This window comes from Tauraco erythrolophus, chromosome 2 (assembly GCF_009769465.1).
Source record: "Tauraco erythrolophus isolate bTauEry1 chromosome 2, bTauEry1.pri, whole genome shotgun sequence".
Taxonomy (NCBI): domain Eukaryota; kingdom Metazoa; phylum Chordata; class Aves; order Musophagiformes; family Musophagidae; genus Tauraco; species Tauraco erythrolophus.
The window spans coordinates 91,728,130-91,789,077 of NC_141466.1; the positions used below are offsets into that span (position 1 = coordinate 91,728,130).

The following is a 60,948-nucleotide window of genomic DNA, read 5'->3' on the forward strand; positions in this document are numbered from 1 at the left end:
CCTTCCTCATAAAAATATGTTTGCCTTCTCAGTCTTTGAAATCCTTGCTTTGGCTCCTCCTTTCGTGATTAACGGCTAGCAGAGTCATTAACACTTGCCAGATGTTTTGGACTTACAAGGACACATGTTCTTCTCTTGACGTATATTTTAAGGCTCCTCCGCTATCCCTCATTATCTTAAAGGAAATAAAGTCTAGTACATTTTCTCATCAATAATATTTTTCCAAGATGTTCTTCTTTTAGATGGCTTGCCAATTCAAGATGATCAGTCTGGTTTCAAACATTATGTACATATTTGCTTTATCTAAGTACACACAAACAGACTACTATGTACGTGCAAGCCGGCTGCTAAATTAAGCCTTAGCAGATTCAAGCAAATCCTTCACTTAAACCTTTAACTTTTCCACGGCCAGACAACACATTCACTACCACTTTTGGCCTGGCCATCCAGTCAGTTTTTTACCCAGCAAAGAGTACACCCATCCAAGCCAGGAACAGCCAGTTTCTCCAGGAGAACACTGTGGGAAATCATGTCAAAGGCTTTACTGAAGTCTAGATAGGCAACATCCACAGCCTTTCTAAGCAGGCCACCTTGTCATAGAAGGAGATCAGGTTAGTCAAGCAGGACCTGCCTTTCATAAACCCAGGCTGACTGGGCTTGATCACCTGGCTGTCCTGTACACGCCGCGTCATGGCACTTAAGATGATCTGCTGTGTAACCTTCCCTAGCACCAATGTCAGACTGATAGGCCTGTAGTTCCCCAAATCTTTCTTCCAGCTCTTCCTGTAGATGGACATCACATTTGCTAACATCCAGTCAACTGGGACCTCCCTAGTTAGCCATGACTGCTGATAAATGATTGAAAGTGGCTTGGTGAGCCATGGATATATCCATGTATATCCTAATAAACTGACAGTATGCTATGTACCTGTTACTGGGAGGGCCACACAGATTGTTCATCTCTGAAAGGAACCCATCCATAAATGGATTAATAGAATTAATTAATAATTCTGTGGAATACACTGAGCATGGGCAAGTGAAGCATCTAAGCATAGGGATATAGAATTACATAATATGATTTGTTATTTTTCATCTGATTCTCTAAGTTAGCTGCTTACCAAGCATACTAACATTTTCTGCTTTCAGTGCTTAGAATATCCGCATTAGGGATGCACATGTAACTGTCAGTGTGATGCGTACACACACACACGCTGTGTAAGAAATGAAGAATTCTTCTTCCCAAAGACTTAGATTTCTGTTGTCAGGTTTGCTAGTCTGCTTGATTTACAATAAGCCTATTCCTACACATGGGTTATTTCTTTTAAGCCCCATTTTCTCTCATTGTTTATCAGCACAACTTTTGCTGAATTATCAGTGGCCCTGATCATCATCTGCAACAGGGTCTGGTATTGGTTCTGTTAATCTGTTTTCCTCTACACATTCCAAGTAGCTCACAGGAGGCTGTGGGAAAGGTGAGGAGAAGGTCCTCAGAAATAGTGAAAGCTGTATTATTCCATAGAGTTACAATGTTACAACCATTCATTTTTAACTCCAGATACACTTTTCTCAGTCAGATGTTTCAGTCCTGTACAGTCTCCAGACAGCACTGAGATACTGATATGCCTGGTTTTGAAAGTTCAGAAGTCCAACTGCAGGCAGTTTTGATCTTTTTCTCCCGGATTGCATTTCATCATCTATCTTCTGGATTAGAACAGAATTTGGAAATAATTTTGTACCTATGTAGGTGCAGTTCTTCTAAGAATGTGACATTAGTCTGTCATAATGTGACATTAGACTGAATTTCTTTCAGTCAGTTCAACTGACTGAAGTTTTCAAGTTTTTCTGTTTATCTATTGTTTCTTCCATTTCCAGATTATGGACTGTCAATGTATCTGCAATATCTGATGACATCTTAGCAAAAATACATGGAAAGCCAACAGTGTTTCAGGAATGCTTTGTTCTAGATACTCCTTTTAGAATTCCAAGGCCCAAACAATCATTTCCTAGCAAGGAAAATTACATCTCACTCTGTTCTTCCCAAAATAATCACCTCTCTGATAAATGCTCTGCATGTTTTCCAATAACAGCAGTTTTATGATTAAATTTTGGAACTTTCTGTACAAACAGTGGATTCAAAACTTACATAGAAATAAAAGTTCTCTCACATGCTTTGACCCAAGGCCTAAATAACATTGTAACCAATGTGGCTCTAACAGATTATGGAATCATTTTGATAAATGGTACTCTTTCTAACAAGAAGCTAATAATTTTTTTAAACTTGGAGTGGAATACAAGCTTCCTGAAAGTGAAATAACTGGAATACATTCAAGATATTGGTGTTCATCTGTCTATCCAGTGCAGGTAAGTTGTCTGTAGTTCTCATTTGACATTTAAGATATGGATGGTCTTCATTAAATGTCTGGATGAATCTATTTTAGATCTGCTTTTCATTGATGTAATGCTAAGTTTGGAATTAGAAATGACCAGACAGCAACAAGTTTATTTAAAGAACATTTTGAAATAAGGTCTGCACACTGTCTCTGGCTCTCACTGCATGAGCTCATGCAGCCATATGAAATCATTTTTAGGATCACATCTTAAATTTGTAAATTAATTTCAGTGAAGCTCTCCTAATTACATTAGCTGAAAATGTATCCCGAAACATCTTGATTTATTAATATACATCCTTGATATAAACTTTGAGATAAGTTACCATTTACCTAATCACTACATTATTTTTTTTAACAGAGTGGAAAACAATTAAGTACTTTGGCAGCATGGACACCTACTGAGGTTTATCTTAGATATAATGAAACATTTAATAAAAGAGGAGATAAAGCAAACTTAGTGAAGTTCTTAGATTTTCCAAACGCTGCTTCTATATCTATAGAGGCTGTTAGCTATGACTCAGTCTCATCTGAAATTATGTTGTTGCTGATCTGCAGTGGCCACAGCTCCTCCAGACTTTTTTTCTGGCAGTCTATAATGAAGACAGACAATTTGGGGGCTTAAGACTTACCTGTTCCTCACAGTTCTGTGTGATGTTGATATACATAAATGCAGCATTATCATCTGGGCTGCTGTGGGATAATGTGAGCATTTACTACACCTACAAAAACAACACAGATAATGGACATTTTCAAGTATCTGGATCAAAATTTATCTATCAGAAATGTCTCATGGGAGCACTATTCACCAGATTATTCTTGGTTAAGAATACTATATTTTAAGTAGTTATTAAGTGGGTTTTTTAATTAAGTGATAAAGTAAAAGAAATTTCAAGTAAGAGATTACTGAAGCTACGTTTCTGTAAATGACAGTAGTAGAATAATATTTATTCATTTCATTGGTCTGTTAAGACTGAAAATTATTTTTAGATGGATAGACATACCAAGAAGAGAGTTAGCAAACTGTTATTCTTCAAGTATTGTTAACCTGCACCCTTTATTCAGTATGTTTCTAATAAGAAAACTCTGGCTTTCAGCCTTAGCATTTGTTACAAGAAGATAACTTGTTTATTTTTGTCCAATTCTGTTTGACTAGAAGTTTAATGGCATGATAGCACTGATTTTTCTCAAGAAGAAATGGCATGACAACAACTTTCAGTACATCAAAGAGAGATTATTTTGCAACTTAATGACTTTATAAGGCACTCACTTTCAGATTATAATCACAGCATCATATTGAAAAATACCTGGAATTCCCAAGTAGAACACAATTATTATTAAGAAAAGTCCTTTTATTTATTATTCCAGCCTCAGGAAACCCCATCAAGTCCTTTAAAACATGTCCTTGGACATTTAGTTCTGAAGATTCTTGCTCAATTGTAGCTTTTCAACACAGCATGGATTTGAATGTCTACTAATGGACATGGGAGATGAAGTGACATTTTGGTCTCTGGTAGCGGTTGAGGAGAAGGTGGCTGTAAGTACATCTCTGGAAGTCTACAGGCCAGACCTACTATGACTGAAAAAAAAAGCAGCACTTATGAAGTTGCCCATGGAATCTGTGTTAAAAATTAGGAAAAAAAAAAAAAAAAAAGTTTATTTCAAATATAAGTTTCTTGCTACTATATTTTGCTATAAATTTTCATTTTCTGCTGTATTTGGGCAGTATTTAGAATAGTCCTTATATGTATAGAAGTAGTGGAGAAAGACTTCCTTCCTCATGCATTTACTGCTATTGAGACTTCACAGTGGAGTATATGCTCACATAGGTCCATGCAGATTAATTTTCTACTAATATAGCTATTATTTAAGTGTATTTCCTGGATTTTAAATTCAATAAGAGAAACCATTACTTCAAACTATAAATTAAAGTAGCATATTAACTACGTTTCATCATACCAGGTCAGCACTGTAAATTTGTAAATTAACTACACAATTCTGCAATATTAAGAAGGTGGACATGAACAATTGGTTACATTAGCTGTAAATCATCTGCCTTGATTGAGGCATATGGAACACATTTAAGTGTCTTTGAGTGTTTGTCAGCATTTCATCTTATTTGTCTGCCCCTTTCCATTCTGCTGCTGCTGCTTCATGGGTGTCAACATTTGGGTGTCTAATGATCCATACATATTAAAAGTGTCTATCTTGTGCTTGAACAACCTGCTAATTTAGGTGTCTATACCATAATCATAGCATGTTGTGAAGCAACTGCTAATTCTGAAAAATTTAACTCCCGTAACTCTCCACAAGTTCACTCTTTGCTAGATATCTCAGAAACAAGGCTCCATTATCAAACCTACAAATGAGGCTTAACCGCTAGTGTAAAAATACTGACCTAAGCAAGATTGTTTTGGCAAGACTTAGGACAGGTCCTGGGCTAAAGAGCTAGGAAATACCAAAAGTCAGTGGTGTAGAGGAGAAGGATCTGATGAGAGACCAGCTGTTGTTGCTTGCTCTTCATATGGCACACACCTCATCCTCCTAGATGCAGCATTGTAGTTCTCACTGATGAGATGGAGTGGTGTCCTGATTTTGACTGGAACAGAGTTGGTTTTTCTTTTTAGCAGCTAGGAGAGCTCAGTGTTTTGGATTTAGTCTGGGATTTCCTATGAGAAGAATGCTGACAGCGCACTGATGTTTATAGTCGGCACTGAGACATCAAGGACTTTTCAGCTTGCCATGTTCATGTCAGTGTGTAGGAGCACAATAGGCTTGGGGGGGGAGCATGGCCGGGACAGAGGGTCCACAACTCCCTTATGATTTGAACTTAAACTTAGGATTGAGGGCTAAACAGGCCGATGAAGTACTCCATATGATGCGACCTCATGCCCAGTGTAGAGATGAGGGTTGACTGGAAAGAAGGGCTTTTGCTCTTCTGGGAACTCCTGTCTCTCGGAGTACTATCTCTCACTCTTTCCGAGCCTCTTGCTGGTCTGGGATTGAAGTGTCAGGACTTACCTGTTTCAGGATCGTTAGCTGGGACGGGACAGGTGTTGGTCACCAGGTGGTGAGCAATTATACTGTGCATCACTTGTTTGTATATATTATTATTATACATATATATTCATATATCATTATTGTTACTTTTATATTATTAAATTGTTCTTATCTCAATCCACAAGTCTCCTTCCCTTTTCCCCTTTAATTCTCTTCCCCATTCCCCTGGGGTGGAGGAGGGTGAGTGAGCGGCTGTGTGGTGTTTAGTTGCTGGCTGGGCTAAACCGTGATAAGTGGGTAGGGTGTTTCCAGCTTTATCACAATGCCATGATGTTTCTTTGCAGCTTTCCTTGATACAGATTCATTTCCAGTCACATCGCAGACATCACTGTTTTCCTCTAATATATGTGAGGAAAGGTCTGGTCAGGGAGTGCAGTTTGTTCTTATTGTGTTGGAGAAAAATTCTTGCGGTAGTCTGAGATGCTCTTTTCTTCCCTGTGATGTGCCTATGAAGAAAGAGTTGAGGATTTAGGTAGCTATGTAATTCTGCTGTCCAGCGACCTTGGCTCCTTGCTTTTCCTTTTCTTTTCTTTATCTTCCTCGCTTTCCAGCTCCCACCCTCTGTCAGGGAATTCTCGTCCTTCTCTCTGTGCTTCTTCCTCACAAGAGCCCGAGAATGGGGAATTAACCACAGTGGCTGAGCACTGGAGTGTTTGAAGTAGAGACTGAATAGAAAAAAAGACTTTTCTTTTTTTCTGGAGCTGACTGTGGAATGGGATTGGCATTCTGGTCGAGGTGACCAGGTAGCTACCATGCATATGAAGAGTGTAAGTATACTGAGAGGTTCAAAGAGCTCAGGCTTAGTCTTTTGTGCTAGGGCATTTGTCTCAAGTAAATGAAGGCTCCTGGTTTATGCGATGTATCGACCTACAGTTCAGATATCTAATTTAGGGTAGATGAAACCCAGATACACTGTTTGGGCAACCTGGAACCACATGAGTAGAAAAAAGATTCAGCCTTTCATTTAACATAGGCACTGTGGAGGACACATACGAAATAAGTTCCAGAAGTAGAACTGGACATTGTTTCAGATTCCCCAGATATCATGAAGATATCCTTCATCTCACTAGAAGCATCATTGTGGTTTAAAGATTTTTATTACTTATTGTTATTCCTTATTCTCTTTTTGACATTTACATTTTACCACCGAACTGACTATACTTTAGAATCTAATTATGCAAAGGCATTCTGAGTATGAGAAAATTTACGCAGTAAATGTTAAGGTGGTAATGTAGTTTTGGTAAGTAGGAATTAAAAGTTTCTTCAGTACTACACTAACTGCCCTGATAGTTACTTACATAAATTAAATAATGCAGTTAATGATGCTAACAGTAAAATACTGCTTGTTGCTGTAATACTTCAAGAAGGCCATAAGCAGCCCACAGTGGACATAAGTCACATTAGGTAAAGCACATAAAATACTTATAAAATAGATAATCCTCTTACAAGGGATTTATAAGGGTCCTATTGACAGAAAAAAAACCATGCGCATTTTACCTAATATATAGGTTTATTCCAAAGATTCTTTTCACTCTTTATGTTCCAGCTGGCAGGCTTTTCAGCATTTATGTATTCCTGGGTAAAGATACAGCTGTTGGACAAACCTACATCCCCAGGTTATATTCACTGGTGAAGATCTGGGATTGGAGATCAATCCCAACTCTCTTATCCTCACTTTTGTTTTAGATTTGCATACAGGTTTATTCAAATCTTCTCTCCATCTCTAAAAGTGTTATTGATACTCAGGTTACTCAGGAGACAGTTCTGACCTTCTTCCATACTATTAACCAGCTTTTTTCAGAAATGCAAATGTCCCTTTGTCAATCAAGATGCTGTTGTCTTTTGACAACATATGAGTGAATTAATAACAAATTGATAACCTACTGCAGGCTAAAAAATGTCTTCTCTCATTTGGTAAGCCTTTTTGCAAATATCATCGTAGAGCCTTTCCAGACTCTAAACCTTACATTCTACAAATGAACAAAGAGCTATTCTTCCTAGAAAGATATACAAGAAATTACTGAGTGTGGCAAATGATTGAGCCACCTCATTCTTTGAAGGAGATGACTTCAGCTACTGTTAAAATAAGCACCTCAACATGTAGCCTTAGTACAGTGCTCCGGCAAAGGACTGAATGGGATTTTTGTATGTATAAGGAAGAGAATATGAATAAGAACTAAGAAGATCAATTTGCTTTGGTGTGTAGTGTTGATAAAGCTGAGACTAATATATTTGTGTCCAGTTCTAACACCTCCTGTTCAAAAGGAATGTAAAAATACTAAGGCAGCTTTAAGATCACAAATATTATCTGACAAATGAAGGAAAAGTTTTACAATGTGACACCTAAGAAATCAGTTTGTTTCATGTTTGATAAAAGAAAGTGGCCGTTGCCCTCAACATTTTCGTAATTCTTGCAACTCTGCACAAGAAAATTAATGTAATTTAATGTCAGGCTTAGGTGTTCCCTCAGGTATGCTGTAGGGATTAGAAAGGTATGGTTTTCCCAGTACACAATGGCCAAATTACCCTCTGTGAAGTGAAGGTGTGTTTGTTTTCACTCTCCTTTGAAGCATCAGAGTTTGAGCACAGATGAATGGGGTATCAGATAGACTAAACCACTGCACTGATGTAGTTGGGAGAGTGTTATTCCACAGATGTATGGGTTGTTGGACCTCGTTCTTATGTTTAAAATAAATTGCAATTCCCTGTTATTTCAGATGCTTCAAACCTTCATATGTCACAAAGCACTGAAATGCTTTAGTTAACTAAATGTACTGTGCTTTATTTAGAAGAATCCAGATTGTAATTAAAATGTCCTGAGCTAGTCAGAAAGCAAGAGTAGTGTCATGGTTTGATGTGGAAGGGGGGGTGGTTCTGGTGGCAGGAGAGGGGTTTTGCTCCCTGCGACCTCCCCGGTTTTGGAACCGGGTTAGGTTTGGTTCCGGCCACCAGATCAGACTGCCATCCCCCTCGGGGTTGAGCCAATAGGGCGCCTCTGCGAATTGCCCTATTTAAGTCGGGACAAAGGGACCGGGAAAGGTGCTTCGCCCAGGATCGAGCAGAGAAGGGAGGAGGGCACTGCCCCCGCTCCCTGGCTCCCAGCCGGGCAGCTGCCTGCGTCGGGCCGGCGCCGCCCACGGAGAATGGCGGCGGCGGAGCCAGCTGGGGAACTCGGGGGCACCCCACTCCCGGGGTGCCCACTGGGCTGAGTTCACCCGGAGAGGACTGAGATCTGAGAGAAACAGCTGCATCGACACCAGGTCAGTGAGGATGGAGCGGGAGGAGGTGTGCCGGAGCCGAGTTTCCCCTGCGGCTGATGGTGAGATAGCAGGCTGCCCCCCTGCAACCAGGACGGCCTCGGTGGAGTAGAGACCCACTCACAGCCCGTGGGGAGAAGATGCCTGAGCCTGAGGATGGTCGTGGTGGGGTGCACGACGAGGCAGAGAGGCATCTGGAGTCTGCGTGACAACCCACGCCGGAGCGAGTGGCTACAGCTCCCTAAGTACCCGAGACTGTGGTAAAGCCCACACCGGAGCAATCTGTGGGGAAGGATTGTTTCCAGTGGGCTGGACTCACGTTGGAGAAGTTTGTGGATTTTTCCTCGTGGGTAGGGGATCCATTGGAGCAGGGGAAAAGGGTGTAAGGACTCCTTCTCCTTTAAGAAAGAAGCAGCAGTAACAGCACGGAATGAACTGACCTGCACCCCCCAGTCCCTGCCCCCTGTGCTGCTGGGGGGAGGAGGTAGAGCCGGGAGGAAAAGGAGGGGGGGGGGGAAGGTGTCGGTTTTAAGATCTGGTTTTGTTTCTTTCTGTCCTCTCGAGTAATCGGTTTTTGTTTCCCTTTGTCCTTCTAAGTAATCATTAATAAACTGTTTTGCTTTGAGAAAAGCTCTGCCTGTTTTGCCCGGGACCATGGTTGGTGGGTGCTCCCTCTGTTCTTGTCTCAACCCTCAGTCCCTTTCGTTTTCTTTTTTTCTCTCCTCTCTACTTTACTGAAGAAGGAGAGACTGTGTGAGTTTTAGTTGCTGGATCAGCCTAAAACCACTACAAGTAGATACCTAATAGTGCTAACTACTGTGATTTGTATGCTTTACTAACAGCTTTCCTTTGTTTGTTCCCATAATTACCACTCATTATATTTTAGAAGTTATTTTGCCAGTCTCATGTGTCCCCTTAAATTGATCTGACAATTGGTAATGAGCTCAGACTCCGTATTGTGTTTTGTTTTGAATGGCTTCTTTTGCTTTCCATCCAAGACAAGATTTTTACATTTTTGGTTATGTGAAGTATCCACCCAAAGATTTTGGCAAATGATCCATAAAAAAGGCTAAATACCCCAAATGGTCATTCTTCTTTGACTTCATCTTTGAATCATCAGTACTGCAACCCACTTTAAAATCACTGGCATTGGCGGTCTTACGCCAGGATTTATTCCTTTTTTTTACATCCAGATACTCATCAGACATTGGTAATGCCTCCTTCATTTTGTTGAGGAAGCCCACCATTGCTTTAGGATACCAGATGATTTTAAAACCTTCTTTAACAATTAGCACAGGCTTTATACTTTGGTGCGCTGTCCTTTAGTCTTCTGGGTTCTTCTACTAGCTATCACCCACAAGGATCTCACTGCCAATGAATGAAACAATCTTAAATCTATCAGTAAATGTATGGTCGGCGGGGCCGTACATCTTGCACCTCCGTCTCCAAAGATACCAGATCTTGGCAGGCAGTACCCGATTTCTCTTCAGCTCCAATGGTCATCACCTATGCCATTGATAGTAACAGTGATGCATCAAAAAGCACACACGTCTTTTCAGCTTGCTCTATGCACTTGGGGAGAAGGACTGTGAGGGCCCAGATGCCCAGAATTAGCACATGTATTCCTCTGCCTCCTTCTAACTCAGATCAGCACACTTATCAAGCCTATTTCACGACAGAAATTACTTGTGATTTTACAGATAATTCTGCTTGTGTTTTGCTCAAGCACGCCCATGCAGCCAAATCTGATTGTTTTCAGGCAGGTAAGTTCCCTAGTCACTTTTGTGATGTGAATCCATCTTTGAGCCCTTCATTTAGGCACGTTGGATTATTTCAGACTTCCTCCTCTTTGCTCCCTCCCCTCAGCATGCTGTTCAGTTTCTCTTTCTATATCAGCTCGTACCTGTAAATGGTGGCAGGGTCCTTAAAATGTCTGTGTGGATATGCCATTCCACCCTTTTTTCCCTCCATCTAAATCAGTCAAAATGGATTGCTTCTTGGCAACTTAGAGAATTCATGCAGCTGATTTTAGCCCAGGATTCAAGGACAAAGGTCTTTACATGAATATACTAAAGTATAGAGCCATGAAGACCCCTATGTGCATCTGATGAAACCATCACTATGCTCTGAATCAAAGGACAAAGTAGCCTGATTATTCTTTTGTCAGAAATGGTTGATCTTTAAAAGTTTTGAATCAAGCTTCCAATTCAATTCTAATATTCTCCTTCAAGGAATGCTAAAAATGCTAGTGAACAAACCCGGCCATTTCAGAATCCCGGATCACAGATGAGAAATACAATCACCTGTCTTCAGTGCTGTTTGCAAGAACTGATGATTTTCTGAAACTGATTTCTTTATGGAGAACTACTATAGGAGCAACCAGCCAAATATTCTGTTTTAAGGCTGCCCGAGTCAACGGTCTCTGACTGTAGCTTCAGTGCTACAGTAGATTGTCTTATGCCTTTCATCTTATCTCAACACAAGCCAGAGTTCTGCAAAAAGTGAATCCAGATAGGATGTCTGTAATTCTGCTCGCTTCCATCTTCCTAATTCCAGATTTTACTGCACCTATTAATGGGTTCAAGAATAAGCCCAAATCTCCTACAACAGTGATCAACCTCCCATCCCAGCTTGACTTTTCTGCATTTCACAATACGTGGTTTGTCTGCAAACTGAAAAAAATCTTTCATCTCTTCACATTTTCTAAGCTGTCTTTACTATCTCACTTCAATTTGACTTGTGTTTATCTATAAATACCCATTTCACAGCAATCATTAATCCATCCTCCCAAAGCAAAATTTATTCTAGCATTCCAAGAGAACTAGTCCTGAAACTAACATTGAAAAATATAGTCTGTCCTTGGATAGCTGCTGTATTACTAAAAAAGTAACCAGGAGGTCTAATAAAGTCAAACTTGTTTCTCTGGAATCAGTAAGCATTTAAAAACCACTGTCTGCCGGGACTGACTCTCATAGTCCCTTAAACATCCACCTGGAATACCACAACAACGCCTGTATTAGTACAGTGGCAGTAAAATGGGACACTGACATTGTAGGTGATGTGATAATAAAATAAGAAATAATAAGGAATAATAATAGGTGCCTCTTGCCTCCAAATGAAATGACCTTGATATTGCTGCATTTCATTTCTTTAGTTTTAGTTATTTATTTCAAAATAAATTCTAACACAAATTCTTGTTTTGGTGGGACACCTTCCACTACATCAGGTTGCTGAAACCCTCATCCAACCTGGCTTGAACACTTCCAGGGATGGGGAATCCACAGCTTCTCTGGGCAAACTGTTCCGGTGCCTCACCACCCTCAGAGTGAAGAATTTCTTCCTTGGATCTAATCTAATCTAATCTAATCTAATCTAATCTAATCTAATCTAATCTAATCTAAATCTACCCTTTATCTGTCTCCAAGGCAGCTATGCCAAAAGCCCACTGATACCCTTTTGGGTCCTTGAAATACCCTCTCTTAAGGTAATCTATGCCCAGGATGCACAAAGCCTGTGGGCCAGTCACAATGGGGTGGTTTTGCCACTCCTTCCCAGTTAGGCTCACTTCGGACTCCAACACAGTCAGCTGCTGGGATCCCCCTGTCACTCCAGAAACAGATGGGTTCTGCCTCTATAAAATTTGATGACACCAGGGTGCATTGGGCACCAGTGTCCACTAAAGCCGTATACTTCTGGGGGTATGATGTGCCAGGCCAGCAGATCCACGGTCCAGTAAACTCGATTGTCCCTTTCCTCCACCTGGCTGGAGGCAGGGCCCCTCTAATACCTGTTATCATGCCCATAACTCACTTCTTGTGCAGGAGGACCAACAAGATTAGGATCAAGGAAAGGATTGTGAGAAAGACTAACTCTCCTACTTGGTCTGAGCAGCCCACTGGAGACTGGAGCAAGGAAAGGATTAAGGGTAGGATTAGCTGTCCCACTGGGTTTAAGAAACTGCTCATTGGAGACTGGAGCAACAACTTTCCTGGAAGAACTGGAAAAATCCCTACTTCCGGTTGGTTTTTGTATCTATATATTGGGCATGAGGTTGCATGACACGGACTACTTTGTTGGCCAATTTAGCCCTCAATCCTAAGTCTAAGTTCAAATCATAAGGGGAGTTGTGGACCCTTTGTCCGGCCTTGCTCCCCTCCAGCCTGTTGTGCTCCTGCACACTGACAAAACTTGGGAAGCTGAAAGGTCCTTGATGTCTCAGTGCCAACTATAAACATCAGTGCACTATCAACATCCTTCTCATAGGAAATCCCAGACTGAAATCAAAACACAGAGCTCCTCTAGCTGCTAAAAAGAAAAAAATAACTCTCCCAGTCAGAACTAGGGCACTGTTCAGAATTACAGATCCTGTTTTGTGTTTCCTAAGAACGGCACAAATGAAGGACTGCAAGAGCAGTATCAGATCTTAAACAGCACTTCAAACCATTACATCATTTGGGCTACAAGTCAGTGCCATTTATGTGTTCAGAGTGAGGATATTCAATCAAAACTACAGCTTATTGTCTTTTTTTAATGTGATGTAATGATGTGGGGTGAAAAGAGTAGAAATGATTTGATATTTTAAAAATTTTTTTGCTCAGGATTTCCTTTGGCTTTGAGTGCTACCAATATTTTCACTTCTGTCTAGCTCTAACTTAGAAATGAGGGTGTCATTTCTCAGAATCCTTGACTTTTCCATTTTTCAGACTAATCCACAGCACATGTACTGAGTACGTAATCTGAAAACAATGAGGCATTTACAACAGAAAGGACCATACTATTTGTAAATAAACGTGTTATCTGAAAATCTTTGAAAACTATGTCAGATTACGTACCAGTTTACAAGAACTTGCAAGAGTATTGCTTCTACTCAAGAATAGTTGTCTTTGCTTTACTTCAAATTAGCAATTTCATAGTTCAACTTTTTTATCCACTCCAATTTAAAATAAATTGATCTGTATAATATTCAGTGTTACCCACATCCCATATATTTTGGGAACATAGATAAATTCCAGTAAGAAGTCAATAAAATAAACCGGTATGTTCCCATATCCTGGTGGCTTACTTCTACTAGCCATCTTTACACTTGAAACCAACAAGTGTTCAGGTTTCACACAACCTGAAGAAAGGTCCTGGCACAGGACAGAGTTCTGGCTTTTCTTCTCCCCTTCTTTCAAATCTGCTTGCTTGAACAACCAGCACAGAGGACAGATGGAAAACACTGAGTTTTCTGCAGTTTCTGCAACATTCCCTGCTTATACTAAGCTTACAGAAAAGAGTTTCCAAACTTTCTCTAACCTCCCTCAAAGCCATAAATGTTCCCTTCTATCCTGATCTTTCCAGAGACGTGTTACCTCCTGTTTAAACCTCCACAAGCCTTGCTGGTATTGCTGGGATGACTCTTGTAGAAAGTACTTTTTCCAAGGCAGAGGACACACAAAAATGTGTATTTACATGCCTCAATGCTTACAAAAAATGACTTTACTGCAGAAAAAATAATCGTAACGGACAATATATTTAAAAATGACTATGTACTTAATTTCAAGTGTTACTTGTAACTTTAGAACGTTTTGAATAATGTTAATAATAATTCTAATCTGCTTATCAGGAACTTAAATTTTTCATTAAATATGTAAGGATGGGTGATTCTGGGCACCAGACAGTTTCATAAGATTCTTTGGGTTTGCTCCCAGCTGTGAAAATCACCTCACAGGGCTTTTTATGTGTTTCAGTTTTTATTACTTAAAAGCATTCTTTGCAGTCCATGCATATGGTATAACTGAAAGGTAACAGCTAGTAGACATTTCTAAATATTATTGTTATTTAATATATTGAATTATTCTTATAATCTTATTCTATTGTTATTAAATATTTGTGTGAAATAAATGATGTTACAAAAGCATAAAGAAAAGATACCACGTTCTTGTTCTGTGCAGAAGATTCACAGATAAAGGCAGGAGAATTTATCCACGCATCTTTAATGACGCAGTTTCTCTGGAATCTCTGCTTGAAAGCGAGCGGGAGGTTTGCCCGCCTGTCAAACCTCGCTTGCTGTAACGCAAGCGTTCTCACAAGATACACAGAGCTAGACACATCCCTTGCAACTGCTGAGACTCGTTTCTAGCCATTAATATTAGTCTTGCAGAAATCATGTTTCTGCAGCCTCCTGGTAAAAATGCAGTGAATGGAAATTAAAAAAAAATGTAACATTGCCCCATTAGCATTTCTCCAACATACCCCGAAACTTCGGAGAACTGCTTTAGCCAGGGTTACAGCTTATTTGACTAGGTGGAAAGTGTTCAGAGATATCCCAGCCTGCAGGCCTCAGCCTGGTAAATCTGTGATACTACCTGCTTCTCACTCCAACTTCTGTCGTATTTTATTTTCTATGTTCTGTACAAGAGATACCTGGAGTTGGGATGCTTTTTAAACCAAATAAACTTCTAAGGTCCTCAGTACAGTCACCTCTTATTAGGAGATGGCTTTATTCTTGTTCCCTAAACAAAGGAATTGCCATTGACTGAAAAAGCAAATAATGTAGGCATTCCTATTGGATTCCAAATCATTATGACCATACGGATTAAAATAAATCCCTAATAATTAACCAAATAAATATTGTCTTGAGTTACTGTATCAAGTGAATGTACTGCTAGTATGAAATCTGAGATATTATTGACTAATTAAGGCAGGAATCTAAAAAGTAATTGTATTTTAATCCTATTCATTTGCATTTCAGGTCAGATAGATACACCTAGAATTATGATCTGTCACGCTCTTCATCTTTCTGGTTGTCCTCCTCATCAGCTACAAATAATACACTACTACTAATATACAAACATTACTCAGCTTTCAGGAGAACCAGAGCAAGACTTAAAGACCAGTATCTTACTGTCATAGTAATTGTCAAAATATGGTGTCATTTTCGACAGCTGGAATATTGTTTATTGATGTAAGTACTTTTTGTATCTCTGTAATATCATTTAATGTATTTATTTTCAAATAGAAAGGACATGCTATTGAATACAACTTTAACCGATTTGTGAGTATAGGTCAGTGGTGGCTAACAGCTTTTAACAGACACCTTTCGAGCTGAACCAAGTTAAGCTACAGTTGTGAGCCTCACGCCTGGGTTAACCTCACCTTCTTACGGCTTTTGCTGACTTACCTAAGCTATTAGCATATCTTGTCACTGTGGAATCTGATAGAAAAATGCATGCAAAATTTCCGCTCTGTCCGAGGGCCTGCAGCCAATTCAGTTCCCATAATGAGCAGCACAGTCCATAGAAGGAATATTATATGTTCCTGAAGACATTTTTTTGATACTATGTTTTACTTCTTATTTAACAAACAATAATTCTATCTTTAAAATACATACTTGGATTATATATCCTCTCAAGCTTATTCTCTCCTTCATTATATAAATCTAAGGGTTACAATACTTGTTATAATAGTGTCTTATTTGAATCCATTTTTTTGTTCCAGCTGAAGACATTTTTGCACTTCTAGCCACAATTTTCTTATTGTCAAGTTAAGATACCTTGTAAAGCTTACAGTGTTAATGGCAATTGTTCTATTTGTCCTAAAATAAGTTTAATAAAGCTCTGTAGGTAGATAAATAGTTGAACTTCTCATAATCACTTTACTTGATATGCACGTTTATAAAAATTTTCATAAAGATTATAAAAACTGTAGAAATCTGGCACAAAGAATACATAAGCATTTTTAATCATTTGTTACTGATTCATTTTGCATGATTCATATTCCATTTATTTCAGCACAGTTTGTACCAAGACAGAAATCAGAAAAAATCAGAAATCAACTTTGAAATTTCACCTCCAGTGAAAACAGTCTGTTCCTACTGAACATTAAGTCGGTCTTCCCGTAAGAGAAGATGGTCCCATGGGCTGAAGCATAGGTGGGGAGCCCTCCTGTTCCTTCTGAAGTATTTGCACATCTGTGTTCTGCTGTAGTTGCACATATGCCAAATGCAGGAGACACACAGGAGGTTTGTAGGAACAACCATGCAGGATGCTCTGCGTCTCTCTGTGAATCTAAGGTGCCTTAGTCTTCTCCAAGTTCACTTTTACGGCTGAAAATTGGTGCTCCTCTAATCTTGACTATTTCTACACCTTTGAAAACCAAACAGACAATGGCATTTTCCATAAAGACAAGAAACTAGAGTGCTTTTTTAAGTGTATTTCTTCCATACAAGGATAGGAAAATGTCATGGCATTATAAATGCAGTACAGATTGGTAGACAACGATTTTGGTTTGTGTTCTCAGGAGATTATCTGTGTTCCTATTAAGGGTTTAAGCACTTCAGCTTTCAGTTTTACAAGGCAGAAGTCCCTGGGTTCACACATTGTACTTCTTTTGTGGTACCAGTGCCCACTACTGATCACTGCCCCTTTACCAGACTGCCAAAGTGATCTTAGTGAGTATCTCCATACCATACTTTCTCACTCTCCAGACTATTCAGATAAATGCAAACTGCTATAAAACATATCATATAAGGCTTAACTTTCTGCAGTATTCATGCATGCTTAACATTGCTTCTAACACCTGGCTAATCCATGTCTTTTTGCTCAAAAGAAGAATTTTCCTGTCTTTTGCAGATAACTGCATCACTGAGGAAGTCAGAGCTGTAGCATTGTGTTACTACTCTAGCTAAGTCTAATGTTAAAGTATGAAAATTCAATTTTTAAGTAAAATAAATGACACTTTGGGGCTTTACTCTGCAGCTTTATTAATATAACATGAATTTTAGCTCTCTCTCTCCTGTAACTATAGGCTAGAAGTTGTGTCTTCCTCTCCTTTTTCTTCACAGTGCATCTTGTAGACAGGTGACGAACAGGAGAGAATGAAGACTAAGTGATTCACTAGAAGTCATTCCAGCATTTGTATTCCACTCTCCCCGTTAATGCATACTGTTGGTTGGAAATGGAGTCCCTGCCTTTTCAGATAAGGTTTTTAACTCCTGCAGGTTTTAAGATATGATCGTATTTTCCTCAGCATTTCTTGACATAGAAGCAGCTTTTTCCCACAAAACTTTTTGGTTGAATAACTACCAGCTTGTTTCCTAGCTGCCAGCCAAAGGAGCAAATGAAGAACATGACCCCAAGGAGTTACAGACATCCTGTCCACAGGTTTACTGTTGCACTGGCAAAGCAGGGCATTGGTGCCAACAGTCCTCACATGGCTAAGATGAACATCAGGTTTAAACACGCGTCTCTCAGGCGTTTGAATTTCGTATTCTCACAAACAGTAGCCAAACCTCTGATAAGTTTTTACAGTGGTACTACTTTCCTCTTACCAAAGATCACTCACCAAAGCAGGACATAAACTGATGCTTTTTTAACTGTCTGCATCAGCTGTGCTGTAATTCTGGAGAGACGGAGCTGTGTGGCACACAAAAGAGAGCCCAGGGTACAGAGCTCAGCAGCCAAGAGGAGTTTTAGCTGAGAAAGAGGGGCTGAACACCTAACATCTGCACATCTGCAGCCAGAATTGGTAGCGGAAACCAGAATACCCCTGGGGTGGTACACCCTTCCTGCAGCACCTTCCTCTCAAGGGCACATCCACAGCCTGTTGTGAAGTGCACCTTTTCTAAGGTGCTATAAAGGGTCAGTAGTTGTCTTTAGAATTGAATCTGCATGTCAGGCTAGCTGCTGGAAGAGAAAATGCATCTTTTCTCCTGTTGCTACTTATACCAACTGGATTTTTGGTTCGCTATTGCTTCACAAGGTTACACACAAGGTTACCTTACTGCAAAGCTATATGACAAGGTTACTGTCCCACACATCGAAGGTCTTTGCAGCCTTAGAAGTGGCCATACAGTCACCAGTATCCACGCGTGGGTCATCTGCAGGTCCAAAAGGCTCAAACGTTACTTTTGCAAACCCAGCTCAAATTCCCATTCTGCTCCCACCGAATAGGCACACAAAATGGCGGCGCTGGGGGACGCTCCCCACACGGCCCGGGCACAGACCTTCCCGCCACGGAAAACTGAGCGCCTTTAGGTGCGCGCGTGCCGTGCTCACACAGAAGAGGGCTGCCTGCCGCAGCCCGCCAGGTGCGAACGCGGCCCGCCCGACCCCGGCCCCGCTCGGCAGCCCGCGCCGGGACGTGCCGGCCAGCTCGCCCATCCCAGGTACCTCCCCAGGACGGAGATGGGAAAACGCATGGCGAAGCTCCCAGCTCATGGGCACACTTCCCCCTCCCACGCAGCGGCTGCCTGTGCCCGCGCAAGGTGCGCCAGGGTCGGGCGGCACCCCAACGGCGGCCCGAGCGCCGGGCACACCCCGCGGCGGCGCGGCGCCAGCCGTAGCCGGGCCCGCCGCGCTGCGCGCCGGGAGCTGTAGTCTCGGCCGGCGCGCTCCTCGCGGAAGATGGGGGCGGGCCCGAGCGGCTCCATTTTGCGCCTATTGGTGGGGCCGCCGCGCCGTCCCGCGGCCCCGGCGGCGGCGCCAGCGCCAGGCAGGGCGCGAGCTGCCGCCTGCGCCTCTCCCCTGTGCGCGCCCTGACCGCTGCGCCTCGCCTCCTCCCTCCCTTTCCTCTTCTCTTCTCCTCTCCTCTCCCCTCCCCTCCCGCCTCCACCGGCACCGCCATCGCCACCGGGGTGGGGCCCGCGCCCGTTCCCCCCCGCGCCGCCCGGCCCCCGCCGCCGGCCGCGGGCTGAGCGCGTCTCCCGGGGGCGAGGCCCCGTCCCTCCGCGGCGGCGGCTCCATGGTGCCCGCCGCCCCCCCCCGCCCCGCAGCAACAGGCAGGACGAGGAGGAAGCGGCCCCCGGGGGTCCCCACCGCCCCGCCGCCGGCCTGAGCAGCGCCGCCGCAGCGGGAGCGAGCGAGCGGGCGGGGGGCGCCCGTGGGCCGCCGGCGATGGCGAACCAGTTGGTGATCCTCAACGTCTACGATATGGTGAGCGCCCGGCCCGGCGCCAGGGGCCCGGCCCGGGGCCGATGGAGGCAGCGCGGCCCCGCACCTGTGGCGGTGGGCGCGGGCGGGGGTCCTGGCCCCTCTCCCGGGAGGGCCGCGGGGGCTGCGGCGCGGAGCGTCCTGCGGGGATGAGGGGACGGGGGCGGGTGGCGAGGGCAGCGGGGAAACTTTTCCTGCCCTTTCCCTGTCCGTCCCCGCGTGAGTTGGCTCCGCGGGCTGCCTCCCGTGGGGGCGGTGGAGCAGGAGAAATACGGAACCCGGGGCGGGGGGCGGTAGTTTGGGAGGTCTGTCAGCTTCTACAGATCTTTTGTCAGCTGCACCAAAAGTTTGCCGTGGTGCCGGGCCGGGTGAGTGACGGGGAGATCCGCTCCCTGTCGCAGGGGAGACTCTTCCCCTGTCCCTGCCGTGCCCGAGCGGCGAAACGTGAGTGACCCCGAGCTGCAGTTCCTCCTCGGTCACTGCCCCCGGGCTCAGCAGGAGGCAGGCCCTGCCATTCCTGCTCCTGGAAACAACGAAAGTGGCTGATTTTCCAGCAGGATAGTAGTTGGGGATAACCACTGTCTCTGTAGGGATTGGAGCTTTTTAGCGCCGTGTCAGTAAGGTGGGTTTTTTTTCCTAGACCAGAATTTTTGAGCAGTTTCGATACGGCTGCGACTTGATAGCCATAAAGGAATTGCTCCAGCTTGATTTGCAGTCCTATGAGCTCACCTTCCCTCCCTTCTGGGTAATCTTTCTGTGACACCTACAGCAACTGTTGTGTTGCCTTGCGTTCAGCTGGAAGCTGCTCAAGTACCATGGTAACAAATGAGGTGTAAGTACCTGCATAGAACAGGAGGTGCTGATGAGTAATATTAAGAAAATATTATCTGTTAATGCCTTTCAGTCGCTGGAGATTAGAACAAGTAGCACTAGTTCTCTGACCAGGTTTTGAGTCTGCTGATAGAGGGATAGTAAGATTGACAACTAGCTTCAGGTAAGTGTGTTTGTGTAACTTAGCTCATTTTGGATAGGCTTTCCTGCCACCACCATTTTGAAGTGAACTTTTGCTGTTTTAAAAGGGTGAAGGTGTATAGTGTAGAGTCCAGTGACTGCTGGCAGAAAGAAAATGCAGCTTGTTTGCTTGGGAATACTCAGGCTCAAATGCTAGAATATTTAATAGCAATCAATAGGGAGCTAGCTGGCTTGAAATGAAAATTATAGATGAGATTATGTGAACTGGTCTGATTCTTGCCATTATTGTCTTTCACCCTAGTACTTACCATAGAAATCAATGTCCCTGTCAAAGGGTGTGTTTTGTTTTTGGTTTTTTTTTCCCTCTCCTGTGTCTGAGTTCTGTCTCCAGTGAATATAACCTGTGACTTCTACTTTGTTTTTCCTTCATTGTAGAGAGTGAGGGGAGACTGGAGACAGCAGCAGCCTATTCACTGTTTTTTCTGAGAAAGGAGGAAAAAGAAATGGGGTCTTTACTTACCTGGTTGAGCTCATACATGGTGCTGATATGACAAAAAGCATGCCTTATTTATACTAGACTTAAGGAAGGAAGGATGCTCTGTCTGTATGACTTCTCTGGACTACAGTTAAAAACTACACATTGGAGAAGCTCCTTTAGCATGAAAAGAGATGGTTTTCCATATATTAACTATAAATATTTGTACAGAGAAAGAAGTAGGACTTCAGTTTCAGGACTCTTACATAAGATAGTATCTTTGAAGTCAAGGCTCGACACACTTCTGACTCACTAAGATGGAAGACCTAGTGTTCTCACAAAGACTTGCTTAGCTGTGCAGAGTGTCACCTGGGCCCAGTTCACAGGCAGGGTGTGAAAACTGAACAGAAAGAACCGTCTCCTGTGTAAGTGCCTGCCTGGAAAGTAATGCCATGGCCTCTGTGAGAAACTCCATTCTCACTATGATGATGGCGTTGGTGCGATGTGACTTCAGTGTGCCTTTTCTTTTTCTCTTGTGGTTGTGTACTCTTTCATTCACATGGTTCTCCATCGTTTTTTACTCTTTAGGTTTCTTTGCTACAACCCATATCCTCCTTTCTTTTTTTCTCCAGAGTTGAATTGTCGTGATCAGTTTTACTCCAGCCATCTTAGGAAGGCTGACGGTTGACAGGAGGGAAGGGCTAAAAAAAGCAACAGGAAGGTTGTGCTCATAAAAACTAGCGTCATACTTTTCCTTTGGACATGTTGGGGACTGATAGTTGGTCTGTTGCCATTAACTGGGCTCTGCCTACATCAAGAAGTAGCATAGTCTCTAAAGCCACCATCTGTGGAAGGAACTTAGTCTCCAAAAGAAGCAAGCAAACACATTTATTTGCAGATGTTTGATCATATGTAGGGGTGGCTTTTTGTGCATTGGTCTGCAGTTGTGGTGTTTGTTGAAGCTGTATATCACCACAAATTACACAGTGTAAGCTGAGACCACCAAGCAGAGTATTTCTGTATCCTGCTTCTGCTGTGTTTGTTGTTTTATGATGACTTCTGTGTAATTTGACCATTAGAGAAACAGATTTCCTTTAAACTGGAAAGAAAAACTGAGGTTCCCATGGTGCCTGAAAGACACTGTCAATACACGTCCTGCCTTGAGCTCTTTCACGAAACGATGTCTCAGTCCGTTTTAAACTTGTTTGAAGCAGGAGCTTAAACTAAAGCCCCACTTTCATGTTGCATAGCAGGTACATTACTGCATGTAGAGACAGCCTGCTGAAATCAATGATACTGCTTTGTTTGGGGGCACTAAGAGTGGGAGAAGGGAAGAGTTTTGTAATAGCTGTTTTGACAGCTGTTTATTCATCAAATCCTGCCAACTGTGTATTGAGGCACTAGCATGTTTACTGTTTGCTTCTGACGGGGAGGTGAGTTTGGCTTTTTTTTGCAGTTTAGGTTTGGGACTGGGTTTTTTTGTTTCTCTTTTGGAACAAGAGACCACTGTTAGTCACCTGGTTGACAGAATCAACACGACTGTAATTGCAACAGTGGTATGAACAGCTTTATTTTAACCTGAGTGCTAACTGTGGCTTCGTTTCCCAGAGAGCTGCTTAGGTATGCAGGGGAATACTAGGTGACCTTGCTACTGTTAAAACTCCTTACAAGACTGAGTTGGTTTGGTTTGGAGCATATACCCTTCCATTGTCCTTAGTGCTTGAAAAATCGAAAATCTTTGATAAAACCAAAGGGTGAGGAGGGGGGTGTGTTGCGCAAGAAAGTGGACTTTCAAGTATTGGTAGCTTTACAGAGGGAGAGAGGCTTAAAGGCGTATTTACGTGCCGCAGTTCATGCCTTTGAAAATCTTTCATGATCATTAAAAGGGTAGGGTGAAAACTTTGATACATTGTGTTTTGAGAACTGGAGTAGTTTATAGTTTCCTTTTAACTAACTGCTCTTTTTAGGAGTCTAGTTTTTTTGTGCCTGAAGTAGCACCCTATTTTTTCCCTTGTCAAATAAGGCTGTAACAATCTAAAGTATTAACATAAATGAAAGCTCTGAAGAAGGTAATGAAGATATTTTTGAAGCACTGGGATTAGTGTTTTTCTTTCATTTCAGTGACATGACTTTATTGTTCACATAGAAAAATACTTCTCTAATATTCTCATTCTGATAGTCGCATTAAACATGAACTCCCATTTTACAAGACTGACTTATTGCAAAATGTTGAGGGTATGGGATTGTGCTGCTTCTATACGTTCTACTATGGCAAAATTCCCGTCAAGACTTAATGAAGGGAATCCAGTTTGTTTAATGGAAGCAAGGGTGTAGCTTTTGAGATCAGTTTGGGATTCCAGAACTTACGACATGTTACTGAACCACTGCGCTATATAGATGTCATTTAATTTACAATTTTTATTTTGTAAGTCGTATCTGATCTTTTCAGCTGTGGCCAAAATCAGCATACTTTAAGTTGCGTTTTTCCTGCATTTCTTTCTTCGGTGAGATAAGGCATTTTGTTCAATGAGAAAATGTGACCAACCTTCCAATAGCTGATCCAGATTAAGTAATAATTAGATATAATTACTGTTCCTAGGGGGAAAGTAATTCTGCCTTATTGAAATTCTTTTATCTTCAATTGACCTACTCTGTTCTTACTGGAAGTATTAAGCGAAGTGCCAGCTTGCTTTAGGCACTTTTTCCAAAGCTGCTAACATTTGTTTAATTTGCCACCACTGCTCAGGTTTTGTAGTCTAGTGAGCCCCATGTATTCAGGTGCCACCAGTAAGAAAGAGCACGTACTTGAATAGCACTGGACCTGCTGCACACCTTGTTAGAGCAGCTTTCCATCCGGTTCCTCTGCTGCTCTACAGATCGATGAGGAGGGCTGGTGACCCACTTTTCTGTCCTCTCCCTATACCTTGCATTAGGTTTCATGGGGTTGTGGGAGGGGAGGAGCATGAATAATTTTTCTCTTTTTCTGCCTAGTAACATACTAGGCTTTATTACTTCCACTGCTGATGGGAGATATTGTGTAACTTTTGGTCCATTTTCAGAGAGCAGCGATAACCTTGCTTGGCATTAACAGATCCGATGCATACGTGATGTGTAGGTTATTTGGAATTCCGAGGCCAGATCCAGAGTTTTCTGGCCAAATGGGTGTCTAGAAGAGGAAGGACTAGAGCACCAGGGACCGTGTCTGGCTCAGTTCTAGATTAGCTCATTTCGATACACCTTCTCAGTAGGCAAGCTACATTCTTCCTGTGCTGACAAGCTGTACGTTGAATGTGCCTACGGTTTAACTATAAATATAAACATAAAATTATTTTTAAATGGTCAGCTGATAAAGTGTGGGATAGGACTGGCTTCAGAACTGAAATAGATTTATGTTGAAGTAGCTCTTCCATTTTCCTGGGGGCTTTGATTTCACTTCAGTGAACAGAACTTTTATGCTCACAAACCTATCAAGTTAGTTGGGTAGTCTTAACATCATTCTCCTTCCTTCCCCTCTTCTCGTTTTCTCCCTGTTCTATGTCTTTCTATACAGAGTAAATCTAAGCCAGTGTATTTCTGGGTGTAGCTTGATCATACAACTCTGCTCTTGTCTGGAGGGAAGAAGGAAAGAACGGCTAAGCCCTTTAAATAATAGACTAAGGTGATAATTTATTATAGTCACCCATACCCCGCTAGCTAACATAGCAATATATTGACAAAGCTAGAAATTAAGGCAAAGAATAAAGTTTAGTCTTAAGCAGAATTTACCCACAGGTCTCAGTGAGCCCTAACTTTAGATAAATATGAGGAGCAAAATCTATTAATTCTGTTAATTCATGTTGACAAACTTTCCCACAACTGGCTTGTCTACAGAAGAGGACATCAAATCCTCAGCATCTTGTTATCCAGATAGTCGTTTGTGTCCTGTGCCTGTTAGCACAATTCTGAATTTTAGGCTGGAAAAATCATGTGCTGATGTTTGGCAGTTGCTGGTAACTGAATGTGGGGGACCTTTTATTTTAGATTTGACGATACTTAGAATAAAGATGACTGTGAAAGCCAAATACATCCATACCTTACACCTCAAAATATGTAACTTTTGGTGTGACTTGCTCTTTTTGCCATTTAACTCTTTTTGATTTTCATGAATAGATTCTCAGTCTGAAGTTTAGTGTATCATTTTTACTGAGAGAAAACTAGCTTTCAGAAATGCACATTATATGCCGTAATGTTTGTAATGGGCCTGTAAATTATGCACTAACTCCAGCTAGTACATCTTAACTGTTAAGTGTGACACCTGTAACCTTTTACATTTTTATCATCAGTTGTGCTGTTTTAATAGTGACTTCACATCAGAAAGCACTTCTTATGCCAACAGGTTGTGTAAAGAAGATAGCTTCTTTTTCTTCCTGTTTGCTAAAAAAAAAGATAAAATACTAATTTGCTGGAGGTACTCCCTTAGTCTGTATCCTGCCTGCCAGCTAATTTTTTGAAGTCTGCTTTGTAGAAACTACAGGATTGCCCTTTAGGACCAGATGACCTGGAAGGAAAAAATCCCCCTACTGGACTAATTGACAAAATAATGTTTTCCTTCTATTTGCAAGAGGTTTTTCTTGCTAGTCAATTTCAGTTTTAAGAACACAGCTGAGGCTTTTTCTATTTAGCTTTTTTTTGAGATTCCTTTTATATTATGTGTCACTTGAAAATTTTTACTGCTTGGAGACTGATATTTCGAAGGTGGTGATGTAGCCAAGGGAAGACAGTAATTTTGAGGTTTTCCCTTTCCAGAACTCTGTGCGTCATTAAGGTCTTGCAGGTAATAGTTCCTGGTAGGCACTCGCTGCTGCTTTTGAAAAAAAAAAAAAAAAAAAAAAAAAAAAAAGAGAGAAAGCACCAAGGGAAGGGGTTTTTTCCTTTCCTTTTTTTTCCTTGGTTTTTTTTTTTTTTTTTTTTAAATCATCACTTCCTGGTTTCCTTTTGAAATGCAGCTATTACCTGTTGGCTACAATAGAAGTGATATATTGGAAGCAGGTGCTAGACCTATGCAAAAGACTTACACATGATGTATGGAGACACGCACATCAGGAGCCTGGAGAGAGTTTGGTCTGTTGTATGGTGACCACCAATTCAGTTATTCAAAGACAAAACATACGAAGGTAATTTCAGTCCATCTTACATACCTCTGAGTGTGTCTCATGCTCACCTGGTCATAAGCAAAATGTGTGGTCATTGCTATAAATGGCAGCTGGTGTGTGTATATTACAGTCCTGTATTCTGATGTTATTAAAAAAAAAAAAGTGCTCCTGCAAAATTACTGCAGTCGATTCTGGAATGTATTCCACCTAATGGAAAACTTTACAGCCTGTAACTTGTTGACAAATCAAAAGTGGATTTCTCCCAGGTACTGACCATCTCCTTGGTTGGCAGACATTGACAGGACTAAAACACTGGAATAGAACCACATGGTATTAATTCACTGTGTACAGTTGGGTAGTTTTACCAGCGCGTTCTGTTTCCATTACATGGGTTGTGCAGTTTCACGTCGTGGTAGGATTTTATGCTTTTGATGTGGGGGACAAATACGTGTCAGTCTGCTATCAGAAGACAAATCTATATTGGAAACTAACTAGAGTCTTTTTTATTTTCTTCTCTCTTTTCAGTATTGGATGAATGAGTATACTTCTTCCCTTGGAATTGGAGTGTTCCATTCAGGTATAGAGGTGTATGGCCGAGGTATGTACAAGAAAAACATAACTTACTCTTTGTTCCGGTAATGCTCTTATTTAAAAAAATATTTTTCAGGTAGTGAGGGAAGTCATGACTCCTGAAACTTGTTCATCAGCTTTCCCTTGAAGTTCTCGTTTCTTCTGCCTCTGGAGAAAATTTTGGATATGAATAATCCAGTAGACATCTTGCATTCTTGTATAAAGCTATGCAGCTATGGAAAAGTGTGCAATTTACTTAGCTAGGCATAGAAGTCTTCATTTTAGGGTTTGAAATACCTATTGTTAAAACAAATGCATGCTTCGTGTAAGCATGGTTGAATCATGTTTTCTCAGTGTTCTGCCAGCACTTGGTGCAAGGAGTTAATTTTTAGCTACAGAATCAATAGTCTGTTGCAGATAGGCATGCAAAAGTGCATGATGCTCAGGAAAACCTGTCTGTTCCTTAATGGTAGGATGCTTTGTTTTAAAGACACAGTTTCTTTAAAAGGCACCTCATCCTTACTGTTCACAAAAGATACGCTTGTGATAAATACAGCAATAAATTCCGATTTTGCTAAATAGGGTGGCAACTTTCTGATCTGCTCAGGCCACCTTGAATCCCCATTGCTGCCCGAAGGTGTTCCTGAGCGTGCTTTGGTGCAGGCTCAGGTCGGAGGTGTTCCTGCCTAGCACTACAGTGGCGCTCTGAGGTGATGGTGTTGCTAAAAGTAGTCTGTTGAAAGAAGAAAAATCTACTTTGTTTCTTTGTTTGGAATGTGTTTGGAGGTGAGGGGAAGCAGCAGAAGGTGTGGCATGCAATCTGAAGACCAGGTTGTGCAAAGTTATCTTCAACTGTAGATGTTTTGGCTACTGTGATGGTCACAGTGTAACTGGGTTTGCAAGTGTTATCAAAGCAACAAATTGACAAAATACAGTGCTTGTTGTTAGAACTTTCTTGGATTTCTTTTCATGCAAACCAGAAAGACCTGACTCTTGATAGTGCTGTGCCTGAAACCCAGTTCTTGAGCTGTGCCAAACGCATGTGCCTCCCTTCCTACTCTGATTATAACAGCTTTCCCACATAGCAGGTCATATGCCTGCTGGAACAATGACTTGCATTTTTCAAAGTACATCAAACTCTTATTTATTAACTCGTTGTAAAAAAAGGTTATCTACAAAACTGAATGCTAGACTTGGATGATGTGTTAGGAGTTTTGAGGAAAGGAAGCATGAAGTCATGCTTAAAGCTTTTTATTGTGCTCTGGGTGTGGCTCGCTGTGTTATCTGACGGACGCAGAAGGAAGCTAAAGCACACTATGATGTTTTCATGTATTTTAAGTGCTTATGCCAGCAGATGCTACGTGCAGGCTTCAGGTGCATGCACTGGTTTACCTTCTTGTGATAGTGAAGAACTCGTTGACCTCTTGCAAATCAAGAAATTAAAAAACCCACTAGGCCTCTACTGGCTGCCACGCAGCTGTAGTGCGCACTGAGCAGAAGTGCCATCAAACCTTTGAGGATGCAGTACTTTGAACCCCTAATCTATAAATATGTAATTTATATTAATTACTAAAGACAAGCAAGTATAAAGAACGTTGGTAGGATTTACAATTTAACTTGTAAATCCTCACTTACACAGTGAAAACAAGATATGCTTACTGTACAGTTATTCCAGTTAAACCTGTACACTGGTGTAGGAAATTTCCTGGCAGTTTTTACTTAAGCTGACTAGTAACTAACAAAACTATTCATTTCCAGCTCCTTGCATTTGTTACCCATGTAAATAAAATGCCTAGTTTCTAGCTTTAAATCCTTGTGATCTTCCAGTCAGTGCAGTCTGCTGTTCTTGACTGTCGTTGTATGCCATTTGCATTAAATCTGAACTTTCTCTTTCAGAATTTGCCTACGGTGGTCACCCATACCCTTTTTCTGGAATATTTGAAATTTCGCCAGGAAATGCTTCTGAGCTTGGAGAAACATTTAAATTTAAGTAAGAAAGATACCTACTTTCTTGCTTTTGAGAAGGCATATTAAAAAGACAACTCGTTGCATTTATTTTTGAGGATAGATGTGTTGAATGATACTACAGGATTTCTGACTTTCTCAGAAAGTAGCATGTTTTCTTTACTTGGAAGTGAAAGACGGACAGAGAGGTGATGAGACAGTGAAGTGTCTACAGAAAAGAACATTATATTTAGCATACCATTAAATTCCTTAAACATTTACAAATTATGTGGACTTGTGGCCAGCTTTTATTATTCGTGCAGTATGTACAACACAGTAACTTTTCCAAGGTAGTGAAATTTTTATTCAAAGGAAAAGCTGAAAAAGGTTGCTTGGCAAGGTTTCTCCATGTCTCTATTCCACTTTCTCAATGTGATTGCCTTGACCCTTCCCTGCATCACAAGCTCTCTTCTCAGCTGTCTCTTAGAAACTATATCCTTTGGACAGAAGGGGAAAATTTTGCATCCAGTGTTTGTCAGAGTGAAGTGGCAAATAACTCAAGTGAGCTACAGGTGGACAACTGGCAAGGAAATGATCTCTCATGATAAAGATGAAAGTGGTGCTGTAAAATGGAATAGAAAGAATCTCTGTCGTGTAGGAGGGCAGAAAGATCTTGCCACCCACAGTGGCGTGATTTTTCAGCGATGCATGAACAGTAGCCACCCATATCATGGAAGCCTGATCACCTTCTACTCTCTCTGTTTCTCTTGTAGAGAGGCTGTGGTTCTAGGCAGTACTGACTTTATGGAAGATGACATAGAAAAAATAGTAGAAGAGCTTGGGAAAGAATTCAAAGGAAATGCTTATCACCTAATGCACAAAAACTGCAATCACTTTTCTTCAGCTTTATCTGAGGTAAGCAAGCATGAAGGTCTATAGAAAGGTGCTTTCCAGGTGGCTACAGAGCATTGTCTCCTTCCTGTCCTTTGGAATGTTAGGCCTAATTTCCAGCTTCCTATCTCTGTTAACCTGGGCAAACGTCACTGTTTTTCAGGCTTTGCTTGTGCTTATGTCCAAAGCACAAGATTTTGCTGCCAAAAACGTTAAATATTGTTGTTGTACATAGTTTGTGTTTGAGCAGGGGTGCATTCCTAATTGAGAGACCTAGTAAATAGAGTATTAGCAAGATTTCAAAATAATTTCAGATGCTTCAGAGATCACTACTGAAGATAGAACCGCGTGTTATTTTTATCAGTATTTCCCCACTGAACCATCGCACTGAAAATAGTTTTTAAAGTTCTGACCTACCGTTAAAGAATGACAAAGGCATTGAAGTTTTACAGGCAATCTTGTGCTTGAGAGGCTTTTGTCAAGTTGCTGCTCTGCCAGCACCTGTGTCCTGGTCATGAAGATACCCGAGTGGTTGTGCAAAGTATCTGACTGTGGAGTTAAATGGGCTTTGCTTTTTTTTGACGTGGGCTCAGCTTTATTTTAACATGATTGGTTTGTCAATATGGTTGAATGCCAGATCGCTCACATGTGTATCAACACAAGAGAAAGGGTCAGGAACAAGTAACCTAGGGCAAAGAGGGGAATGGCAGGTGTGATTTTTATCGGTAGTTGGCAGTCTGTGCTTGTCAGAATTAATTCTAATGTTTCATTGGAGCACTCCAAAAAAAGGGATGGCTGTTTTTTCCATGCTGAACTTCCATAAAATTTAATTGTTCTTTTTTTTAAATAGTTAATGGCACACTTACTGTATAGCCTATGTTTTCTGCAGACTTTGATCTTTCAGTGGTACTGGAAAATTTTCTTGAGGTGATGATTCATGTGCAAGGCTGATACAAGTAGGTAGGGTGAGGCAGTGACAAAGCTGCAGTTGGCATGAAATCTGGCCTATACGGCCAGGGTTTTGTCATACTTTTCAACTGCGTGGTCATGTTTCTATTTTATATCTTGTCCTATTTAGTGCTCAAATTGACTATAAAACCAGGGATATAATTAGAAGTTAAATGCTGCTTATTCACAGCAGAGTAATGCTCCCATTAGCTATGATTTTCTCCAGGCTTGCGCTGGAGTAATACCAGAAGTGAATATGGAGGTAGTTAAATAAAATAGCTCACTCCTTCAGTAGTGACAACGAAAGTATTTCATGACTGATGTGCAGTAAAAACAAGTATTTAATGCAGCTTCATACATTTTCGAGGAGTTGAAACCAGCTTTGCATTGTAGAGCTTCTTTTGTTCCGGGGAACTGAAGTGTGTGTGTGCTGTAAGATAGTGACGTCTTGTGCAAAGTCATCAAAGGCCGTCACAGTAAATAGCCTCAGATGTTTGCGTAACTCCACATAACTGTGGCATTGACACTGTCTTCTTGACTGCTTGATTTCAGGGTGCTTTTCCGTAATAGTGACGTTTCTCCTGCAATTGCTGCTTCTGAGGAATTAGCAGTGAATAGAAAGCACGCTTTAACTCATTTCTGGCCTTTTATAGAAGTTATTCAGAAAAAGTGCGGTGGTCAGGCTTTTCAGGGCTTCTAAAAAAAGTGTAGAATCATGTGTTAAACTTTCAAAGTGGGAAACAAGTCTCCTTGTGTGACTTGGGATGCTGCTTTTACTGATGGAGAAAGTTGTCTTAGTGCAGCTAACTTGAGTGCTTCTGAACTGGTGTTTGTGATACGTAAATTGTAAGGCTGCTGCCACCTTTGCTTTGCATTTACAGGGCTGTAGTTTTGTTACTGCGGAATCCAGAAGACAAATTAATCCTTTGTTTTTCCTTCCCCTGTAGATTCTGTGTGGAAAAGAGATTCCACGATGGGTGAATCGCCTTGCCTACTTCAGCTCTTGTATACCATTTCTCCAGAGCTGTCTGCCAAAGGAGTGGCTAACTCCTGCAGCCCTCCAGTCTAGTGTTAGCCAGGAGCTACACGATGAGCTGGAGGAAGCTGAGGATGCAGCAGCATCAGCTTCCTTGGCAAGCTCAGCATCTGGGTCTAGAACTGGACGCCACACCAAATTATAAGCCCTCCTCCAAAGTAACAAAGGGTTTGAAATACTTCAGTTTAATCTCTCCAGCAATTGACTTCCTGACAGAACGTGAGAGCTGACTCTAGAACATTGTTTTTATATGCAAAAAAGGCTCTCGTCAACCCCTGTTTCAGCTCAGGATTATCTATGTAGTGAAAAGAATTGCTGGGAGAAAAGGGAAGGATTTTGTGTGAAGCCACCCTTTTCATTTTCACATGTTTGGTAAACCTGGGTTAACTTTACATCTTGTATAAAGCAGAACTTAAATTATTTGTTTACAGTATTGTGTACTGCTGTTTACAAGTCCTGTAAGGACTCCTGCCACCATGGAAGAAGAGAGAATTTGAGTTTGATTTAACTGTTGGTATAACTGAAAAGCAGTGGTATGATGTCCTGGGTGAACTCTCCCCTTTGTTTTCAAGATTTAAGGCAGGTGAACGTTAAATTTCTGAGAAATGCCAGAAACTGCTGAATACTATATATGTGAACAGGGTACTGTGCACTTAAAGTGGCTGATGTAAACAGGTAGATTCCAGGATGTAGGGAGACTGGTTTTAAGATCTGTTACCAGAAGTATGACCTCTACATTAATGAAACTGTGGGTTTTTTGCACATATGAAGGGAAATTTCTGTCTCATTACAATGCACGTTGATCCCTTTTTTTTTAAAAAAACAAAACTCAGCCATGTAGTTTGCATCCTGTCTTCTGTTTGTATTTACAGTCTACTTCAAGCAGGATTTAGACATGTTAATATCATCTGTTAGAAGCATCAGCAAATTTCTCACTGTTTGCTTTACTTGATTTCAAACTTGTATATAAAAGTTAGTACTTGTATTCTTTTTTTTTTGTTTATTTGTTTCATATAGTTTGGAATAGTGTAAGACAAGCCATTTATGGTTGGGGAATGGCCTTGCTTTCTGCTGCTGATTTTACTTCATTTGAGTTTGTAAACATGAGTGTCCTTTTCTTTGGGAGCTATAAATTACTGCCCAGTTGTGCATATCTGCACAAATTATAGAGAAATCCTAATTTATTTTCCCACAGCCTCTATCTGTGGCATTAACTTTCTTGTCAGATGTAATGAAGAAAAACCTGAAAATTGCTTACGCACCTGCGTGTTTACACGGCAGAACCCACTAATCTGCACACATAATTATATCTGAAGGTAAGAGATACTATTTTCTAAAACACAGAAGTATGTTTGCTGGTAGATTATAATTAGAGCTAAATTATAATTAGTGATCAGAATATATAATGGAATGCCTTATTCTTGTTCACTTACCAAGAGAATTAATGGTTCTTCCAGTCATCAGTGTAAATTAGTGAGGTTCTCTTGTGCACATAAGGATACAGTAGCACAAACATGAGGGAGGTGAGCTTGTGTATTTTGAAAGACTCGCTGCCTTAAACTAACAAAAACCATACCGTCCGTAAACTGATCAGCTCACAAAGAAGCGTGCATTACTAGAAGTATAAATGAGTCTCACAAGCTTTATTTTCAGTCTGTTGCTGTGTTAGGTTTTTCCATTAAGTGAAATACTGACTCTACAGTTTCTGCTGTTTAAAAGGAAAAAAAATCCTCTTAGGAGGAGCCAAGAGTGCTTCATGTTCTGAATGCTCCCAGCTGTGGGTGGTCGGTGCCGTTGAACCCTACAGGAAGGAAGGTGCAGTAGGCTGTATTGTAGTAAGAATTCTTATGATGGCCAGCTCCGACTCAGCGTTCGAAAAGAGCGGACGTTTTTCTGCTGGAAGTTGGGTCGAATCCTTTGCCAGATAGTCTTCAAGTTTTCACTCATCTTCTGTGATGCGGTCTAGGTGCAGCGAGAGAGACGCTCAGTTCTGGGGGGAAAAAATGAAGCGAGATTCTTTCTGGAAAGAGGGGATAATAGTACAAGTCTCTTTAACTGTAGTTTGGTACGTGTTTTAATAATCTCTTCTACCAAGTGGGAAACACTTAAGACTGACAAATCTGCCACAAACTACGCTCTCTGTTTGGTCTCCAGAAGCTGGACATACTGACTGTCCCTGTTGAGTGCTTTTTCGCTTGAATCTCTGAATTTGAGTTCTCCTTTCTTTTTCTCCTGTAGTGAAAATGAATATGGTGGTTTCCAGTCAGCTCTCCAGCATCACAGAACTGAATCTCACACTACTTGCAGCTAAGACAACAGGCCGCAGACAGGTTATTTTGTCTCTGCTGTGCAGCTGTGGTAGTAATGTGACACGGTCTCTTGGCCAAGGCAGGTCCTTTATTTCAGCTCAGGGTTGAGGCCACTGATCTAGCAATGTACTGTAGCTTTTCCTAGGTTTTAGGAAAAATAAATAGAATGATTTTTCATTGCTACCTAACTTTTATGTACCAAAATCAGCTTTTTAGGCTTCTGATACATCCAGAGCGTTAAGTCACAAATCTCTACACCTTCATTAACACACACAACTACAGCATGTACAATGCAAGAACGTGACAGATCACAGCACAGTTTTTATTTAGAAGTAAAACTAAGACTATTTTTTATAAAGCAGACTGGAAGGTTTGTAACAAAAACATTCATTTTATTGGTAGCTGTGCAGGTGAAAATACTGTCTTATGCTTTTTTTTTTTTGTTGGGTTTGGTTTGGTTTTGTTGTTTTTTTTCTTTTTGTTTCAAAACCATGAGTTTGTAAATCCTGTGAGGAAACTGACACCTGAACCCTGAAGGCTGTTGGGTATTGCATCAAAGCAAGCGGTACTGTGACTTCAGTCGCGTGCCGCCAACTCAGCCTCCACTGGATGCCTCCAAGAAGTCACCCTGCCAGTGGTTACTCCGATTTGTTAGCAATAGAGCACGTTACCTTTCACCAGCATTACTGCCAAGCAGGGATTACTTTAGTCTACTAATGACCACACTGTGCTAGGACTAGGACACTCCAAAAATGCTGTGAGAAAGCTGGACGCCTGTGGAGTCTTTTCCATCAAAACGGGTAGCAAAATATCACTACTTCAGGGTTCTGCTCTGTTTACTTTCTCATTCTTGTTTAATTTTCCTTAAAGTAGTATTTCTGATACATATTGTATTCTTAACTCAAAGTAATTTTATTTAAATGCCATTTTTCTGTTCAGCAAGCCAAAAAAAAATCCAATGTACTGTCAGTGTGCACCAGTAACTTCAGAGTCGCTTGGTAAAAACATAGTTGCATTACTTCTAAAATTTGCAATGCAATTCTGATCACTGTTGATACATGATAATTTTCACTGTTGGAAGTTGGTTACAAGCTGAATATTCACTGATGCATTTTTTGTAAACTTGTATTCAAGTTTACTGTACTACATAGTATTTGTATAAAATTCAAAGAATTTTGACTTTTGTTACCTGTACATGGCAACAAGTTGTCTAGCATCTTAAACTTAAATCCATCAGTTTATTAAAAATACTTTTATAAAAAAAAGACAGTAGGCTGCGTGTGTTATTCCCCTGATACCTACAGCTTGCTTTGTCGGTGCCACCCAAGCTGGTCTTTGGATTTGAAAGATGCTTTTAAAGGATGATAAAACTATCCAAGGGTTTTCCATAGTTAAGATACAGGCTGTATTCTGACATGGGCCTCAGGAGGTGCAGTTTGGATTCTCTGGGGCATCATTAACAGCCGCTGTTTTTTGATGGACTAAATTCAACATGTTTTCAGTTTTGGTGTGCTAACTACAGCTATTGGGGTACAGAACACTGAGGGTATGCTTGGTGTAAGTCGCAGGTATTGTGTGCCGTATTCCACGTGTTTGCTCCAAAGCCCAGACCTCTTCTCAGTTTGCACCGGGCTAAGCAGCCATGTGGCATGTGGGGTCTGTAACCTTGAGCAGCGCAGAAGGGCCCAGATCATGGTGAAGTGCCAGTGGCAACACCCGCCTAAGCCACTGCTGCCTGTGCTGTGCCCACTCCTGCAGCGGCAGTGCCGCTGGTGGCACAGCCTGGCGCTGACCCAGACCGGAGCAACTGCCCTGGCCGTTCACCTGAAAAGCTGCCAGCGGTGCTGGTGCACATGTTCTAACAGAATAGCTGCTTCTCTGCACAGTCAGGGCACTGATAAATTGGAGCACTGTCCTGCAGCTGTCAGAGCCGGGGCTGCTCTGGCCCCACAGCTGGGAAGAGGGTGTGCTTTGCCATGCACCTCCGTGTGCACTGCTGATGAAGGCTGGCTAGGACACGACTTGCTGGAGAAGCTGCCAAGGCAGAGGTGCGTTCCCTTTTCCGACTGCTGCTGGACCCTAATCGCTAGCAAAGCTGCAAGAGAGTCTGAGGAACTTGTAACCTGTTGCAAGCAAGCTTGACAACTTCGTGACACAGTCCATCAGTTAAAACTGCGTGAATTCCAGATAAATTCTCCTGTGGCATCCGAGGGCCAAGAGTGCCTATCTACTTCTAGGAAGGCAATCAATACACAGAAGAGATGTATTGCATTGTTTGTTAATGGGTGAGCAGCTGAGTTTAGCCGAACTGTTCTTGAAGAAAATAGGAATGTTTCAAATGATATTTCTAGAACTGTTTCTTCAGACATGCAGAGTTCATGTTGCAAACTTACCATCACAACAGCTTCTCAGTAGGCAAAGCCTTTTTATGCCTAAAGGCACCTTAGCCATATCGCTCCCCCTAAATAAATGCTTTCTTTCACAGCGCTTCATATAATGCAATGAAAATGGCTGTTGGACAGTTCCTGACTTTCTCTGATACCCTTTGTTTTGATCTAAACCAGATCATAAAAAACCTTCAACAAAATTTTCATTGTAACAACTTGTCAGAGAAGCCCATGGCATTGCTTTGGGAAAGCAGCTGTCTTCCACCAGTAACTGATTCCTGCTGGTCTAGAGTAGGAACCCCATATTTCTCACATGATCTGGTCCACTAAAATTAGCGTATCTCAAACTAAACCAGGATCTAGCCATAAAGAAAGGCAAGATTCCTGCACTGGTTCAGTTTTAGCTTGCTTTGGGGATGGTAGAGGCTATGTGTATCTCTGGCTCTCCTTAGGAAGAGACATTGTTCACACCAGACTGACTCTCCATCCCTGTCCATCTCTGAGCAGCAGCCCAGGACCAGCAGAGCCAAGGTAGCGCTGTTCCTTCTGCAGGTGGAAGATGGATGGCCAGGAGTTCCCGTATTGTTTTCAAAGTGGTGTGTCAATCCCGCAGTCTTCAAAGGGGAAAGCCTGCTGCACTTGCCGATTACCTGCTGCGCTGCTTCCAGCCCATGCGGCTGTGTGAAAGGAGAGAAATCGCTGTCAGTGTCTTCTGAATGGAGCCAACGAAGGTGAGGGGGAGAGGCTTCACGTGTGCCCCACAGGGGCTCTGTTCAAACTAAGTTCATGGGTTTCAACTCAAGATTTCCCTTCAGAGAGTTTTTTTTTAACCTCCTTATCCCCTTTCACCTTTACACAGCCTGAAACAAGGCGCCCAAATACTGGACTTCAGGAAGCCGTGACTGTGTTGACGAACTGTTCCTGCTGGGTCTCACTACAGTTTGGGAGGAGGGTTGGGAAGGGCTTCAGGCCATCTTGGATGAGAAAAGCCTTTCCCGCAGCCATGATGCCAACCTCGTTTTCTGCCCCAGGCAACTGCGGGGCAGCAGTGTGGGGGATTCAGATGCACCGTTTGTGGGATTTAGGCCTGGTCCCAGCGTGGCTGATGGCCAATACAGGTCTTCCTTCACAGTGAGATCAACAACATGAATCGGCTACCCCCATGCCAAACAGGGCAGAGACAGGTTTTTATCAGGCTGTAGCAAAATGTGGCCAACCTCCAGTGCCAGGAAGGGACCGGAGGGGAGGAGGAGACCCTCTGCTCCTGGTGAGCGCCTGAGTGACACGGCGAATGTGGCTTTGGCTGGCTCCCTCACGTCTCCCGGGTCTGAACGGTCATTACTGTTAGCTCCAGCAAAGCCAAGGCTTTCCTCCCAGAATAAGAATAAAGCCCCATTAAACCCACCTAATGACAACACAAATCATGCTGAACAGAAAATGGCTTGTGTTCTCTACTCGGGCTTCTGAGGATTGTGGGTTTTGTTCTGGGTTTCCCTTTCCTAATTTGCCTGTGGGAAACGCTGCCTCCCCCAAGCCCTCCCAGTGCAGGCACACAATAGCTGCTTGTTTTTCGCTTGGAAGGAATTGCTGAGCCTTTAAATAGCTGGAATTGAGTTTATTTTTCTTCTGTACTTCAACTCATTCATTACTTCAGTCATAGCATCCTAAAAGTGAAGACTTCCAAGAGCACTAGAATTTCCCTCCATATTTTTTTCCCCAAAAGATGCAATGCATCTTAAATTTCGTGCACCAGCCCTATGTTAGAGTCACTAACTAATCCTGCAGCCAAGTGTCGGCTTCCAACGAATTAATTCACATGCCATTAAGCAAACAGGATCTGAGTAGCGAGGACTAGCAAGAACGGACAGCAGTGTAGCCGGCTCAAACGCAACTGTAAAGGCCAATTATTTCTTATGTCAGAGAGACCTGGAAAGTTTAGTAAAAGCGCTGATCGAGGACGGATGATAGTCGGGGTGACTGGCTGAGCGGAGGCTGCTTGGGCCAGCTCTTAACCTCCAGCCCTCTGGAGCTGGGGGACAGAGAAATGCCTCAGGGATCCCCCCAGCTTTCGAGGATGCTCTCACCTCTGCAATTGCTTCCTTTAAGCTGCTTTGCCTTTCCAGGAGCTTTACCACGTCCGTCCGTGCGTGTTAAGAGGTTTAAAAGAAGGACAGTCTCCATGGCCCAGACCGCTGTCTCTGCCCTGCAGCTCCCCGCACAAACTCTCCTCTGGTGAAACAGCCACGCCATGGCACGCAGGCAGGGATGCCGTGCTCACCCGGTGCTTTCGGAGAGTACGGATGAGCATGGCGTGGGAACCTGCAACGCATCCTTCAGAGAGACAGGCAGCCTCTAGCACCTCTCCAGGCTGCACCGAGCTTCAAAGGTGTAGTGATTGGTGCTAATATTGCCAAGACTGTCTTCAAATGATAAAAAAAAACAGCAACTGGATTTTGGGACAAGAGCTTCAGGGACAGATTGTCCGCAAGGTTAAACCGCTGCCATTGGGGTGCTGCAGCAGAAGCAGAGCAGGCCCTGGGACACTCAGATGAGCGGGACGGACTCTTGGAGACCCAGCAAGTGATTTCAAGGGCTTCATCTTGGTTCCCCCACTCCATAGCATCACCTTACTCTCGCTTCCAAAGAAGCCCCTGATGCAATCGTTCTAGCATTACATGACCTTTCAGCAGGAGGGAGGGCTGCCCCTCAGACCAAGGGCTAAAGCTGCTTTTAATAAGTAACACACTCCATGCTGGTGCCTGCAGAGTTTGAAAAAATACAACCAAAATCTGCAGCTGAGCCTGGGTCAGACGAGTCTCCTCTCTACACTCAAACACAGGGGTAAAACCTCTAGTTATGGAAGAGCGTAACACAGGTTTGTGGCTTCTTAACAACTGCCGTGGGAGGGAGACGGACATGGGAAGCCTTGAGAAAGCCCAGCCATTGCTCCCCTCTGCAATGCCCAGTGCCAGCATCCCACCTGCAGGGCCATGTCGCAACAGAAGCACTCGGCACAAGCGCTCCTGGAGTCTTCTCCAGCATCTCTGTCCCTCCCTGCAGGGGCAAGGCCACGGGAGGGAAGGGTCCATCCTGGCACTGCCCGTGTTGCCCAGGCAGCAGGCAGGGGGGTGAACACCCCAGTCTCTCCCACATCCCTGGCAGCAGGCGTAGGAACTGCCTGCCTTCAGGGGGGCTCCCCGTCATTCCCGTGCTGCAGGACTCTGATAAGCACGCCTCAAAAATAATAAAGCTGGGCTCTAAAACGGAACGAGAATTAAATGCTGTCCCACTGAAATGCAGAACAAGCCTGGCTCCTCTACCAGGCCCACGCAAGGGGTGGGATGGGATGGGTAAGGTTCTACTGCAGGTTTTAGTACAGGGACATGCTTAAGGCACTCAGTCAATAACCAGGTTCACTTGGACAAGCAGCAAAGAAATAAATATCCTGGGTTTTATACTTTGTGAGGAAAGTAAGGGCTTTTCTAATGTTTGCATAATGCAATATTCCCATTTAAACAAAAAGCTGGGGTTCTGCTCACCTTGCCAGGTTTATATGAGGCTTGGAAAAAAAGTGGAAACTACTTTTTCTGTGGAAAACTCCTGGCTGTGGGGATGGGAGAGCTCAGCCATCGCGGGGCTAAAGGAGAGACTCGAGTCACACATCCCTCCCGCGGGCATGGGGATTGGACTCAGGAGAACAGAGGCACGCTAAGGCACATCTAACTCCGGTAGCCAGGCAAAGGAGGAGTCATGGGCAGAGAGGGCCCGGCCACTGAGGCCTTCCAAACCCATCTCTGCTCTTTGCTGGCTGGAAGAGCTTACTTTCAAAGCTAGTTAAGTTCAGAAAACACCCAGAGAAAGACCACCTCATCAACACCCAGTTGCTGAAAGCTCAAGGAAGTCAATGATTCAATTAAAAAAATATCACCTGGTGCTGGACACTAATTCTCTGATACAAGTCGAAGTCTGGATTATGGAAATACTACAAATCATCCTGTGGCCAGTCCCAAGCAAGCATCCACTCGGCACCACCGCATTTCATGCTGGAGTAACAGTGCTGGGACACCTCAGCCATCACCCCAAACAAGGAAGCCACTCTCTGTTCCCTCTTCCTGCTGATCCCTTCACGGTCTGTGGCTGGAAAAGAGCATTTTCCAGGCAGGACAACTCAAGGAGGACACAGCGCAGGCACAGACTGATGCTCACGCAACTCGTGCAGCTTTGCTCATCAAAGCTGACCTCAAAAGGCACAACGGTGTGTTCTCACCGCATGTGGTTAAAGAGAAGCAGGTAGCAACCTGAACCTGGAGGTGCCAGCAGGCGAGCTGGCGAGACTCAACCAGAACAGATAAAGCTAGGAAGAATTCCGAGAATATTTGTAAATTAAGTGCAACACGTATAGGTCTGGTATTCTAAAAACAAGTTAACCAATAGAAGCATTCTAGGAGCAGTGGAATAAATGAGTGAACGAAACATGGAAGTGGGTAAGGGGGCCAAAAAGGAAGGAGCACATGTACATCCAGAGCTAACTACAAATCCTTCCATCACTGCTGGGGCCTGAGAATGCTACAGCGAGGTGGGGGGATGAAGACATCCCAAGACCCTTCCTCCCTCTGCCGTCCTGCCCCGGCTGCAGGACAAGCTGTCCAGAGAGGCAGGACAAGGCGGGACGGGGACGGGCGTGGGTGGGAGAGGCAAGGCACTGCACTCAGCCGGCTGCCGCTGGAAGGGCTGAACTTTTGAGCCCGGGCTCGCCTCCCCCCCGGCACCCAGCAGCCCACGTGAAAACGGAGGGAAGCGCAGCCTCATGGGCCAGGGGAGGACAAGCGAGGCAGCGGTCTCCTTTCCTGTACGTTTCCTGGTTTCCACGGAAACCGGCTGCTGCAGAAGTGATGTTATGAAAACGCCTTCCAAGATGAAAGCTGACGGACTGGCTTTGCCCTAGCGAGAGTGGCGAGACCCGTCCTTGCATCGCCCTGCCCGCGGCATAAGAACGGTTTCGAAGAAGCTTCAGGTGCCCCTGGGACACCCCACCAGCAGCGAGGACTGGGTCGGCCACCCCAACACCCCCGCCAGCCCGCGCAGCCACCAACCCAGGCAGTGGAGAGCAGGAGGAGGAGGAGGAGGAAGAAGCAGGGACTTCCAGGTCCCATTAGCTCCTGACAGGTGGGTACAGCTCACAGATGGGTACGAGGGGCTGAAATCTGTTGTGTGCCCTGCAAAAGTCAAACCAACAGAAGCAGCAGCAATGTATGATCAAGAATGTATGATCACACAGCAATGTATGAGCGAGAGCTCCAAGAAGCTGCAAGGAGACTGGGCTGCAGCACCTTCGGTGGAAAGGGTAAAGGCAGCAACAGCGGGATAGCAGGACTGCCTGTCCCTCTTACCCAAACAGTGAACAGGGGACACTATTCAGTGCCTGGTTTTGTATTTGACATGGCCACAGAGCAGTCAAAAATCAGTCTTGTATGAAGACAAAGTTTGGATAGGCCAGCTCTTACGTAAGTTGCTCTCAGAAATAGATGTATTATTGAATAAATCAAAGCCATGCCTCGCAGAGCAGCTCCGTAGCAACAAAGCAAGCCAGCCTTTGATGGAATAATTGGCAGAAAAACATGCAAAACTTAAAAAGCTTAACTCTCCCTACATACTATTAATTACTCAATCAAGTTTAATTTGGAAAGATTCCATGAAAATATAAAGAGGTATTTAGCCTAACCAGGCTAAGTGATGCCACAGCCCAGGTTAGGCAGCACGGTGGAAGCTGATGGTTAACGCTTGGAACCGGTGGTGTGAGGACGAGCTGCGCCCACCACCCCGATAGCGACTCATGTCTCCTGTGAAAGGCAGCAGAGCAGATGTGTGGACCGTGACCTGCGCCTGTTCAACTTCATGCAGTGCTAGCACCTGCAGGCAATCACTTCAGTGGAAGAACCGCCTTCCCAATGGATAATAATCAGGCAAATCAGAGAAGACATCTGGGAACAGATGCTGGCAGGGTGGAATTCATTTTTAGCATAAATTTTGATGTTTCTAGAAGTTGCACCAACATTTTACAGAAATGTAGTCAAGAAAACAGAAATGCTGAAGGCAGCCAAACCAGACAAGAAATATTTTTGTTCAAGTCCTGCAAACGACAGCTGATCATAGGACTAACAAACAAGTGCTCACTACTGAAAAGTCCCTGTGTTCCTCGGTGCAGTGAAAGCTACATGATTCTTGGAAGCTTCCCATGAATATTTTTCTGCATCTCTGATGTGAAATCCACTCAAAACAACTATACTAGATTACCCATAGTCTCGTTTCTGGAGAGACTACCACAGCAGGGCTCTACAAAACTTGAGGATGTAAAATTAGAAATCATGGGAGCGACTCGTACGCTGTTGTGGAGTGTTTCATCTCCTTATGCAGTGTTAAAATGCTGCTACACAGGCCTCGGGAATATAAACACTAATAACTGTAGCCATGTAACTGAAGCCATAAAGAACTTTACAGTACAACTAATGAGCAATTAGATGCTAAATTAAGAAGCAGAACATGATGGTCTATAGTCCATCAAAGGAGGAACAAAGCCCCTCAGAAGACAGATATGATATTTTATGGAAGAAACGTGTAGCTCAGGGTCTGACTGTGGCATTTGAAGATACACAGCGTGAACAGACACATGGTGCTGCCAATGATTTGATTTTACATGTATGCTTAGCCTATCAATAAAGTGATTAATTAGCTGAAAAGAACATGATGGTCACTCCATAGATGAGGTCAGCAAAAGAAGAATGTGTTATATGACGTATAAGGCAGTGATTAAATGTACAGAGAGGGGAGCTGTGGCTTGGGTTCTTCAGACTCAAGCTGCCAGACAGTCAGAACATGACTCAGTTGCCTACACACTGGCATTGGGTCCCTCTTGGTTTACGTAGCCAAACGTAAGACACTTTTCCAGCTGATTTACTACTGTCATGGGAGTAAAAAACACACACATAGTTGAAAGGCTTTGAACTTGTTTGGCACGGACAGAATTTGCAGGATTGTGTAAACTCTCCATCATGTAGCCTCTCCCAGATTTCTGAACCTTCCTCCCAGCTCATGTCAGAAGAGGCTCAGATGCTTGTGGGAGCCTTGCCAGGGAAGGTAGAGGTTGATGTGAGGGAATCAGCTTTCCAGCCTACTACCTTTCTTCCTCGATGAGCAATTTGTCTCAAAGCACTCCACCTCCTCTGAAACCCTCTCCCTCACATGGCTGGCAGTCCCTGAGAGAACAGCTCAGTCACTCTCCTGATGAGCTTGCAAGGTGCATGGCTTTGTGCTCCAGCTGATCCAGCCATGGTTTAGCACTTGGAACTGCAAGGAAAAACATAGTGCCAGAGTGTTGTCTAAATGGTTAGGGCCAGAACAGAGTAAGGAGATGGGTCCCATAGTAAATAAAAGTCTTGGACTGCAATCAGAGAAGTCAGGTTTTGCATCAAACCAAGGATTTAGGGAGGAAGCTTGGTCAGAAGTTAAGCTGATATTGAGAAGACAAGGCAGGAGCCTGGCCAGAAGACAAGAAGGACTCAAGGAAATCACAGGAGAAAGGATATCTGCCTATTAAGGACCCACTGAGCAAAGGATAGATTTGTTTTCAAAGTCTTCTTTATTCTGTCTTACAATGTAGTTTAGAGAGTTGTGTTATCAGACTTAATTGCTTTTCTATTCTAATAAAACAGCCTTGGACAGCCATGCTAGGAAAAGTGGAGAATAGCAGGGTAAGGTCAGCTCAGCGCGCTGGCTGACTCATCCCAGCACAGGCAGCAACACTGGCTGCTCAGGGATGCGAGTCTTTACATTCTTCTTTGCTGTCAAACCCTCTAGTTGCCCCTAAGAGTCAAACCCTCACAGCAGGATATGAACGCTCGTGTCTGACTCCCAGATTGTTCAGTTGGTCTTTCCTACCGCTGTTCAGCCAAACACATCAACTTTCAAACCAATTTCCAGTCTAGAATTTGCTTGACCCGCAGTCGCTATGGGAGTGGAGACAGTGAGTTTCAAAATTGGTTCCCAGTGTCCCTTTTCAATAGCAGCACACAAAGTACAGGAAAATCACCCGTCGGGCCTGTGAAGTGCATCTTGTGCAATTTGTTAACTGAAAATTGTCTGGGACATTGACGAATCCAATCTGATCAGACGGTGATAACCGAACCCTAAGCTGTTTCACAATAGCAGGGACTTTTGATGGTGGCACCGAACGTTTTCTCTGTAGCTTTCTTTTGCAACACCAAGGTGTTCTTTCAGTTCACTGACGCTGCTGTCCTATAGCAGTAAGACTTGAGTATCCTCAGCGCTGTGAGAACAGGAGCTGGCAGATACACACCCAGAACTGCTGCAGGCAAGTCGAGCAAATGACACATATGAAATCCAGGTATCCTGATGAGTGGTAAAACAATGGAGGCATTTTATTCTTTTAAATCTGACTCATGCATTCACTTCCTCTGTCTGAGGGCAACATGTAGGTGAGAACAACTTTGCTTCCAATAACTGGAATAATTTTCCCCCAGATGGAACTTCCTCAGTCAGCACCTGCTGGCAAACAGCCTGGGGAATTTAAAATACTGTTTTAAAACAGTTTCTGAAGCCAAAAAGGCAATGAAATTGAGCATTTCAACTAAGCCTGGCATAAGAGTGTTAACCTTCTAACAACAGAAGATCAACAACGAGATCTGTAGGAGAGGCTCGGCACTGCTGCAATGGAGTGAAAATGGTATGGTGGTATCAAGAAGTCTTTGTGGTGTTCAAACACTTCCGCTGACCCACTTCTGTAACCACATGTCTGATCTTTGCCTAGAGCTGCACACTTTCCAAGTATTTCTATTCTTTGGAGAACCTGAAAGGGGGCTGAGAACATGGTCCACGGGCTGCTGATGGTCTCTCCTGACCCTGCATTACATGGCTACTGTTTGAATAGCTGTCCTGAACCTTCCCATGGGAGACAGAGGTGGACATACCTGCATGCTTCAGTGTTTTTTCCTGCAGGAGACAAAGTTTCTGGGAAAGAAGAGGTCTGTCTATCAGGACCCTACTGGAGAGGGAGCACAGGGTCTGTACCATCATGAAGCTGGCAGTGGTGATCTCTCTTAAGAGGTGAAATGGGGCAAAGAGAGAGAAAGCTTTTGATTATTTAGGGGGAAGAGAAGGTTTCTTTGCTAAGAAGGTTCCTGAGAAGGTTCCATCAAACCCTCCAGGGCAGGAGCCACCAGCTCCACCCCATACCTCTTTAACCTTTATCAAACTTCCCATCTGCAGCTGTTGCTTGCAGAACCTTTATCAAGTTTTCCTCTAACCACCCCAATTCGCACCAACTCCTTTTAAAGAAGCATTTAAGCAAACCATGCATCAGGTCCTTCCCCTTTCCTGTCAGCTCTTCACAAAGCAGTGTACAAGCGGTCTTCCACCACCGCGTCCTCCTGGGCAGAACATACAAGCCACCATGGCTACCTCCTCCTCTCTAACAGGCCAGTCTACCCGACTGGTGAGGGCAGGTTACCCAGAGCTCTGGAGAAACATGGAGTGGTTCCCAGGTGTGGTCCTGTGACCCAGGGATGCAAAGTGGTGTGTGGCATCTTCCATGATGGGAAGATGGGAAGATGAAGGGCACCCAAACACCACAAATGATCCAGCCTGTGCTTGAAGATGCAGTGCTTGTGTCCTCACTGGTTCACGGCTGGAATTAAGGAAGATGTGAAAGTCATGAATTCTTCTAGTGAAGCCTATTGGGCTTCATAATTTACACAAAGTGAATCACCTGACCATCAGGTACTTCAACCTACCGATCCAGTCTCGTCGCACTGAATTACTTCCTAATGCAGACATAGCTCCACTAGCACAGAGATCCCCAGGAATAAGTAAAGCTGTAGCAAATACTGGGCTTGGAAGGTGGAGGGGAGACCACCAAAGCAGCCAGCAGCACCTGCCCACAAGAGAAGGGAACACAGTCATAGCTGCTCTTCAGTGGACCCACAAACCAAAACAGACCTCACTTGGGGTTTCTCCAGCTACTCTGCTTGGACTGCTCAGGTTCTCGCTCCATGCCGGCAGTCCCAACCAACCCAACTCACAACAGGAGACACACGAGGTGTGGTACCTGTCCTACGAACCACAGCTCTCCCAGATGTTTGATTTACTCTGATCAGACCTGTTAGCTGAATGTGAAAGCACCAAAAGGACAACATATTGGTACTAAGAATTAAATACATGAAATTTGATGTTACTTTCACATCACCAATTCATGGAAGCATTCATTTGTAATGATAACTTCAAAGTGTACGTATGCAAGCCGGATGCTAGAAGCAGAAAGGATTTGGGTGCAGTTTTCGTCTAGTCCATACTTCTTACACAATTTTGGACAAAATGACATCCCGGGATCCCTTCCAGCCCTATTTTTCCTGAGTTTATAGTGCCATTAGATGTGATAACTTTGTTGTTATTGGGATAGAGGTACAATAACAATTTCTTATCTTTCTGAACAAGAAAACAGGTTTTATTTTTTTATTTAATGATGCTATTCTGCACTGATTACATGATATTTTAGCACTTGTCAAAATTCACAGTGTCTGTACTCTGACCTCTTTTCCCCCCCAATTCATACTAATAACCTCAATAAATTGAAAGTTATCCGTAAGCTTTAGGGATCTGGAAAGCTCAGTGTGTTTTGGTGAAATACCAGTGCATGTGTGTTAAAACAGATTCTAGAAACTTTTCAGAAACTGAGATGTATTAATCATGAAAAAAATTACTTTTAACCAGTATCTGTATAACTTCACAGATTCTGGACAGTTTGTAGCCAATACACCTTTACAAATGAGCTAAAATCCGTCTGTATGTCATTCTTCGCAACTATAGATTGAAATTGTCTCAGAATGTGAAATTAACTGAAAAAGCAACACTCTTGTGGATAACAGTAATATAAAAAATTAGCATTTTCTCAACTGCAGTCTACGTGATTTCGTTAATTACCTGTCTTATCTCTGGATCTGAAATCACAGTCACTTAAACCCCAGTGACAGGTGACAGATTGTTCTTAGCAGACACACCCCTAATAACTAAGGAGCAGATGGTTACTGAAGTTTAAATAAAATCAAAATGCTTAAATGCTACTCCTCTGAGTACACAGCAGTTCTGCATTTTTTGGAGAAAGATCTAATAAATGAAACAGTGAGGGTGTGGGGACTGTTTCATGACTTAAGTTAAAAATAATAGTGTAATGCATGAAGATCTTCTTAGGGATTGGTCTTTCACCACAACTCATCTGAACAGATAATTATGCCAGTTATAGGTAAGATTTTAAAAGACCTCTAACATGTTCCAAATAAATCTGAGGCTTGCTTGTAGTTAGGTTGGTAAAAACAAAACAAAACAAAACAAAACAAACAAACAAACAAACAAAACCACACAACCTAAAACTTCAAAGAACTTCGAAGAGCATTAGTTTTTTAATATTCGTTACATGCCTTTGAAAAAGATGGGGGATTGAAGACAAACAGCTGTATCACAATGATCATCTTGACTGATGAGTTTAAAGTACCCTCACAGGAGGTAAACAAATGTAATAAGGAAACCATAAAATATGGGAATGTATGTATGGCTCCCAAGTGCAAGGACGAGGTGGGAATCGAATGGAACTGACACTATTATTCAGAATTATACTATCGTAAGCCCAAGTCAGCACTCTGAAGGACCTTTCATCAAAATAAGCACTCCTTTCCCTTCCTCGCCTTAGAAACAGCCCCTCTCCGAAGCATAGGGTTTGGTGAAGGTTGCTGTTGAAGCTTCCTGCCAACACAGACTTCCCCAGGATTGGAACAATAACTCACCTCTGGCTGGTGTTAGGCTGTTTTAGCTTTAGCAGGCGAGAAAAACTAATCTCTTAGACATTAATTATATCCAGCCCTCTAGGATTTTAAACAGTCTATAAGTGAGGTAATTAAGTGCACGTTTTGCTTCTGCTCTCATTCCTACAGAAGCACCAGGCTGACATGCTGGGAAAATACAACTGTCAGCATGGGAAAATAAAACTACCAGCATAAAGAAAGAAAACCTTTTGCATAGCTCAGTAGCCACTGAATAGATGCCCATGCCCAGGAGGTCTGCAACTGAATCTGAGGGGCAGCTAGCTATTTCACTGGCGAGGAGAATGGCACTGGGCCCTACACGAAGGTCAGGGAAACTCCTGAAGGCCCCCCCAGCAGCACCAATGTGCACACGCAGCGGGACGACAACCAACAGGTCCGTGCAGGGGGTGCACACGAACCCCCCCCCTCCACCCAGATTGCTCCAGTTGCCCTACTATTTCCCAAAACCTCAGCGCACAGCTTCTGCCCCCACTCCCCCCGGCCCAAATTCTGCTGGCTGTCTTGCATCGGGTGCTCTGTAGAGTTAATTCGTAGATATAAGTGACTTTAGCCCAGCACCTGCTTTAGGCAGGAAACTAAGATCCTCCCAAATGACAATCCAACAGAAGGTCACAGCCCTCGGCAGCCAGTCACCGACACACTGACTCAGCCTTGAGGCCAGGTCACAGCGTGGCATCAGGAAAAGAACAAAAAATAATGGATCTGAGAAGAGTAGCAATAATATACAAAGTATTTTTAATATCTGATCCTTCTCAGAAAGCAACAGAAACCGCATCAGACACAGAAATATTTATATGCTAAATTAACACTCGCAGTGTGCAAGACGTGAAGTCATTCCTGTCACTGAATGAGAGAAACCTTGAATTCTTGCCAGGAAACCTGGAGACCATAGCTGGACACCTGAGGTGCCTGCAAATCTGGAACAACTGTTTGGATATAATACGCTGTGCTTGACTTTCATCTCTCAAATCTCAGCCTCACAGACTGGCTGTTTCTTACGAGATCCTTCTGAAGCCATAAGCTTTCTTTCCTTTGCCCCTTGCCAAAGGTGTGCTATTTTGTGCAGGAGATCCTGCCCTAGCATACTGAAACCAGCCTTCACAGCATGACGAAAAAACATACCCTGACTTCTCTGAATCTCTCAATGTATTTTGGATGGCTGCTGGCTTAGGGGTATACTGTTACTTCCAGTGGAACAAAACACCTTGCATCTGGCAGGGTACTAGCAGACAGTCATGTCACCAGATAAGGTGGCATGGGGATAAGTCAGTGAAACCTACTCTAAAATGTTCGGTACTTGACTACAATATTAAAATCAAAAACTCTAAATGCTTATGTCTCGCCAAAAAAAAAAAAAAAGGAAAAGAAAAAAACAAAAGAAGAAAAAAAAGAAAAAATAAGAAGAAAAAAAGAAAGAAAATTCAAAGATGTAATGAGATACACCTGATGCACCATATTTTTTTCTAGCTGATACACGGCACCGTTTCTGGACATCCTTCCCAGTTGTCTGATTTGAGTGTCTACTTTGATACGCTGCTCCCTGAACGAAAATCCTCTTTCCCTGTACGCTGTGAATTACACATCTATTTTAACAGCACACTGCATGCAAAGCACATCGTCAAAGTGGCTCCTGGCACATCACTTCTCTCCTCTCTTATCCTTCAGTTCAGTGATATCATTATATTATATCACTGTCTGTGTTAAAAATGAACCAGTTGTCCAGACTATAGTACATTAATGCAATAAGAAGGTTCCTTCCCTTCTCTGGGCTTCAGCCTGATCTTGGCAAAACTGCGAGAGCCACAGTGAGTAATGCAAAAAGTTAATTTAGGTAGTGTTGGATGTATAGGGAGAAGTATAAGAGCAGGAGAAGCACACAATGATACTGCTTCAGAACACCCTTGCAGCCTCCAGCTGCTTGTGCTCAGGGAATTCTTACTCCTGAAAGGGTGCCTGAGCATTTACTAGCCTTCCATAGTTTTTATTTTTTTTTCTCTATGAATTTTCTAGTTCTGTTGTGCCATTTAAATAGCCTGTTTCTAAATAAATGTCTTACTGGAGCAACTCTCTTCAGTTTGTTATGAATTCTCAGAAACCACATCCCAAAAGAAACAATTACCATACAAATATCTTATTAGTTCTAGTCTCCAGTTTTCCCTCAGGAATTAATAAAGATTAAGCCTGACACATTCATATGACAGACGAGGAACCTGAGGCTCAGAGTTCATAATAACCTCCCTCCACGCTGTTCATGACAGAAACCTCAGGACAGCTACCGTATTTTGAAAAATTAAGATACGAAATGGAAGGGGAAGTTTTAAAAGTCAGATAAACATGTTGGGAATGAAGTGGGCCTAAGTAAAGTAGCTCTGAGACAAGAGAAGAGCTCCCTTCCACACTGCTGTTTCTATAACCCTATGGTTACTAGGTCATTATTATGTAGATTTTTTTTTCAGAAACAGCATATATCTCCCAATGTTTTCAATTTCAGAAAACAAGTTCTACATCTTACAAAGTTGCAACTTAAAAAAATTGACTAAAAAATGGCAGAAATAAATACTACCACCATCTGCTTGAAGTGGGTTACAGTGATGTACAAGAAAGCTTAGTGTCTGTCAGTATTTGCCACTAACACATGTAAGACATGTTTTGCAGACAAAATAGAAGTAATTCATATTATATTAAAAATTTTGGCTAACTGCGAAGAACCCTGTTCTACTTTCAGTCGGAAGCACCTTTAATTCCAATTGCTACTAGTAAGTCTGGAAATTCTACATGTAGCTCTACATCTAACAGTACAGCTGCAATTATAACCATTATGTTTTCTATAAGCCTTCTTTTTTAACATAAACCCCTCTTCCTTTTTGAATCAGGTGCCTGAATAAGATAAACACATTGAAAGATCCGGCAGAAGAAATAAAGCTGTTAGAAGCCTGCCCTTGTTTCCTTGGCTTTTAGGGAAGTACGTTGTAGTTTAACATCTCTTACGTGTTGCGGCTGAAAAGATCATTTGTAGCGGCAGTTCAGGATAAGCCAGGCAAAGTCAACCGACAGAAACGATCAGTAAAGCCAACCCAGAATGAAACTGCCTTGCAGTTGAAATTTAATTTGCATTAGCATTAATATTTGAGGAAAAAAAAAGTAATTTCTTTTTCTGCTCAGTTGCGTGAGCGTGGTTGCTGACTGCCTTGGCAACAGCAGCCTGCACGCACGGGTTGTGCCTGCCCTGGCCCCACAAGGGTGGTTACTCTGATGTCACCTACTGCACAGCGTATCTATAGCTGGCATAATAAACACCACCACAAAGTTACCAAGATACATAACTCCTACACACTTGCATCCAATAACATACCATCCTCCTCCTGAAGGACAAATGAGGACATGAGTGGAATAACCATCCTCTTTCCGACTTCTGGCAATTCCAAATACCCCTTGCTTTCATGGCTTACAAAATGCCATGTGGTCACCACAAGCAATTGCTTGACTACTATTTAAGTAGCTTCGGGGTGACCATGAAGACAGGTAAAAAGTCCCATGAGATATCTCCAAAATTCATCTTGAGGCATGCTTCAACTACTAGCCCAGGAATGTGACGGCCTGACACCTACCAAACATCTGCAACAGAGCAACTTCTTGAGGCACTTGATCTAACTCTGCACTGCTCTCAAAAGATGAGTCAGTTTCTCCCCTCACTATGGCCGGGAAACAGCTTTTCAGCTGCATCAGGTGGCAGAGCTGGTGGCACAAAGGAGAACGCAGGACTGCACGGCAAAGAAGAAGAAGGCCTGGACCACCTCTGGTGTCAGCAGCCCACCTTGGAACAGTTTAAGGTATGTGTGGAGCCAAAAGGCAAAGCCAAGAGTGGTTTGATGCCAACAGAGCAGCCCCTGCTTGCCAGTAACAACTGCCATGGACAGACCAGGAGGAGAGCCTTTGCAAACTACCTGAGCAGAGCACACAACCCTTAGGGAGATGCTGAATCCATCTCATTGAAGTAACCTTGTTATGTGAAGTTATGTGACAGGTCTCTGGTAGCCATTAACCTAAAGTGGCTGTCATCCATGCCCCTATTAAATGCTTTTCTTAGGACAGGCCGTCGCATCTTTTGCAGGTGCTTGCTTCTCCACAAGGCTACACAAACACCTGATGGTATAGGAATAACTTACATGACCAAGAGGTGCTAAAAGTGAGAAATTCCACATTTTTGCGATGGCTTCCTCCTTCTAGAGAGTACAGCTCAAATCGTTTCAGAAGTGATGAGATCCTTGTATGTGGGTTCAGACCCCTCATGAAAATGCTCTGTGTGATGAAGGCAATAAGCACCGAAGTCAGTGAACCAGGTTCCTGTCTGCACTGTTGTGACGTGAGAACCTGTGTCTGCTGCTCCACGTCCCGTACATGGTGGCCTCTTTCCTGCTGCTGGACTGACAAGAGCTTTGCTGGGCCTGACCTTTAAAGACAGAGGCGAAAAGTGATGGGACAGAACAATGATTGCTGCCAAAGGCCAATCCAAACCGTTCCCAAGCTGGGAATTTCAGGATGGAGTGGACAGCCATGCAGCTTCACGGCAAAGGATGCTACACGTTACTGATCGACACCAATAAAAATAAGGACTGCATAAATATAGGAAAAGGTCAAACTGCTGAGATCAAGTGTCAGTCAGCACGCGATGATGGTTAAAATTGAGCACGCGTGCATAGGCAGCTTCCGCCAAGGGAATCCAGCTCCAGATAATGTAGAATTACGGAATGAAGTATCTTTCTCTATCAGTCGTGTCCTTTAGGGTCAGAAAACCAAGGCAGCAATGCCGAATCTATACACGAGGTACCTGGCTTCCAGAAACAGCGCAGTGTCCCTGTCAGTGGAGGAAGGCACGTAGGCCAGGGCTCCTGCTTGACCACCCTCCCTGCAGGACATACCAGCAGGACACAACGGAAGAGACTCTGGGATGTGCATTATCCGCATTTTCATTTGAATCCAGGATGTGACACAGAACATCCTACTTCTAGAGCCTTCAAAACACGTCAGGAAAAAAGCAGCAGGAGGCCCACACTTCCAAGAGCTCTGCCCTCCTCAAGAGCCAGAGGACATTGCCCCATGTCCCTGCGCATCCTGACGTCTCAGATCCCTACGGGACAAGGGAAAGCCAGCTGCATGCTCCAGGCTATCCCAAAGTATCCTGTCAGCAGCCCCCCCTCTGCATGTAAGCTAAGGAGGCTCCAGCTCCAGTGTCTTCCCCAGTTCCAAGCTCTGTCTGCATCCTTCTGATTCCACACAGGGTAACAGTTATTAATTTCAGAGCAACCTCTAAAGCAGATGAAGCAGAACTGTGAGGTGCAGCAGTAAAGCAGATGAATGACTGAGTACCAAAGAGAGGGGGAAAAAAAATTGTTACATTTATCGCCAATGCATAATTTGTGTGATTTGGGTATTTGGAAAAGGGATAAATGACATTACAGGAAAATCACATGCTTCTCCTTAGCCTATTCTTGACTATCAGACAGAAGATGCTCTCTTCGTGTACTCTGCTCTCTAGCACCTTAATTCTAACATCAATTTCCTGTTTCAAAGCAAAAAAGATCTTTGCGTTCTTCTCCTTCAAAATATGAACTTCTGCAGGCCAGGCCACCTCACTGGCAGCATCTATTTTTCACCATCGTGGCCCTGTTAATCTCAGACATATCAGCATGCTCTTAGGATTTCTTACTATATTCCTCAATGTTTGTCATTGCTTAATAAAATGCAGTTACATTTTTTAAACTGACTAAGATGAAAACAGATATTACAAACTTTTCCAATGAGAGATTATGCCAATAATTTTGGTTTTGACATATTATAGCATATGTCCTATGTTTGCAGCACTACATACATAACATACATTAGTTTTAAATAGGCTAATCTACTCACAATTCAAGCAATGTTTACTGATATTTTTAAAACAGAGAGTAAATGTACTGAATCAGTATGTTCCATGAATTCTGAGCATTGCCTGCAAAGTCTACAAAGATGATAAAACAGTGATAGATTGGGACTGTTGAGAAGGATTCAGACTTGTTTCTAATCCATCATAGATTTAAAACACCTTATGCAAACATACAGTAGCGCTTTTCAACTAGTCATACATAAAAATGGATAATGTGTAAAACTACATCGTTTCCAAAATCCTGAAAACACCTAATGGAAAACTCAAATTGTTATAAATTTCACTGTGTGAAAAAGACCATTTTATTTAGCATGTAATAAAAAAAAACGACATACAAAAATAACTATTTAACAAGGTCTGAAGTGGTCTCATTCCTTCTAGGAAAGTTAACATGTTTCAAGACACACTATTTTTTAAATCAAAGAGCAGTACTACACATCTCTCATCCTTGTTTTACTTCATTGCTAGGATGGAAAAGGTCCTAAATTGAACCTACCCCGCAACTCACTACTCAGCAGGTGAGACTTTTCGTGCAGCAAAATGTATTTTTACAGTATCTTGCTAACTATAAAACTGTGTTCTATGTTGCTTAGCGCTATTTCCCTCTTCAGATATCACTGCAGGCAGAAGCATGTATCCAGGGGATCATTTCCGTTATGTCTATCTGATTTCGCAAAGGACTTACCCCTACTGAACCCACTAGCGTTTTGTCTAATTTAATTCTAAATGTCCCGCACAAGACCATTTTCAAGAGCACTTCTTTTGAAACAATTCTTCCTTCACCTCCTTCCCCCTGCCACCAGGGTACTTTTCTCCCAAGTTGCACGTGGTCTTTTCCCCATCCCATTCCAGCACTCTGATGGCTTCCTGCCAACGCTGAAAACGACCTCTCCCCCCGCTCCATTTGCGATTTCGGTATCGTTCAGGCTATCTACACGCCGGGAAGGATCCTGTAACCTCCTGCTCCCACTCGGTGCCACTCACTGAGTGCGCTGACTCTCCTACTCGTTACTGCTCTTGTAGCTTTTCATGGCTCAGCTCGGACAGGCCGGGCCTGGGCCACCAGGCCACTGGACTGCGGCACGGCCTCTCTGAGGACTGACGGTGCAGCGCCGAGCCGGCGGCCGGTTTTAAACCCGTGCTCAACCCGCTGTCCTGCGACGAGGAGCGGCGCGACTCAGAAAGCAACAGGGATATGGATATGGAGGACTTGTGTCACTCTCTCCGTGCGTAAAGGGTGACCTGGCAGCGGCCCGCGCGGGTGCCGCAGCTGCCCCTCCCCAGGCAGCGAAACCGAAAACCCCCGCGGAGCGGCGGCGGCGGCAGGCGGGCTGCACCGGCAGGGAGGGGCCGGCCCGCGCTGGCCGACGGCCCTCACGGCGCCCACTGCTGCGGGGGCGGCGAGCCCCGGGCGGGCTCTCCAGCTGGGCACCGCACGGTGCGCGGAGCACCGCGGTCAGACAGGGCCACATGCCGCCGCCGCCCGCCGTCCCTGCGCACCGCGGGGCACGGGCCGCCGCCCGCGCCCGGCGGAGCCGCGCGCCTCGAGCACGCGGGGCGGGGCGGGCTGAGGGCTCCACTCCACCCCCCGCGCGCGTGCGTGCGTGCGTGCGCGCGCCCCGCGCCGTGACCCATTTCACTGAACAAAGGATTTTGCTGGAATCTCAGCCCGAGACCTAAAATGGCGCCGGCGCGCTCGCCCGCCCCCGCCCCCCGCGGGCATCATAGAGATGGGGCGGGCCGGGGCGGATAGAGCGGCCTTTCGTCGTGCCTTCTCTACGCGGCCGTAGTCAGCCCTCGCTGGTGCCTGGCGGGGGAGGGGGTGCGGGCCGCGGAAGGCGCTGTCACATCATGGCGGACGAGGGCGACTCTGAGTCGAGCAAGGTAATGGAGGATGGGGGGGGGGCCGGCGGCGAGGAGCCCTTCCCGCCTGGCACTGGGCCGTAGCCCTCCTCCCTCACCGGAGCGCACGGGCCGCTGCTTCCCGACCCGCTATTCCCAGCCAGGGATCGGGCTGGCGGCTGCGGGAGCCGTGCCCGTGCGGTCCCGCCTCGCCTCGCCGGGGCGGGGGAAGAGACCCCGGAGCGGCGGCCGAGAGGCGTCCCCAGTGGGTGGCAGGGCCGGGCCCGGTCTGTGATCCGCACCGGCGCAGGAGGCCCGCGGTGCGTGGAGCCTTTCATGCGTTTTAACGTTTCGCCGCCCGCCCCGCTGAAGCGCAGCCGGGCGCTGCGAGGAGGAGGAGGAGGATGAAGAGGAGGAGGAGGAGCTGTGCGGTCTCCCGGCGCCCACGCGCGTCAGCGCCTGCCGAAACAGAGCGGGAGCCCCGCGCGGGGGACACGAGAGGTTGCCGCAGACCGGGTGTGAACCCGCGCCCGTTTTGCTCCAGAGCAAATAACGAGGGAATAATACACAGAAACCGGTAGCAGAACTGAGGCTGCAGTGGGTGCAGTGGGGTTTTTGTGCTTGTTTTTCCACGGACCTCTCTTCAGGGCCTTGTGAGTGAAACGCTGCCGTGACACTTGAGCCTTCTTGACGCCAGTAATTAGCAATGGCTACAGTCATAACAAGTGAGTGCAAGTGTAGCAACAGGTGAAATGCTATTTTAAGAGATCCATCATGCTGCATGGATGTAGCAGGGATACCTTCTTAGCCAACAACAGCAGCATATCAAATGACTTCTTCCGTATGAGAGGACTTGAAATTGCTCATTAAGAGATTAGACCAACATAGATCAAATCCTTTGTGCCTCACTTGTACACCGGGATTATGTGGAAACAGCTGATGGTTGTCCGTAGGGAACATATATAAAATTATCGATGGGGATTTCCATACTTGCATACAAATCCAGCTGTTGTTAGATGCTCGCCATCCTTATTACCACAGTCGCACGCTTTGCAATGACTTGTCTCACAGTTGTCAGCCCTCCACAAATAGTTGACTGTAGTATTCCATCTTCAACGTCTACTTTGTCCAAGTAGAATAGCTTTACAAAAAAATAAAACCATTTAAAAGTCATCTTTCAAGATTTTAGTTGGTACGGTTGCACATGTGGTGTTTAATGGTCTAAGGATTTAAACACAATAGAACGAAGATGAATTCTCACACCATCCCTAGCGAAAGAATTAATAGCAGAAGGATGTGCAGATGATCCTACGGTGCAGCCACCTTACCCTGACCTGTGTCATCTTGAGGCATTTTTGTATGTAGTTTCTCACTCCTGCTTGTGGCACCAACGTGCCTGTGCAAGGACGTTTGTCAGGTGGGAAACATGAGTTGTATTTAAGTTAGAAGACTTAGATTATGCAGAAGCCAGTGTAGGCATCTCGGAAATGAAGTTAGGTTTATGAATGCCACGTGTAATTACCATTTGAAAATTAAATAGAAAACTGATAGATGTAAGCTAGGGTATGTTATAGATGTTACACGGAGTATGAGATAGTCTGAATAATTTTTACCAGTAGGTTCATTTGAAAACTTGTGTTGTATGTAGAAGAATTTCTGTGCACAGCCCCTGACTATCCATAGGATTAGGTTAAAAATTACTGGCTTATAAATGTTTTTATTCAATGTTCAGTATAAGATTCTCTACCACCTGCGCATTCTCCAATAATTTCACTTTTTTTTTTAAGCACAATTGCCTTTTCAGATGTTAAAATTACGTGGCATAACTAACTGCGTAGTTCATTGTAACCTTACTTGTTCGTTGTGATGTATGTTGGTTTTGAACAAAAACCCTGGATTCTTAAGGGTTTTCTCCCTTCCTTTTTTGGGGAATGTAAAGGAAAAAATGAAATAGTTCTTTTATAATAGAAAAGATGGATCAACAGGTTTGTACAAAATGATATTGCCTTTATCAGTAGTTAACTCTTCTGAAACCATTCCTGATACAGCTGTTCATGTGCGCTTTTGCTCGCATGTAAACCTGGAAGTAGGAAATCCTCAAATGATTATTTTTGACTACTAAGATAACAAGTCAGTTTTACAATGTAGTTGGCATCATAAACTCCTAAAAAAGTAATTTTTTATAATTATCGTATGGTTTTTTTCTTACAGTCCTTTAAACTCCTAGGATTTCTTGATGTTAAAAGTGTCCCATGTGCAAGAGAATCAGTGCTCTACGGCTCCGTGGGATCTTTAGTTGTGGGTCTTGGACATTTTTTAGCAACTAGTAAGTACTTATTCCTTCTGCTTTTTATTTATTTATTTGCAAGGAAAAATTAATTCGTACTTGCTTTTAGGTTTTATTAATAATGGGAAGTCATCCAAGGTTTTTTCTCTAATTTTTCTGAGGATTTTTGTTTTTCTTTCAGGTAGAGTTAGAAGATCTTGTGACTTTGCAGTTGGTGGCTTTATTTGCACAATGTTAGGATACTGGTATGTAAAACGCTTCTTGAATTTTGACAGACCTATGTTGGCTGCTTTGTACAACATGATCCCCATGTGACCTTTCACACTGTTTTTTAAACTCCATAAAAAACTTGCCTAGCAAAGCGTCCTCTTTGTTCTCCCAGAACTGTTTCTTTTTTTAAAAGAAAAGAGTTCAATGCCTTTGAATTTTTATATTTTTTTTTTAAACTTGCTATTGTTTCTTGAATCCTAAGAGATCAAACTATTCAGTTCCTTCCTTTCTTTTTACCTTCACATATGCCAGCCTGTTGTTCTAATTTTAAAAGCAGCATACTAAATGGTCATGAAATTAAGACCCAAATTATAGAAATGAGTGTTTTCCATCGGGCTTGTATATCCCACTCCTCAGTGGCTGCGTAATGTTTGCCTTAAAGAAATAGCAGTTACCCTAGTATTTTCGTTATGCATCATTTCATAATTAATTTTACTAGCATTATTATATGTGATTTCAACTTTTCAACTGGCTGAACAACTCTGATTTGATACTGTCACTCATATAAAGCAGGAAATTGTGTTTTCTTTTCATCCCCTCCTCTAGGTTTTACTGCAGGTACAATTTGGCCCAACATAGGATCCGGCAAAGAATGCTTAAAGAAGGAATGAGAAACAAAATTTTATTTGAAGGCAGTGCTCTTGATCCAACAAGAAAACAAACTGGCAATGAAAGAAGTGATTCATAGTCTGCTGTAGAGGAATCTGTGGTCTAATACAGCTCTGGGAGAAGGTGGTCCAAAAATGGCAGTCTTCCCTGCAAATGTGCGAGGTGCCTAAAAGTGATAAATCATGCTGGTTTTCCTAGCAAATCCAAGCCAGAAATTCATAGTGAATCTGTTAAGTCAGTACACAAGCCTTTCTTTGTTTCATATATGTATGTATGTATATGACTATGTACACAGATAGGAGTGACCTCCTGTTAAACATCTGTGAACTGACACGTTCTGTTACAGGGTTTCAAAGGATCAATGACAGGTTTTGGGACTGCTTTAACTTTCATTGTAAACAGAATGGTTCATTTTAGGGAAGTTGTAATTACATCTCATTTAAATACAGGGAAATATTTTCATCAGCTGTTCTCTGAGTAAATATATCCTTCAGTGCTACTGTTAATTGTGCTGTTTGTAAAACAGGAATATTTAAACAGTAGGTGAACGCTTTGCTTGTGCAAGGTGGGTGATATCAGTAGCCTTTGTAAGGTTTCAGCTGCGGAATAACTTCAGAATAACCGAAGATTAATTTATATTTGCTGTGAAGTTGAAGGATTTCCATCTTTGTTCAGTCCATGCGAAACTAAGAATAAAATCACACTTCAGAAGCAGTCTAAGCTATCGAAGCAACTAATCTTTTTACTTAATTAAAAACCTTGCTCTTCTGTTTAAAACATTTCCTGACAATTGGTGAAATAATAATTTACATTATTTGAAAGTAGCAATGGTCAGTATTTGGTTTTCTTTTTTTAAAAAAGGCATGTTCTACTTGTATATTTCACTGCACATTTTCAGCTGAAAGAAATACTATATAATGTCAAGGAGACCATCGTATTTGGAAATACAGTGTTAAGTGTAATCGTATATTGGTAAAATATGAGTGGTGGCATAATATTCCTTGCTTGCTACTGTCTGCACCAGAGACACAATTTATTTGTTGTTTTTTTTTTTTTTTTTTCACAAAACAAGTTATAGTATATTATGCTGTAAGCACTTTTTGGTCTAAAGGCATTTGCTGAGCAAAAATAGTCCTTTCCCCCCACCCCATACGTAATCTGAGAGAGTTTGCAATCTGTTGTTAACTCAGGTAGGTGTGGGGAGGTTTGGGAATCCAGATGGAAACAGCAGCATTGCTGTACTTGTTTAATTTGGAAATATACTTGAGAGCACTAAACAAACATGCTATTTACGCTAAGATAATTAAACTTTTACCCTCTGTGGATTAGCCTTATACAAGAAGAAAACAAACCTGTCTACTCTGTTTCCTTTTTTCCCTCTATTCCTCATTTCTTCTGGAGGAAACAGTCAAGATAAATTTTATGAAGGACATTAATTTCAATAGTTTTATATAAAAAGCCTCCAGAAAACTTGAATTAGCACAATGAAACACTTCCTGTCCTCACTGCAAAATCTAAACTCGGAAGTTAACTGGTAGCTAACTGTAATTCAGAAGAGAAAAATGTTTCTGCTGGTTCTGTGCTGGGTTCTGTTCTGGTTCTGGGGGGCAAGGAGAGGGAGAGAGGGAGGCTCTTTCCCTTTTGGGTAGGAGGTGTTACCTCTTAAAGCCCTTGGAACGGCAGTGGGAAGCTGAGTGAGCTGTGAACCAGGGCTTAGCAAGCTCCTATTTTAATACATGGTTGAGTTCTTTCCTATCTGACCTAAGAAAAGGAACTGCAGCCGAAGCAGGGGGTCTTTTGGCTGCGAGGTCATAGTTCAGCTGGGGAGTTCAGGAAACAAAAGCACACGGA

General features: G+C 43.2%; 2 protein-coding genes across 3 annotated transcripts; both read left to right on the plus strand.

Annotated features, from left to right (window-relative positions):
- The first annotated feature begins 19,562 nt into the window (after positions 1-19,562).
- Positions 19,563-35,036, plus strand: DESI2 (desumoylating isopeptidase 2). 2 transcript variants are annotated; one of them, XM_086631594.1, is made up of 5 exons: positions 19,563-19,617; positions 26,719-26,791; positions 28,660-28,753; positions 29,481-29,622; positions 31,494-35,036. In XM_086631594.1, exons 1-5 carry the CDS (start codon positions 19,579-19,581, stop codon positions 31,725-31,727), a joined length of 582 nt encoding a protein of 193 aa, XP_086487720.1. In that variant the 5' UTR covers positions 19,563-19,578; the 3' UTR covers positions 31,728-35,036. The 2 variants fall into 2 exon arrangements, with proteins under 2 accessions (XP_086487720.1, XP_086487721.1); XM_086631595.1 differs by lacking the exon at positions 28,660-28,753 and having other exon boundaries at positions 29,483-29,622.
- A 20,830-nt stretch (positions 35,037-55,866) lies between these two features.
- Positions 55,867-60,436, plus strand: COX20 (cytochrome c oxidase assembly factor COX20). Its single transcript, XM_086627946.1, has 4 exons — positions 55,867-55,973; positions 58,143-58,257; positions 58,400-58,463; positions 59,035-60,436. Exons 1-4 carry the CDS (start codon positions 55,941-55,943, stop codon positions 59,174-59,176), a joined length of 354 nt encoding a protein of 117 aa, XP_086484072.1. The 5' UTR covers positions 55,867-55,940; the 3' UTR covers positions 59,177-60,436.
- Positions 60,437-60,948: the final 512 nt, after the last annotated feature.

Bases quoted from the DNA above. Each gene is read 5' to 3' on its own strand.
- DESI2 (XM_086631594.1), top strand. From the start codon at position 19,579: ATGGCGAACCAGTTGGTGATCCTCAACGTCTACGATATG. The intron at 26,792-28,659 runs GTATGTACAAGA...TTTCTCTTTCAG, and splicing joins TATAGAGGTGTATGGCCGAG to AATTTGCCTACGGTGGTCAC. The intron at 29,623-31,493 runs GTAAGCAAGCAT...CTTCCCCTGTAG, and splicing joins TTTCTTCAGCTTTATCTGAG to ATTCTGTGTGGAAAAGAGAT.
- COX20 (XM_086627946.1), top strand. From the start codon at position 55,941: ATGGCGGACGAGGGCGACTCTGAGTCGAGCAAG. The intron at 58,258-58,399 runs GTAAGTACTTAT...TTTTTCTTTCAG, and splicing joins TGGACATTTTTTAGCAACTA to GTAGAGTTAGAAGATCTTGT. The intron at 58,464-59,034 runs GTATGTAAAACG...CCCCTCCTCTAG, and splicing joins TGCACAATGTTAGGATACTG to GTTTTACTGCAGGTACAATT.